The sequence below is a fragment of the Panicum virgatum genome, chromosome 9K (genome assembly GCF_016808335.1).
Source record: "Panicum virgatum strain AP13 chromosome 9K, P.virgatum_v5, whole genome shotgun sequence".
NCBI lineage: Eukaryota > Viridiplantae > Streptophyta > Magnoliopsida > Poales > Poaceae > Panicum > Panicum virgatum.
Window position 1 is genome coordinate 24,534,325 of NC_053144.1, and position 70,149 is coordinate 24,604,473.

General features: G+C 46.1%; 4 protein-coding genes and 2 pseudogenes across 7 annotated transcripts; 2 read left to right on the top strand and 4 right to left on the bottom strand.

Moving 5' to 3' along the window:
• Positions 1-22,152: 22,152 nt before the first annotated feature.
• LOC120650912 lies at positions 22,153-26,815 on the bottom strand (annotated as a pseudogene). Its single transcript, XR_005665855.1, has 12 exons — positions 26,340-26,815; positions 26,157-26,234; positions 25,980-26,035; positions 25,378-25,497; positions 25,182-25,252; positions 24,845-24,938; positions 24,282-24,767; positions 23,138-23,205; positions 22,975-23,044; positions 22,817-22,891; positions 22,625-22,716; positions 22,153-22,537 (listed from the first exon to the last, which is right to left on the bottom strand). The product of XR_005665855.1 is annotated as a ganglioside-induced differentiation-associated protein 2-like (transcript).
• Positions 26,816-30,113: 3,298 nt separating this feature from the next.
• On the top strand, positions 30,114-31,454 carry LOC120650914. The gene is made up of 3 exons (XM_039928219.1): positions 30,114-30,567; positions 30,649-30,767; positions 30,852-31,454. Exons 1-3 carry the CDS (start codon positions 30,165-30,167, stop codon positions 31,281-31,283), a joined length of 954 nt encoding a protein of 317 aa, XP_039784153.1. The 5' UTR covers positions 30,114-30,164; the 3' UTR covers positions 31,284-31,454.
• Positions 31,455-31,658: 204 nt separating this feature from the next.
• Positions 31,659-33,119, bottom strand: LOC120650915. Its single transcript, XM_039928220.1, has 2 exons — positions 32,792-33,119; positions 31,659-32,439 (listed from the first exon to the last, which is right to left on the bottom strand). Exon 2 carries the CDS (start codon positions 32,430-32,432, stop codon positions 31,782-31,784), a length of 651 nt encoding a protein of 216 aa, XP_039784154.1. The 5' UTR covers positions 32,433-32,439; positions 32,792-33,119; the 3' UTR covers positions 31,659-31,781.
• Positions 33,120-36,995: 3,876 nt separating this feature from the next.
• On the bottom strand, positions 36,996-40,059 carry LOC120648608. 2 transcript variants are annotated; one of them, XM_039925335.1, is made up of 8 exons: positions 39,885-40,059; positions 39,618-39,757; positions 38,367-38,451; positions 38,213-38,259; positions 38,025-38,081; positions 37,522-37,713; positions 37,390-37,422; positions 36,996-37,304 (listed from the first exon to the last, which is right to left on the bottom strand). In XM_039925335.1, exons 2-8 carry the CDS (start codon positions 39,729-39,731, stop codon positions 37,212-37,214), a joined length of 621 nt encoding a protein of 206 aa, XP_039781269.1. In that variant the 5' UTR covers positions 39,732-39,757; positions 39,885-40,059; the 3' UTR covers positions 36,996-37,211. The 2 variants fall into 2 exon arrangements, with proteins under 2 accessions (XP_039781269.1, XP_039781270.1); XM_039925336.1 differs by having other exon boundaries at positions 39,907-40,053.
• A 10,766-nt stretch (positions 40,060-50,825) lies between these two features.
• LOC120647861 lies at positions 50,826-53,348 on the bottom strand (annotated as a pseudogene).
• Positions 53,349-58,479: 5,131 nt separating this feature from the next.
• LOC120650916 (dolichyl-diphosphooligosaccharide--protein glycosyltransferase subunit DAD1-like) lies at positions 58,480-61,620 on the top strand. Of its 2 annotated transcripts, none has more exons than XM_039928221.1 (6): positions 58,480-58,594; positions 59,928-60,037; positions 60,117-60,164; positions 60,912-60,999; positions 61,088-61,131; positions 61,225-61,620. In XM_039928221.1, the coding sequence occupies exons 2-6, from the start codon at positions 59,957-59,959 to the stop codon at positions 61,306-61,308; spliced, it is 345 nt and encodes a 114-aa protein (XP_039784155.1). In that variant the 5' UTR covers positions 58,480-58,594; positions 59,928-59,956; the 3' UTR covers positions 61,309-61,620. The 2 variants fall into 2 exon arrangements, with proteins under 2 accessions (XP_039784155.1, XP_039784156.1); XM_039928222.1 differs by having other exon boundaries at positions 58,519-58,594; positions 59,938-60,037.
• The last annotated feature ends 8,529 nt before the right edge of the window (positions 61,621-70,149 follow it).

Here is a 70,149-nt window from a genome sequence, read left to right on the forward strand (position 1 = left end):
TTTTCCCGTGGTATCGATGTGTTGGCACACACCCCTAATCCACGTTGTGACACTCACAAAGAGTCTTGTCACCTCCCAAGTCACCGAGACGAGGGCGCTCACTAAGAGTCTCCGTTCACCATCCCGGCGTGGTGGAGATCAAGCCACGTACAATCTTCTTCTCCGGGCTCCCACAATCCTTGGCAAGCTCCGCGAGAAACACCTCGATCACCAAGATCGCCTAAGTGATGCCAATCACCAAGAGTAACAAGCTAAGGCCTTCACTTGAGCAAGAACCGATCACCAAGAACGGATGCACACAAGCTTCTCTCTACTCAAGTCCTTAATCTTGCTTCTTGATTGATTGAATGAACAAGTATGTGAAAGATGAAGCTCAAAGGTGGCTCTTGACTATAGTATGAGTGTTTGGATGTTGCCTGGTGTCAAGAGTAGCAAAATGACCCATTGGAGGGGTATATATAGGCAGCTCACACGAATAGAGCCGTTGGAGAAAAGCTGCCAGAAAACTGCGTAGCGCCGGTTAATCCGACGTACCTCCAATAGTCATCGTCGGTTTAACCGATGAATGTAAACTGCCCCTTCTGAAAACTAGCCGTTACAACTTGGGCAGATTAACCGACGTATCATCGGTTTAACCGGTGAGTGTAGTTGTCCACTGATCAACTGAAAAACCAAGTCTCTGGACAACTGCACTGACGTTAACCCAAACCTATCGTCGGTTTAACCGGTGAGTACAACTTCTGAAATCCTTGGAAAAACCATCTCACTGGTCAATTGCACCGACGTCCCATTTCAAACATCGTCGGTTTAACCGGTGTATAGAACTTGAAATACCCTGGAAAAACCAACTCTGGACTAATGCACCGACGTTAAATTCAAACACGTCGGTTTAACCGGTGTATTGACTTGTCCAGACTCTGCTGACTTCGTTTAACCGACGTATAGAAAATTGAGAGCGTCGGTTAAACCGGTGTTAAAGACTTTTTCTGATTTTGCCTTTTCTGATTTGAGTCTTGAATGAAATCCAAATATTCTTGAGATATAAGTTGAGAACCACTTATTTGAACTAGAAACCTGAGTGACCATAGTGTGCATCCATTTTCAAATGACCATGTCCATTCTCAAGTTACTTAGCCTTAACCCCTCTTAATAGTGCGATCACTACAAAACTATAAAACCTATACTAACCTAAGTGTCCTTCTCAACCTTATGACACTTAGGACTAGAAAGATCCTTAGTCTTGACATATATAATTGAGTTGAATACCGAGATCGCCTTTTTGAATAATGAAATTTAGGGGTCTCTTTTGACATATGACCAAATGAGCGATAATGATCTATTAAGCTGCACAAACTCATTAGTCACAATAATGGTTGTCATTAATCACCGAAACATACCTTGAGGGCCTAGATGCTTACAATCTCCCCCTTTTTGGTGATTGATGACAACTCAAACATAAATAATGAGAGAGCGAGAAAGATAAAACAAGAATAAACACAAGCAAACTCGAAAAAGGACCAAAGAGCTCAAAGGCTCAAACGAAATCCATAGATATGTCTCAAACCACAGCATACTCAAGCGACAAATGTACATATCCATGAACTAACACCAAATGTGATACAAAAGCATCAAAGTCCTGATAACTACGAGCTCTCTCTAACTCTACCCTCCCCATGACTCCAACACTCCCTCTCCCCCTTTGGCATCAAAGCACCAAAAAGGCGAGCTACTGGTCCGGCTGTCGCGGCACGGCGAGGAAGCGGTCCGGGTCATCGCCATCGTCGTCATCGTCGGACGGTGAACCCTCGGTGACGGACGGGAGCTGCTGGTCAGAACTGCCTGCTGGATCTGAAGTGACTGGGGGTGTAGCTGTGGTAGAGGCTCTCGTGCTAGCACTGCCTGGGAGAGGATCCGTAGACGTGGTAACCGGCTCAGCAGAAGAAGTGTCAACATCTGACGTAGTAAGTGCTGAAGCTGCCGGCTGTGTCGACTGCTGAAGCAAGGAACCCTCTCCTCCTCCCCCTGAAGGTAGTGTCTGTGGTACGACAGGGAGGGCGACTGACTGCACTGCTGAAGGAGACTCCTGGAAGAGTGAAGTCGCTGGCAGTGGTGAGAAGAGTGGACGACCGGCAGACCCAAGTAGTGCGGACATCGAGAATGTGGTCTCCGGTGTCGCTGAGGTAGCTGGAGCTGCAGTAGGGGCTGGAGCTGGTGTAACAACAAGCTGAGGTGCTCCAACACCCTGAAGGCCTGGCTGTCCTGGCTGCTGCGGGGCGAGTCCGGTGTGAGAGTAAAGCTGTGAGATCATCCCGAACATCGCCATCATGCCCTGCTGCATTTGCTGGAACTGAGCGTCTGTCCTCTGAGAGACTCTATCAATAAGCCCGACAAAACGCTCCTCGGTTGCAGCCCGCTCTCGGGCGGCCTCCCTCTGTATAGCAGCAAGCTGAGCCTCATGGGCTCTCCTGGCCTCCTCCTGTGCAAGCCGGTCCTCTCTCTGCTGAGTCACGAGCTGCTGTAGAAGTGCTGTGAGCTCGGACGGCTGAGACACCTGGGACTCAGAGACTGTAGCAGCAGCGGCTGACTCTGGGGCTGGCTCTCTGGACCCCCCTGCCTCATGGTCATGACTAGCTGGGGCTGCTGCAGGGAAGTACTCCACGTCCTCGGAGGAGTCTGACTCAAGCTCAGACCAGTGTATCTCATCCTCTCCTCCGGGAAGCTGTGCCTCGGCGGCTAGAAGTGCCTCGTCCTCCTGTGCCACTCGGGCCTGTGCCTCTGGTGAAAACTATGTCATGGCAGCTCTCTCTGCCTGTCTGCCCCTCCGCCGGTCCTGTGGTGCTGTCGGTCGGTAAACTGGGAACCGGGGAGCCTCGTCCTGACGGTAGACTGCACTGACGGGTGACTCAGCTGGCACGATCATAGAACAGATATAGCTGATCCAGTGAGCATACGGAAACTGATGCACAACACCCATCCCGTCAGTGATAACATCCTCGATCTCAGCCAAGATGAAGTCAACTATATCAAACGGCTCGTGAGTGAGGATGTGTAGAAGCAGGAGCTGCTGCAGTCCTGTAAACCCCTCTGGGTAGCCACTCCTCGGTAGCAAAGTCCTCCGGAGTGCCATGTGTACTGCGTATGCCTCTGGGGTCAGCAGGCTGGGAACTCTGGCGTAGGAGGCAGGGAACGGCTGGCGGAAACACTGAGAGATCGCCTCGTGAGAAGGTGCAATCCCGCCAATCATGGCTCTGCGCGGTGGATCTGCATCTCCGTAAACCATCTCGTGCAGGGATACGTCAACCAAGTCAACTCCAAGTATCCCTGCTATCGTCGCTCTCGACAACTCCAAGCAACACTCGTCCTCGACTCCAGCTGCCCCAGCAGTACCAACAGCCTCAGTACCGGCCTCCTCAGCAGTACCAGCAGAGGCCACCGCAGCAGTACCCGCCTCGACAGCAGCAGGCAGGTCAGGGCCCGAGGTTACCAGCACCTCCGGCTCGTGCTCCACCAGCTCCGCCAGCACCGCAGGCTCCACGTCCGGCAGCTCCTACCGGACAGCAGGCTTCGACACTTGCACGCGTCTGCTATCACTGCGGCCAGCCGGGGCACTACGCCAACACTTGCCCCCGGAAGGCGCAGGCGGGACAGCAGGGGCGCCCTGCTCAGCCCAGGGCGCCAGCACAGGGTCGGGTGAACCACGTGACGGCCGAGTCAGCGGCCGAGGCTCCTAACGTGGTTATTGGTACGTTCATGGTCAACTCTCACCCCGCTACAGTGCTTTTCGATACCGGTGCTACTCATTCTTTCATTTCCAAGTCATTTGCCGAGCAGCATGGTATACCGGTTTCTTGTATGAGGACAGCTATGGTAGTTACCTCACCTGGGGGTCAGATACGTACATGTTCTATATGCTCCAGAGTTAGTATTGTCATAAAGACGGTAGAATTCCGCACTGGCCTAATAGTTATTGACTCCTCGGGGATAGATGTGATTTTGGGCATGGAGACCCTTACCAGATGGGGAGTCCGTATTGATTGTGCTCAGCGGACAGTTCACTTGTCAGCATCTGATGGCCAAGAGGTGACAGTCAGTGCTTCAGAGCCTTCTGGATTTCTTCATCAGATGGAGGCTAGACCCACGGACGGTATTCGCGTGGTGTCTGAATTCCCGGATGTCTTTCCGGATGATCTGCCAGGTATGCCACCTGAACGCGCCATTGAGTTTTGTATTGATCTCTTGCCTGGCACAGCTCCTATTGCAAAGCGGCCCTACCGTATGGCACCTATAGAGCATGAAGAAGTCAAGAAAACTATTGATGAGTTGCTAGCCAAGGGCTATATCCGTCGCAGCTTCTCTCCTTGGGCTTTTCCATTGTTGCTGATAGATAAGAAGGATGGCTCGAAGAGAATGTGTGTCGATTATCGGGAGCTGAATGCAGTTACTATCAAGAACAAGCATCCACTGCCCCGTATTGAGGATCTCTTTGATTTGCTTCGAGTTGCTCGTATATTCTCGAAGATTGATCTTCGTTCGGGTTATTTTCAGCTGAGGATCCGTCCTGGGGATATTCCGAAGACGGCATTCACCTGCAAGTACGGACTATATGAGTATACGGTCATGTCCTTCGGCTTGACTAATGCCCCGGCTTTCTTCATGCACTTGATGAACATGGTTTTCATGGACTATCTGGATGTCTTTGTGGTGATTTTCATTGATGATATTCTAATTTTCTCCAAGACAGAAGAAGAGCATGAGGAGCATCTGAGACTCGTACTGCAGAGATTGAGAGAGCATCAGCTGTATGCCAAGTTCAGCAAGTGCGAGTTCTGGATTGACGAGGTTCCATTCCTCGGTCATGTTATCTCTCAGGGAGGCATTGCTGTTGATCCGAGCAAGGTGAAGGATGTGCTCGAGTGGGAGACACCGCAGACAGTAAAGGAAGTCAGGTCTTTCTTGGGCTTAGCTGGATATTATCGGAGGTTCATTGAGAATTTCTCCAAGATCGCGAAGCCTTTGACTTCTTTGCTGGAGAAAAATGTGGCTTTTGTGTGGACTGATGAGCGTCAGAGGGCCTTTGATGAGCTGAAGAAAAGGTTGACTACAGCGCCAGTCCTGACTCTGCCAGACCAGACGAAGAGGTTCACGGTGTATTGTGATGCTTCTAAGGATGGTCTTGGGTGTGTTCTGATGCAGGAGGGCAGAGTGATAGCTTATGCTTCACGGCAGTTACGTCGGCATGAGCTGAACTATCCTACTCATGATCTTGAGTTAGCCGCAGTTGTGCATGCTCTGAAGATTTGGAGGCATTACTTGTATGGGCAGCATTGTGATATCTACACTGATCACAAGAGTCTCAAGTACATTTTCACGCAGAATGAGCTGAACATATGGCAGATTAGATGGCTAGAGTTGGTCAAGGATTATGATCTGGAGATTCACTATCATCCGGGCAAGGCCAATGTTGTAGCAGATGCTCTGAGTAGAAGAAGTTATGTCAATATGGCCGTAGCTTTCCAGATGCCTCCAGAGTTATGCGAGGAGTTCGAGCAGTTGAGTCTGGGCTTCTTGCATCATACCTCCAGTGCAGCATTTGAGGCAGTACCGACTCTAGAGTCAGAGATCAGGCAGCATCAGAAAGATGATGAGAAGCTGCAGGAGATTCGTGAGTTGCTCAAGAAGGGCAAGGCTCCTCATTTCAGAGAGGATGATCAGGGTACCCTGTGGTACAAGAACCGGATCTGTGTGCCAGATGTGAAGGATCTCCGGAAGTTGATTCTGAGTGAGGCCCATGATACAGCTTACTCTATTCATCCGGGCAGCACGAAGATGTATTATGATCTGAAGGAACGTTTCTGGTGGTATGGGATGAAGCGTTCAGTGGCAGAGTACGTGGCTATTTGTCACCCTTGTCAGCGTGTCAAGACTGAGCATCAGAGGCCAGCAGGTCTGTTACAGCCTTTGAAGATTCCAGAGTGGAAATGGGAGGAAATCACTATGGACTTCATTGTTGGATTGCCTCGTACTCAGAAAGGGTACAACTCCATTTGGGTAGTAGTGGATCGTCTGACGAAAGTTGCTCACTTCATTCCAGTGAACACTACTTACTCCGGTGCTAGACTTGCAGAGTTGTACATCTCTCGGATTGTCTGCTTGCATGGTGTGCCCAAGAAGATTATATCTGACAGAGGGTCTCAGTTCACTTCTCGATTCTGGGAGCAGCTCCATGATTTGTTGGATACGAAGCTGCGTTTCAGTACGGCTTATCACCCTTAGACAGATGGGCAGACAGAGAGAACCAACCAAGTGTTGGAGGATATGCTGAGAGCTTGTGCTATTCAGTATGGTACTAGTTGGGATAAGTGCCTGTCTTATGCGGAGTTCTCATATAACAACAGCTATCAGGCCAGTCTGAAGAAGTCCCCCTTTGAGGCATTGTATGGCAGAAGGTGCAGAACTCCTCTCTATTGGGATCAGATTGGTGAGAAGCAGCTCTTTGGCCCTGAGATCATAGATGATGCAGAGCAGATGGTTCAGGCCGTGCGAGAAAATCTGAGGATTGCACAGAGCAGACAGAAGAGCTATGCAGATGGCAAACGGAGAGACCTGACTTTCAGTGTCGGTGATTATGTGTATCTGAAGGTGTCTCCGATGAGAGGAATCCGCAGGTTTAATGTCAAGGGGAAGTTAGCACCTCGTTATGCGGGGCCATTCAAGGTGCTAGAGTGGAAAGGCGAAGTTGCTTATCGCCTGGAGTTACCTCTCAGCCTCTCAGGAGTTCATGATGTCTTCCATATATCTCAGCTGAAGAGGTGTCTGCGAGTACCCGAGGAGCAGGCACCCCTGGATGGAGTCGATGTGCAGGAAGATCTGACTTATACTGAGCATCCGGTGAAGATTCTGGAGACATCAGAGAGGGTTACTCGGAACAAGCGCATCAAGATGTGCAGAGTTCAGTGGAGTCATCACAGTGAAGCTGAGGCTACATGGGAGCGAGAAGATGAGCTGATGAAGACATATCCAGATCTCTTTGCTAGCCAACCCAGCTAAATCTCGGGGACGAGATTTCTTTAAGGGGGTAGGGTCTGTAACACCCTAATTTAAATTTCAGCATTTTATAATAAATTTAATTGGCTTTATTTAATTTTCTAAGGTTTATTGTGTTAGACTTGCATTTAATCTGAAATTTTGTTCCTTAAGTAATTAAAATTTATCATAGGTTTAAATTTTTGTGTTGCATTCATGATGGTGCATAGCTTTAATTGTTTGAGTGTGATTTGAATTCAAATTTTTATTTGAATTCAAACTTTGTTTGAGTTAGAAATAGAAAAGAAGAAAGAAATAGAATAGAAAAGGCAAACTAGATCCAACCCAAACCCCATCCCGGAAGCCCACCAACCCAACCCTCGACCTGGGCCCAGCCCGGTCCGCTGTTTTCCTCTCTCCACCCCGGCCCACCACCTTCTCTGGCCCAGCCCGCAGAGGTCTGTTTCCTCCACTGCGCTAGGCCCAGCGCCAGGCCACCTTCTCTTCACCGCGACCAGCCCAGAAAGCCAGCGCCCCCCCGCGCTCCACTCTCGCACGGCCCACGCCGCGGCCTGCCCCGCTCGCGCAGCAGCCCGCTCACCCGCCTGCCAACAAGGCCCGCGCGTCAGTCGCCTCTCCCACGCCCGCGCGCGCGTCGCTCTCGCTGAGCACCCGGGCCCGCTGTCAGCTCTTTCCTCTTCCCCCGCCCTTTCCTCACCGGACTCTGCTCCGCCCGCGCCGCGCCTCGCTGCCCCGTGGGCCATCTCGGGCTTCGCAGGGCCACTCGCCAGCCGCGCACCCCTTCTGGAAGTTTCTCCCGAGCTCGGTTCGTCCCAAATCGTGGGACGAGATCCGTTTCCCCCGCGTGGTAACAACCGCCGCGATCCTCGCCGGAATCACGCACGGGCACGCACGCCCAAATCCCCGCACGCCCTTCTTAAACGCACCCTGGCTCCCTCCCGTACCCCATCCATCACCCCAAGAGCCAAACCACGTCGCGCCTCGCCCTGCTCCACCACGCCAGGGGATCTCTGCGCCGCTGCAGGTAATCTCCGCCGCCCTAATTCTTCGCCGCCGGCGACCCAGAGCCCCCCCCTTACCCCTGTGTCCTTTGCTCAGGACCGCCAGGAATCGAACCCAGGGAAGCATCAGGCCGGAGCTCCAATCCCGCGACCTCGTCTGCGAGCTCCGCCCAGCTCCGCCGCCAATCCTCGCCGTCGGCACGCCTGCACCCCGACATCGACCGCCCCGAGCCCTCTGTAAGCACCAGCTCGCCCCCTTTGTCGCTTGGGCGCTAGTTTAGGTAGGCCGTAGCCCCTGTAGGCCCCAAACGGGTTGCGTCGGCGAGACCTCGCCGCGCCGAGCCGCCCCCACCGTCGCGCAGCCACGTCCGGTCCCCGTCACACCTCGCAGAGCCCACCAGTGGATCACGCGCCCCGCGTAGACCCTCCCCGGCCAAACCGCATGCCAAACCAAGCACCGGAGCGTCGGATTCGACGATCTCCGGCGAGCCTAGCGCCGCGCCGCCGCGAACAGAGTCGCCGGCGGTAGCGCGCCGTCGCCCGGCGCGCCCAAAGCCCCAGGACCGTCCGATTTGATTCGGACGCACGCGATTAGATCTGGAAGCCATTGAATCTGAGCCTTTAGATCGAGATCTGGCTGTCCACGTGCGTGGATACCGGTTCGCCTGTCATTTTTGCATAAGAGCCCCTGACTTTTGTTAGTATCAACCCGCGGTCCAGCTGTATAGAAAAGTAATTACGGTTTGGCCCTGTTTTTTTTTTTACTTAAGCCCCTGAGCTCTTTAGAAATAGCGCCCGCAGTCCAACCCTTGAGTTTTTATGCGCTAGCCCCTGAGTTTAATCTTTATTTACGTTTTAGTCCTCGGTTTTTGCAGAAAACCCCCCTGGAACTTAGTTTTTATCGCAGATAAGCCCCTAGAACTTGTTTTTGGCCTAGAATATGCGTTTTAGCTCCGTTTTAGGCGTTCTTTATGTCCACGCGATCGTTGTAACGCGTAGAATAGTTTTAGACTAGTTTAGTGTGATGTTTTTATGTATTGATGTACTGTTTCTTAGTTTTTGTTAGTATTTGCTTGTATGCTTATTGTTGTGCCTCATTTTGGCCATGTGTTCGTGAGTAGACGTTGAGCTACCGGAGGAGCCCCAGTACCAGTACCAGGAGCAGCCGTCTTCCGAGCACTTTGAGCAGCAGCAGGAGCAGTACGAGGAAGGCAAGTATAACATGAACAACCTATCATCTTTAAATACAATTTCATACTGCATTTTAATATTGTATGCCTTTAAGGACTCTCCTAGCCACTTTATATCCTTTATATATACCTTTGGGTTGCATTTTGGTTAGTTGTGCTAGGTTGCTGCGCTATAACACATTCTGGTCCTTTTTAATTAATTTGATTAATGGTTTACTTGAACTTAATTCTGAGAGTGGCCCTCTGTGCTTCGTGCTTGAGTGGCTCACGTCTCGTTAAAATATGGTTTTCGTAGAAACATGGTTTAGGGGGCCAGCATGGTGCTTAGTGCTTGGTTGGCCACTCTCCATAAGGACCGGTTCATAGAGCGACAACCTGGGACAACAGCGCTACCACAAGGCTAGAATGGGATAGACTTGGCGTAATAATTAGATCTTTTTGGTTTGGAGTAACTTACCTGCGGGGGCAGGGGCGGTAAGCTTCTATGGCCCTCGTGCTGAGTGGCCTCGTCTGTGCTTCGTGTCTTGACGCCCACTAGACCTGCTCCATAGTCGCCGATCCACCCTCGCGGTTACTCCCTACCAACGAGATTCTTTGTAAAGGCCTCGTAGTGAGTCGCTAGTCATCTCACCTAAGGAAGTGTGATGAACCTCTAGCGTAGCTCACGACTTGTGGGTAAAGATGTGCAACCTCTGCAGAGTGTAAAACTGGTATACTAGCCGTGCTCACGGTTATGAGCGGCCCAGATCCTCCTTTTGATTAGTGGGGTTGTCTCCTTCCGACGAGGGAGGTGCCTCTCGGGGTTACCTTGGTGGCTTTGGTTTGGTTTTTCAGTAGTAACATGTTTAATCTTGATAAATTACTATGTAACTGGGTATATGGTAATTCATCAACTCGTAGTAAATAGCTTTAATAAAATTTTGCCAGGACTTAAAGCTAATGCAGTCAGTCAGCCAGCCTAGAGCCTCATAGTTTGTGTTATACTTGTTGAGTACAAGTTGTGTACTCACTCTTGCCTCTTCTCTACTTTTTCCTCTTGGCTACGCTACTGCTGCTCAGTTCCTGCTGACACGAGGGAGTTCGTCCAGCGCTACCAGGACTACGAGGACTTCTAGGCGTTCGTCTCCCAGTCGACGTCCCTGTGGCGCCCTGCTTCAGCTTCAGAGAGCTTTTATCGTATTTGTACTTCGCTTCCGCTGTATTAGACATTTATGTCATTAATGTAATAAATAACATTCGTATTCGCTTTATTATGCCTTTTTACGTGATATGTGCTGTGATATACTGTTCATTCTGTTGTATATACGTGTGACTTGATCCTGGCACGTATATGATTGCTCGGTTTATGTCCTTTTATAAACCGGGTGTTACACATTGGCCTTGGTCAAGTTCTGGAGCAGCACACCTGGCTCCAGACGCACAACAGTGTCCATACGGAATACTGCGCGCTCGGCCTCTAGGGCCTCGGCTCTACGAGCTGCTACTGCTGCTGCTGCGGACCTGCGAGGCTCCTGTGGCTGGTGACCTCCTCGCGTCCTCGGTCCAGTGCGACGCTCGGTCGTTGGCGAAGTGTCTCCTGCTGGGGACGTCTGCCGAGTGCGGCCAGAACGTCGTAGAGTCGGTGACTCCTGTGTGCCCTGCCCCTGCGACTGCTCAGACTGCTCTGCCTCTGTATCTGCATCTGACTCTGCAGCTGAAAGTGAACGATCTGACTCTGCTGCTGCTGCCTCAGTCGTGGCTCTGGTGGCCCTGGCGCCTCTGACTCGGCCCAAACCTCGGCCTCTGGCCCTGCCCCTGGCTGGCGGATCCCTGAACGCGAACGGGCGAGCACGGCCTGACGCCTGCTCCTCGGCGGCCTTGGCCACCATCTCGGCCCTCTTGGCCTCTCTCTCTGCGCGAGTCCGCTTGCGGACTGGCTTCTCGACAACGACTTCCTTCCCCTTCCTCTTCTCGCGACCCATCTCTACTGGCGAAGGCAAGAACGTGGCGCGCGAGCGGTGCGAAAAGCGGCGCGGGCAAACCCTCGAACAGTTTGCGTGCGTGAAGCGGCGGTGGCTGCGGCGTGAGAAAGCGAAGGCGGCACGGCTGCGTGGGCTGCTCGACGTGTGGGAGCTGCGGCTCTGAGCGCGTGGGGGCGGCATGGAGACACACGGCGGCGCGTGGCGGTGGAGGCGTGCGCGGGCGGTGCAGGTGGGCGGCGCACGCGGGCGGCGCAAGATGCGCTGCGGTGAGGGCGCGCGGTGGCAAGGAAGATGTGCTGCGGCGGCTCGGGCCGGCGGCAAGTGGAGTGGGCGACGGCGGCGGCGTGGAACGGGCGGCTGCGGTGGCGTGGATGAGCGTTGGCGTGAGCTAGGGCAAACGGGTGCGCGGCGGCATGAAGGGAAAACAGAGAAGGAGACTGAGTACGCGGGCGAGAGAGATATATGACAGGTGGGCCCGCGTTTTTTTCTTAACGCCGGTTAAACCGATGACTAGGTTTAGAACGCCGGTCAATTGCATCGGTTTAGTTCACCCGAGACTCCTGCAGAAATCCATCTGAACGCCGGTTGATCCGATGATATGCAATTTGAACTCGCTGGTTGATTGCTGCTAACACCGGTTGATTGACAGGTCAAAACTGTGTTACGTTCACCGGTTGATCCGATGCTGTCACTTTTGTATACGCCGGTTGAACGCCTGAAACTAACTGAGCTGAGACACAACTTAGTAACGCCGGTTAAACCGATGGGTATAGATCCGATGAGCGTCGGTTTAACCGGTGCAGCCAAAAACCCCTCACTCAGCTCACTCTTCTATGCTAAGTCCAATAAACTTATAAAATTCAACTAAACTCAAGTTAATGGACTTGCATAGACGACTTTACCCCTCAAAGCAAATAGGATAGCTCACTAGCTTAAATAATTTTTTTTTCAAAAACACAAGGAAAAGCCGCAAGAGAGACAAAGCGCCAAATAAAATGTATGAGCCTTGTCATAGGAATATTGAAGATAGAGAGCTTCAAACTCATTATGACATGACTCACTAGGCAATAACGTACCTAACACTTTACTCTTTTCACTTTTCATGAATTAAGATCTTGTATATGAAACAAGTCTCATTTTCATCAAGTGATCTCCTTTGTGACCCTTACGCATGCAATGATAATGCAAACTACAACCACATGCGAAAGTAAAGTAAACATGAGGTGCACATCTATATGACAAGAAATGCATAACAAGAAATTAAGATCTACTTGTCAAGTTTGAACCCACGGGAAGCTTCTTCATGATGAGCCTTTCTACAAGCCTAGAGGAAAACAAGTGGACCACCACCTCTAGCTAAACCCTTGCTCATCACTATCTTACCATGGTTAGACAAGTGTCCTATATGTGTGCATTTTTCTATATGACATGGCAACTTACATGACATTTGCCGCATCTAACACATTAAGCCCATTCCTTAGCCTTACAAAAGTACTCTCGTCTAAAGGTTTTGTGAAAATATCCGCCAATTGCTCCTCGGATCTCACACCTTGAAGAGATATGTCTCCTTTGGCTTCGTGATCACGCAAGAAGTGATGGCGAATATCAATGTGCTTTGTGCGAGAGTGTTGAACTGTATTCTTGGCAATTTTTACGGCACTTTCATTGTCACAAAGGAGTGGGATCCTATCTAGTTTCACACCAAAGTCCAAAAGGGTTTGCTTCATATATAGGATTTGGGCACAACATGCACCGGCCGCTATATATTCCGCTTCCGCGGTGGACAAAGCCACGGAATTTTGCTTCTTACTCGACCAAGAAACTAGAGAATGCCCAAGCAAGTGGCAACCCCCGGAGGTACTCTTGCGATCCACACGGCTTCCGGCAAAATCCGAATCCGAGTATCCCAAGAGATCTAAGCTAGCGCCTTTGGGGTACCACAAGCCTATGCTAGGGGTGTGCTTGAGATACCGAAGGATCCTATTCATAGCCGAAAGGTGTGATTCCTTTGGGTTAGCTTGAAAGCGGGCACACAAGCATACACTAAACATTATATCGGGCCTAGATGCGGTAAGGTAAAGCAAAGACCCTATCATAGAACGATAGGGATTGATCAACCGATTTACCGTCCACATCCAAGTCGAGATGCCCATTGGTTGCCATGGGTGTCTTGATTGGCTTGCACTCATCCATCTTGAACTTCTTCAAGATATCTTTAGTATACTTTTCTTGATGGATGAATGTCCCTTCCTTCATTTGTTTGACTTGAAAACCAAGGAAGAAGGTCAATTCGCCAATCATGGACATCTCGAATTCCCTAGACATCATGGTAGCAAACTCATGGCTTAGTAAATCATTAGTTGAGCCAAAGATAATATCGTCAACATAAATTTGACAAATAAAAATATCCCCGTTGACGTCTTTTGTGAACAAAGTGGTGTCCACCCTCCCGATCTTGAAGCCTTGCATGATTAGGAAGTCATGAAGCCTCTCATACCAAGCCCTTGGAGCTTGTTTGAGCCCATAGAGTACCTTGTGCAACCTATAAATATGGTTAGGATTCCTCGGATCTTCAAACCCGGGAGGTTGCTCAACATAAACAAGTTCGTTAATAATGCCATTTAAGAATGCACTTTTCACATCCATTTGATACAACTTAATGTTATGATGTGAAGAGTAAGCAAGAAGGATACTGATAGCTTCAAGTCTTGCGACCGGAGCAAAAGTTTCACCAAAATCCAAACCTTCGACTTGAGAAAACCCTTTTGCCACAAGTCTTGCTTTGTTGCGTATCACCACCCCATGTTCATCTTGCTTGTTTCGAAGGACCCACTTGGTGCCGATGATGTTCTTGTCTTTCGGAGGAACTTCAAGGACCCAAACTTCATTGCAGGTGAAGTTGTTCAATTCTTCTTGCATGGCCATCACCCAATCCGAGTCCTCAAGCGCTTCCTCTATGCTAATGGGTTCAATACAAGAAACAAACGAGTGATATTCGCAAAATGAAGCATGCTTGAAGCGAGTTCTTACTCCCTTGGAAGGACTACCAATGATTTGATCCATTGGATGATCCTTGGAGATGCGACCGTGCTTCACTAGCGGTTCATGCGTGGATGTTTGTTGAGGTGGATCATGGGTGACTTGTGCTTGTGGTGGAACATTTTGCTCTTCTTGTTCTTGGACTTGGGGTGTTGGCGTTGGCACATCTTCTTGAGGTAGTGTATCATCTTTTTCTTGATCTTCATCCACTTGGGGCGCCGTGGAGGTGCTTGGTGTAGATGAGGAAGGTCCTCCCCCTTGATCATTGCCTTCATGCACCTCTTCCGGCTTGATATCCCCAATGGACATATTCTTCAAAGCTTCATCAATCTCGTCATCACCTACATTATCATAGCCAACAACCTCCTCTTGGGAGCCATTAGATTCATCAAACTCCACATCACATGTTTCTTCAACTAACCCGGAGGTTTGATTGAATACTCTATATGCTTTGGAGTTTGATGCATAACCAAGAAAGAAACCTTCATCACATCTACTCTCAAACTTACCGAGCCTTTTCTTCTTATAGATGAAGCATTTGCAACCAAAGACTCGAAAGTAGGATATATTTGGTTTCCTCCCGGTGATGAGCTCATATGGAGTTTTCTTGAGGAGTCGGTGGGGATACACTCGGTTGGATGCATGACACGCCATGTTGATTGCTTCCGCCCAAAACTTCTCGGACGTGCCATAATCATCCAACATTGCTCTTGCTAGGGTGATGAGTGTCTTGTTATTTCTTTCCACCACTCCATTTTGTTGTGGCGTGTAGGTGGCGGAAAACTCATGCTTGATGCCCTCTTCATCGCACCATTCTTCAATCTTCATATTCTTGAACTCGGTGCCGTTGTCACTCCGAATCTTCACAATTGGGGAGTTGTACTCCCTTTGAGCTCTTCTTGCAAATGTCTTGAAGATTTCCGGAGTTTCACCCTTATCGCCTAGAAACATGACCCAAGTGTAACGTGAAAAATCATCAATGATTACTAGGCAATAGAGGTTACCCCCAATGCTCTTGTATGTAGTTGGACCAAAGAGATCCATGTGTAGAAGCTCGAGCGGCTTGGAGGTAGACAACATCGTCTTGATGGGATGATGTGTTGCAACTTGCTTCCCGGCTTGACATGCTTTGCATAACTTGTTCTTGTCAAAAGTGACGTCCTTCAAGCCGGTGATCATCCCTCTCTTGTGGGCTTTCTTGAGGTTGCTCATGCCAATATGAGCAATTCTTCTATGCCAAAGCCACCCAAGAGACGACTTGGTGAAGAGGCATGTCATGGTGCTTGTTTGCTTTGAATAGAAATCCACTAAATAGATGTTGCCATGCCTAAACCCCGTGAATACCATTGACTTGTCTTCTTCAAGAGTTACTACAACACCATTCTTGTCAAAGGTACACGTTAGTCCAAGATCACATAATTGAGCAATAGAAATAAGATTGAAACTAAGTGCTTCTACAAACAAGACATTAGAAATAGATAAATCTTTTGAAATTGCTATTCTACCCAAACCTAAAACTTTTCCCCTTGAGTTATCACCATAGGTGACATGTTCATGATCGCCGGGGTCTTCAAGAGTGGTGAACATGCTATCATTGCCGGTCATGTGTTGAGAGCAACCGCTATCAAGTACCCAATGTTTTCCACCGGCTTTGTAGTTCACCTACACACATGAGAATTCACTTTTGAGTTTTAGGAACCCAAACAAGCTTTGGGCCTTGCACATGTGTGACAAGAGCTTTTGGGACCCAAAGTTGCTTGGGGAGCTTCTTCTTTGACTCCTTAGTGAGTTTGCCAATGAATTTGGCCTTCACCTTGCCCTTCACTTTACTCAAAAGAAAATGGTTATTTTGAAACATTGATGAGTAATTCTTGGGTAAATTAGGAAGAGGACGTGATGGTAAAGTGCCCTCCCTAGTGTGGTGCCCGGTGACTTGGCAATGTTGGCAATATGAACCAACTTCCTTGATGAAGCTAATCTTGATCTCCGGAGAAGGAGTAGTCGCTATGTTTGGCTCCGGAAATGAACCAAGACCTCTCTTGCCATAGTCACGGGCATTATTGAAGAGAATCTCCTTGTGGATGTATTCTCCTCTTGAGAGCTTTTCCACACTACTCTTGAGGCTTGCTACTTGATCCATCAATTCCTTTTCCCTAGAAGGTACAAGCTCGGGCAAAGCATTAGTAGCATTTACATTAATGAGTAGGTCATCACATGAAGTAGAAGCATTGACCTTCTCAATAGTTTCATGAGCAAAGTGCTCAAGACTTGGGTCAATTGCTTCATAGGCAAATTCAAGTTCTTGATACTTGTGAGCCAACTCCCTATGCACATGTTTAAGCTTTTTGTGGCTCTCTTCAACTTGCTTAGCAAGTACAAGTGACTCATTGTGCTTTTTGAGCAAGTCATTGTACTTGCCAAGCAAATCGGAGTGGGCAAGCTCTAACTTGGCACGAGTGCTCTCAAGAACCTTGACTTTGCCCTTTTCCCTCTTGATAACGGATGTATACTCATTAATGAGGTTAGCAAATTCATTAGGGTCAAGCTCTTCATCACTATCATCTTCACTATCTACCTCACATACCTTGGTGTTACCTTTTGCCATAAGTCACATAGGAGGCGGAGGTAGTGGTGGTTCTTCATTGGTGAGGGCGATGGTGACGATGTCTTCTTCATCACTTGAATCTTCGCTTGATGAGACATCGGTCACCCACTCTTGTTTTTCCACCAAGAAGCTTCTCTTGGTGTGCCCTTTCTTCTTTGGGAAGAGCTTGGTCTTTTTGTCATGGCTCTTCTTCTTCCCAAGTCTCTTGTTTTTGTTCTTCCTTTCTTCTTCTTCATCATCGCTTGAATCATGGCGATGCTTGCTCTTGTTATCCTTGTTTCTTTTGTCCGGCTTGGGGCAATTTGGACGGATGTGACCTTTTTCTCCACAATTGTAGCAAATTTTGTTCTTGACATCCATTGGCCGGAACATTCCCTTTTTAGAGTCAAAGTTGAAACCCTTCTTATTGATCTTGTCATTCAAGCGTGTGAACTTTCTCATCATGAGAGCAAGTTCTCCATCATCTTCAACATCGGATGAGCTTTCATTATGATCATCTTCTTCATTGCTTGAGCTTGAATCTTGCTTGATCATCTTGAGCTTGCGGGATTTGTTTGCCTTGGTTTTTAGAGCAATTGATTTGCTTGAGGTTGGCTCTTCGGACATACCAAGGATACTCATTTCATGAGCGCGAATTTCGCCCACAAGTTCTCCCACTTCCATTGTGTCAAGATTCTCCTTTTGAAGCATAGCATTGATGATGTTATACTTGGGCTTCGGGAGGAGCATGAGAATCTTGCGATTGATGGAGGCACTGTCAATTTTGGATATTTCAAGTGCATTAATGTCCTTGACAATGACATTCAAGCGAGAATACATATCATTGCAATTTTCATGAGCTAGCATTTTAAAGGAATCATACTTAGCTCTAAACAAGTGATATTTTTGTTCGCGGACTTTTGTGGAACCTTCATGGATTTCAATTAGCTCTTTCCATATATCACTTGCTAAGTCCATGCCATTAACTCTAGCAAAGACTTCCTCACTAATGGCTTCAAAAATTGCATTTCTAGCCTTGGCATTCCATTTTAATTGTTCGGTGTTGGGAGTTCCGGTGAACCCGGTCTTAGTTGCCAACCACACTTCGGGGGCAATCGCATCAAGGTATGCGGCCATGCGAACTTTCCAATAAGCAAAGTTCTTGCCCTCGAAGTGAGGCGGCGAACCACCCATCTTGGCCATAGCTCTAGGCGGTGAAGCCTAATGATCCAAATGAGCAACGAGGCTCTGATACCAATTGAAAGGATCGATGGACCAAGAGGGGGGTGAATTGGGCCTTTTTCAATTTCTAAAACACGATTAAGCAACCTTAACCTATGCAATGCTAGTAAGGCACCAATTCACCAACCGGATAACTAAGCTACCTACACAAGCTATGAGAGATAAAACAAGAAGTAAAGCCTAGTAAGGTAGAGCTAAGTTATGATCTCTAAGTCAAGCACATGAATAAATTGCATGAAAGAAAATACTTGAATAAAGAGAGTGGACAAGAGATGACCGGATTTTTTCCCGTGGTATCGATGTGTTGGCACACACCCCTAATCCACGTTGTGACACTCACAAAGAGTCTTGTCACCTCCCAAGTCACCGAGACGAGGGCGCTCACTAAGAGTCTCCGTTCACCATCCCGGCGTGGTGGAGATCAAGTCACGTACAATCTTCTTCTCCGGGCTCCCACAATCCTTGGCAAGCTCCGCGAGAAACATCTCGATCACCAAGATCGCCTAGGTGATGCCAATCACCAAGAGTAACAAGCTAAGGCCTTCACTTGAGCAAGAACCGATCACCAAGAACGGATGCACACAAGCTTCTCTCTACTCAAGTCCTTAATCTTGCTTCTTGATTGATTGAATGAACAAGTATGTGAAAGATGAAGCTCAAAGGTGGCTCTTGACTATAGTATGAGTGTTTGGATGTTGCCTGGTGTCAAGAGTAGCAAAATGACCCATTGGAGGGGTATATATAGGCAGCTCACACGAATAGAGCCGTCGGAGAAAAGCTGCCAGAAAACTGCGTAGCGCCGGTTAATCCGACGTACCTCCAATAGTCATCGTCGGTTTAACCGATGAATGTAAACTGCCCCTTCTGAAAACTAGCCGTTACAACTTGGGCAGATTAACCGACGTATCATCGGTTTAACCAGTGAGTGTAGTTGTCCACTGATCAACTGAAAAACCAAGTCTCTGGACAACTGCACCGACGTTAACTCAAACCTATCGTCGGTTTAACCGGTGAGTACAACTTCTGAAATCCTTGGAAAAACCATCTCACTGGTCAATTGCACCGACGTCCCATTTCAAACATCGTCGGTTTAACCGGTGTATAGAACTTGAAATACCCTGGAAAAACCAACTCTGGACTAATGCACCGACGTTAAATTCAAACACGTCGGTTTAACCGGTGTATTGACTTGTCCAGACTCTGCTGACTTCGTTTAACCGACGTATAGAAAATTGAGAGCGTCGGTTAAACCGGTGTTAAAGACTTTTTCTGATTTTGCCTTTTCTGATTTGAGTCTTAAATGAAATCCAAATATTCTTGAGATATAAGTTGAGAACCACTTATTTGAACTTCTAGAAACCTGAGTGACCATAGTGTGCATCCATTTTCAAATGACCATGTCCATGCTCAAGTTACTTAGCCTTAACCCATCTTAATAGTGCGGTCACTACAAAACTATAAAACATATACTAACCTAAGTGTCCTTCTCAACCTTATGACACTTAGGACTAGAAAGATCCTTAGTCTTGACATATATAATTGAGTTGAATACCGAGATCGCCTTTTTGAATAATGAAATTTAGGGGTCTCTTTTGACATATGACCAAATGAGCGATAATGATCTATTAAGCTGCACAAACTCATTAGTCACAATAATGGTTGTCATTAATCACCGAAACATACCTTGAGGGCCTAGATGCTTACATCCTCCTAGGACTCTTACTTGTAAACCGACTAGTATCCGACCCCCTGGACTATATAAAGGAGGGCAAGGTACCTAGATTGGCATAGGCTCAAGGGAACCAACAAGAAGCTCAACAGAGCAAAACCCATCAGCGCAGGGTGCAATATACCAAACCACCACACAGGACGTAGGGTATTACGCTATTCTGGCGGCCCGAACCTATCTAAATTTGTGTCTTATGTTCTTGCGTTTACCTTCAAGTTCCAGATCCGGCGATCTGTCCCCAAACAATCTCCTACCTGGGGCATCCCTAGGTAGGCCAACAGTTAAAAATCTTGAAATTTGGATTCAAGACTCGAGGGCTGCGGGATACGTGTCATCGACGACTTATTTTTCAAATTCTTGGAAGATAAAGACCAGAAGATTGAAGACTGATTTGACCCTCAGCCTGATTCTGCGATTCAACCTAAGACTCGGGGGCTACTTCATATGGAGCGCGAGTTCATCGCGCACCATATAAAAGATGATTCGGGGCTTGAGCACCTCATAGCCTCGATGCAGCCAAGGAAGTACTCGAAAGACTATCCAAAGCACTCGATGGAACATTTAAGGATTCCAGAAGCACTCGAAGTACTCGAAGACTCCTTTAGAAGTACTTGATGCCTGTAGTACTCGAATACGAAGAGCTCGGGGGCTTGTCGGACCCGGGCCCACGGGACTGTGCACATCGCATATTTCTGAGTAAAGAAGGAAGGAAATTAGACTCCTGCTAGGACTCGTCTGTACTCCTACTAGGACTCTACTTGATAATCCTCCTAGGACTCCTACTTGTAAACCAACTAGTATCCCACCCCCTGGACTATATAAAGGAGGGCGAGATACCTAGATCGGCATAGGCTTAAGGGAACCAACAAGAAACTCAACAGAGCCAAACCCACCAGCGCAGGGCGCAATATACCAAACCACCACACAAGATGTAGGATATTATGCTATTCTGGCAGCCCGAACCTATCTAAATTTGTGTCTTGTGTCCTTGCGTTTACCTTCAAGTTCTAGATCCGGCGATCTGTCCTCAAACAATCTCCTACCTTGGGCATCCCTAGGTAGGCCGACGGTTAAAACACTGACAGGGAGGGGTAAGGATGGTAGGTGAGCCCAGGCGAAGAAGAAAGGTGAAGCACGCCATAATGCATGTTAGAAAAAATACATCATAATTTTTATCGTTGTTTGATAAGTTAGGATATTTAATAATAAATTAATCATTAGAATTCCAAATTATTTGAAAACTAGTATGGAAAAATTATAACTTTTTTCTAAATATGCATTGTGATGTCCAATACTACCCTGTAAAATTTAAAATTAAAATTCAACTTGTGTATGGAGAAACAAGAAAGATAAAAAAAATATAGTATGTGATAAAATAAACTAAATGGCATAGTTTAGGAAGTAAAATGAACTAAGTTATAGTTTAGAGGTTATTTAGACTTTGGCTATAGTCGAGGAGAGTAAATTGAATTTTTCCCTTTATTTTTTGTGGGTGTGTGTGTTGGGGGGGATTTTTCCCTTTATTTTTTGTGGGTGGGGGGGGGGGGGGGGAGGGATTGTTTGGGGAGGGGGCATCTTTGAACTTGATGTGAACCCATTAGTCTCCAATAATGGTGTAAGCAACCCTAGTTCAATGACATGGAGTCCATGACTAGGACGTACTTTCCTAGTTTTCAATGGATTTGTAAGCTGAAGTGTAAGCACTCAAACAAAGCCATTAATTAATGAATGCCTGCTAGGGACAGGAAGTCTATCTTCATACTAGCCACAACACGAGTGCCTTCCAGTTGGATCACCTTTTTTAGGTCCTTTTTGGGACCGCGATGCGTTGCGTATGAGCGAGAAAAGCGAAAAATCCCGCCGAACGCCCCGTGGTGAACGCGCATCCGCCCACAACGCGAAACACGAAAAAAATGAACTGCGCGGGCTAGAATCGCAAACGCGACCTCCGAGCCGCTTACGCGTATAAGCATAGCGCGATTCTCTACCACCGTCCCAAGCAGGGCCTAAGAAAAAAATGATGATCCAGTACATATACTGTTTGGTTTGAGTGTAGAAGTTCCAGAAAAAACTGACCGCTAATTAAGGGCATCAAACAAAGTCAGTTTACAAAACCAACTTCAGGACCCCTGCACTAAAAACTCTGATAAATCTAATGAGGCTTTTGATTGTGTGATTAGAGGATGGTTAGCAAATCATCGATTAATTACCATCATTAGATTCGTCACGAAAAATTACACCTATGCGTAAAGAGATTTTGCAAATAGACTTAATTTACTACTTCATGCATGCAAAATTCTCTTCCCGGCTTGCGTGTTCTAGAGATTCTAGAACGAACCCAAACAAGGCCATACTATATAAATGGTGACACCTTGAAATAAACTCCAATTTCAAGTCTGCAGTTGTGACACCATGAGAGGAAGACGGCCAAAGTTTGTACAGGATGAATGAAGATTAAACATCTAGACTGAGACTACTTTTATTCAGTTATACAAATCAACAAATACAGGCGAGAAGGCAGAGAAACGAACGAATGGAATAGACCAACTTAACTAGATACAGAAAGAAACATCAACATGGAATAAAGTTACAAGAAGCGAACATCAGAATGGTACAGTGCAAAAACTAATTAAACTTCAGAACTCAGAACTGTCACGTCAAGTCATCAACTGGACGCCCTCTGATAAATGTGCTTTGTTCTTGGGTCAACGATTAGGCCCTTCCCACCATTCACCTCCAGATCATGCCTGCAGGAATTTAGTAAGTACTGCATTGTTTTCCAGTTTGTATGCAAATGTGCCTGGACTCGGAAGGTATTGAACAAGGCTACTTACTGAAAGACAAAATCGGGCATTGTAAGTTGCTCGCGTGGTATGTATTTGAACAACTGCACAAGCCTATCCACATATACAACTTTTTTCCAGACCTGGGGGGGGGGGGGGGGGGGGGGGAATGATGCTAAGATCTCATGCCGCGCAATGAAAAGAAGGGCTACAAAAGTCACTATTGTCTGGACTAGGAGGTACCTCTCCATCTACAAACATCTGCATTGCTAAAACAGCGGTTCTCAATCCCAATGATGGGTGGAGAATATAAATTGCCTGTTTACAGTTGAACATTGTTAGAAGAATGCACATGTGATAGGATGAATTTGATACAAATTAAACATGAACAAGATACGAACATGAAGATTGCGCTGATGTTTCCGTCCTAGTATTTGTTGTAATCGCTTCATGAATCCTAAATCTGGTTGCCTGGAAATTCAACAAGATGTTGCCTTTTTTTCATTTTGAGTTAAAAGTAAATAATAAGGAATTTCTTCATTAACATATTTATCAGACACTTACGGTTGTAATGATGCTGCAGAGTGCAAATATACAATTGTATAAGGCTTCTGAATCAGAGGTTCAAACTCCTAGAAGAGAAAGATAACACAACTTTTCAGAATTAACTTAGTGAAAAAAACAAAACAAAACAAGATGTACAAGAGAGTAAGCAATATATGCATGCTCTACAGAGATAGTGGAAGCCAGTCAAATTATCAAAAACAAAGAGGAAGAAACTTTCAGATTCACATTTGCAAGAGTACTCCCTATTTATACAGAAATATTCAGAGGCCATCTCCACTTCTTTAGTTTTGCTGTAAGATCATTCCTCAATTTCATATAATTTCGATACAAGTATGTCTCATATAGATGCTTGAATTACTTGGATTGAGGCCATTTCAGAAATTCTTGAGTTTAAACAAAGGTCACTTGTCCTAGCACAAAAGGAGTAATTATTTTGTGTGTCAGTCCCAACCAATGTTCACAATATTTGAGACATGCCTAGACCCTAGAGTGAAGATAACTATACTTGTGTGAACCTAGTTTCTGTGACCTATGTTTCTCTAAACTACGCAATGTTATGTCAGAGCTGATTTAGCTTTTTAACTCAGAAACATGTGCATGGTATAGTAGACATGCCAAGAACCTGGAGACTAAGAAGTGCCATAATTCTCAGTGATGACAGAAAACCATAAATTATATGCCAAGCTGATTTTTGTTCCTAACTCACACATCGCACATATTGCAATTTGCACAATCATTTATGCAATGGCAGACCCAGAAAATTTTAGAAGCCTAGGCCATTTAGTAGAGTAAAAGCTATAAATTATACCTAATCTTTATTATATATATAGCCTGCTAATTACAGAAGTCTAATGGAAACAAAGTAGAGGAGTCCGGGCCGTGGCCCAAGGTCGCCGGGCCCTGGGCCCGCCACTGCCTTTATTTGCCACTGTCAGTGAGACAGGTGGACCACACATGTCACTGATACACCAATGGTGAATAAGTGATCACAATTTTCATCAATGGAAATAAGGAATTGTCAAACAGACAGTTCCAATGCAAGACTTCAGGACATTTGCAGTAAGATACATTACGTTGGTTCATGGCACAAAACACGCACTATACTAGCATAACTTTGCCAGAGATGTATTATATCAATTACCTTCACTACGTGTAGAACAAACCGTTCAAGATCAAGGCAACGAAGAAGAAAGTGTGCACCAACAACCACCATAACTGGGCGTCCTTCAATATCAACTCCACCACGATAACTGCAGTTGGTGGAGAACATCAGATTAAGGGCAGTGAAGACAATGGAATGTATGCCGATAAATATGCAGATATACAATCATTATTAAGCACAAAAACGGTAAACCACTACCACCAAAACAAAACATATTTGAATTGTATAAATTGAAGTCGAACTTTTAAATTTCACCTCTTCAATGCCGACCCAGGATCAGAAAGAGGAAGATCTAGAGGAGTTGAAGTCACTGTTCTGTCTATTGCACCAGCAGGCAAAGGTCTTATTCTTATTTTCCTTTCATCAATTACTGTCTCACCATTCTCATCCCCGACATGAGCTGGGAGTTTTGATATTGCAATCTCTTCCTCCTGCTTGTCCCGAGGGAAATATAGAGGGAGCAATCTGCAGTGCTTAACTGCTTATAATCAGCATATGAATGATCACAATATAATGCAACTTCTGGGTTTCAGTTTAAGCACCGTTTGTATATCTCTGTGTCAGATGAAGATGTAGTACAAAACACAACACCAGCTACATAGCCTTTTTGTTTCTCAAGGAAACGTCTAACAGTTCCTGCAGAGTAAAAATGAATTCATCAAGAATGAAACAGTTTTTAGACTTTCCACTTTCTACTACTCACTGCTCCATCTCTACATAGGAGTAAGAAGTGTGAGAGATGCCGAAAGGTTCCCATTTAACTGGAAGTTGTTGGTACCACATGTAACCTCCAAATTTACAGATCAAATATTTTCATTCATGCATAAGAAATATTTCATAGCACAAATAAAGAGATTAAACAAATATTAAAGAACTCACTTATTGCCACATGAGCAGCAGGTTCACGAGGGTAGTTTTTAGCTTCGGTGTATATGCAACCCATTGCGATGCTAGATAATCCATGAAAAGAAATTTTTAGTAAAAAAACGGAAATTTTGCAATGTGAAAAGCAAGAATTTAACATCACTTAAACTAAAGTAACAATAATCTCTAAGAATCCTGATTTGACATGTACCTTTCAAGACCATTCTCAATTAGCAGTTCCATACAGGACCTGTAACAGTGACTAAGTGCGTTCTCGGCAGCTGTGTGATACTTGACAGCATATTTGGGGCCCACAGTATGGATAACCTTCCTGCATAATCAATTGAAACATGCATCTTAGCATACTGAACATACAAAAATTACACATAACAGTATAATGAATGTGAGTACTCAACAACTAACTTCAGCACTACTAACTTTTTACTAAAGCTTCAAGTAGTAGCAAATTTTAAGAGAAACTACTGTGCCAGTTTGAAGTATGGTTTAACAAGATCCAATTTTTTAAACTTGTACCAAATTCAGTCAAAAGGGTCCTTATTGTGATCCCATAAGAAAAAAAATGCCTGTGCAGTCCCTTACGGTCTGAGATTTGCAGAAAACCATCAAGTTGGGAACTTCTGATCAAACTAGGCACCCAAAGGGCCACAGTTCTAATTGTGAACCACAGAATAATTTGATTTTGTAGCTTGAGTGTCCAACATTATTTTTGACATCTTCACACAAATGTATACATGTACATATTCCACACGATCTAACAAGTCCAAATATAAGTAACATAGAATCAAGTGTTACCTTGCAGGCAGATCATAGGCATTGGTCATCTTCGCCATACCGGTTCGGCATCCACCCTGCGAGTAAGGTAGACCAATGAACAAATGATACTGAAGTACATAACAGTCTCTACCAGCAGCACAATTAAGCAAACATGTCAACTAAATTTGTACAGTGAAGGAGAATTCCAGGCAGTACCAAGGTGGCGCATTCCTCCGCAAGCCCTGTCCCTGCTGCAGCGTGCAACCCAGGACTACTGTGCGCCTCGTCCAAGCTCTGCACGAAAATCCAGAGCAAAAAAAGAAAAAAAAAGGAGATTGAGCACCATAATTCAGCTCAATTCCAAGCACTTGTAAGAGGACAGGGGGCATGAATCGCTACCTCGTTGGTGGAATTGACGACGGCGTCGACCTCGAGGTTCCAGGGGTGGCCGCGCCAGAGGTAGATCCTGGAGTTGATCTCCTGGTCGACGGGGAACCGCGAGGCGCCCCCGCGGCCCCCGCCGCCGGCGTCGTCGCCGGTGAGCGGGTCGGAGAAGGAGAGGAAGCCGAGCGCCGCGGGCTCCTCGGACGCGCCGCTCTCCGCCTCGGAGGGCTCGCCGGAGGCGGAGGCGGCGGGGAAGATGCGCTGGTCCGGGTCGCTCCAGCGCGGCACCTGGTCCAGCGTCACGGCCGGCTCGACGCCGCCCACGCCGGGCACCATGGCGCCCGCCGCCGCGGGCGGCGGCGAGCGCGGCAGCATGGAGGCGGAAGCGGGGTGGAGGAGACCGCGATCAGTGGCCGGACGGGCCGCGGGCGGCGGCAGGGGGGTGAGCCCAGCTGCCCAGGAGAGGTCAGGCCGTTAAGCCAGCGGGGGACGCGACGAGATAGACATGGACACGCACGGTACACGGAGGGGCGGAGGCGCGGAGCACGGATTAAATTCTGCCTGCGGTTATGACATGCGGGCCCGAGAGGTCCATCTGGACCCAAGTCGTCGGCGGTTCAAGCTCGCGAGGTGGGTCCCGTCGCGGGCTCGTCGTGACGTGGGGGCCAGCTCGGCTCTTTTTTTTTTTTCGAGTCGAGCTCTGTGGGCTCTCCCAAAGGGAAGCCTCGGTCCGGGCTGGGTGGAGCCCACGGGGAGTCACGGAACAAGCACGCGAGTCCGAGTCTCCGAGATAGGAAGGGCCAAGGCGGCCGCGAGATCCGTGTCCCGTAATCCTTTGGATCGAATCTGGGCAACAGTTGGTGATGGGATCTCTGACTGAGCTGGTCGACGTGTTGAGCGAAGCAGAGGCAGGAGCAGCGGCGCATGCGCTGCTTGACCGTGACCATGCCTGGGCAGTCGCAGTCAGGGTTTACGTTTTCGTTTTTGAAAAAAATTTCGGTGACCACCGGAAACGGTATACCGGCCGAAATTTCGCGGTTTTCCGGTAATTTCGATCGGAAAGAGTTTTCAAATTCAAAATTCCGAAATTTCGGTATACCGGCCGGTTTTTTCGGTGCATCTCGCCGGTTTTTTCGGTGCTTTTCACCGAAAAATGATGGAAACAGTTGGAAAATGATGGGGGAATTATGTATTTGTGAAAAGAAATTGAAAATTTTTGGGAGTTTGCCCTAATTATATCTATATTTATAGATTATAATACACAACATATAAGAAACTCCAGCACACAATGAGAAATACGAAAACGAAGCACATAATTCATGTCCAAAATGCACACGTACTTAGTCCAAAGTACAAAGTCTATTAAAATTATTACAATTAAGTCCGTAGTCCAATTAATACAACACATTGCTTCCACGGTAATCGAAAGTATTGTCCATCCATAATCCATGTAGCAAATGCATAGTCTCTGCATACGAAGATTTTGTATGAAATGAATGGAATAACTAGAAAAAACGAAATATAGATATAAAAACTTTTCGGTTGCTTAAGTACCTGCGTTCTTCACTCCTCATAGATGGTGAGACTTAAGCAAATTTTGACCTACCAAATCAACTTAGATTTTGACTCCTCATAGCAAATTCATCATTTTGACCTACCAAATTTTCACTCCTCATAGAAAATTCATCATTTTGACCTACCAAATCAACTTAGATTTGAATGATTTCAAGTGCTATAAGCTAATAAAAATCCCTAGTTTTTTATCATAATTTTTGCCGATTTTTTTGACAGTTATTTATAAATTTTTTTGAAATTTTAAAATTCGAAACGAAAAATACCGAAAAACACCGGTATACCACTTTCCGGTACCTACCGAAAACGGAAAATTCACCGGTTTTTCGCCGGTTTACCGCCGAAAAGTTAAACCCTGGTCGCAGTCCAGGGCCTGTAGGCGTGCAGTTCGTCTGTTGGAGAGGGATAAGATGGCTCAACAACTGAAGAACTTTTAGCAGCATGTCTGTCATTTGTTTTTCGAGAGGATGTGCATGCCCATCTATCTAAGCATAAGGCTGGTTCCAACAGTGGGTCTGCAGCCCCAGCCCGCAGCTACAGCCACATCAGCGCCACGTCAGCTCTCGCCAGCCCACTCGACCCCAGCGCTCCATCAGTGAGCCTGCAGCCTCAGCCCACAGCCACGTCAGCGCCACGTCAGCTTTTCCATTCCAGACTTAACCATTTCAGAACGCGTTCTTTTATAATTTAAATGGACACAATAACCTCATTTTATTAAATTTAAAAATTCGGAAATTACATAAAAATTCGAAATAAAAATTGGGGACGAAATTTGTGATTTTTTGGAATTTTTTTCGAATTTTTTGGAGTTCAAACGGTCAAAAATGGCTAATTGCAACGGCTAGCTGACGTGGTAGCCGTTGAACAATCACAGAGCGCCATGTGGCAGCCGACTGGACGCCGGGTCGGTACTGACCGGCCGGGTCGGTATCGACCGGCCGGTACCGACCGCGCGCGGCTCCAACGCCGGTCGGTACCGACCGCCCGGCCGGTCGGTAGCGCTACCGCCCCGCGCTCTCGGTTTCCGCGCTTACCGACCGGCGCGGGTCGGTAGCCGGGTCGGTACCGACCGGCGGGGGTCGGTACCGACCCCGTTGGAACCAGCCTAATACTTACAGACACCCAACGACATTTCTTGTGGATTTGAAACCAAAAAAAACTCGTTCGGGCGTAACCCTGCGATGCGCTACATCGGAACTCGAGTGTGGTGATAAATGGGCAAGGGCCGGATCGCCATCCCCCAAGGACGCGTCGTATCGTGACCTGGGTACGATGATAAGTGAGTAAGGGTCGGGTCGTCACTTGAATGGCGCGCTATATCTACGCCCCGGGTGTAGTGAAAAATGAGCAATGGTCTTCGCACTTCCCTCGACGGGTGCGAAGGGTAAGAAAGGTAGCCGAGCCAACTAGGATTCGTATAGGTAGCTGGAACGTAGGGTCCCTAACGGGTAAGTTGCGAGAGCTAGTTGATGCAGCAATTAGGAGGCGTGAAAATATTCTATGCGTTCAGGAGACTCAATGGAAGGGCCAGAAGGTGAAGTAGGTTGAGGATACTGGCTTCAAGCTTTGGTACACGGGAGCAACTCCGGGTAGGAATGGTGTAGGCATCTTGATTGATAGGAGCCTTAAGAATGGAGTCGTAGAGGTTAGAAGGCAAGGCGACCGGATTACTCTAATCCGGTTGGTAGTTGGAGATTCGGTTTTGAATGTGATCAGTGCTTATGCCCCTCAGGTAGGCCTTAGTGAGAGCACTAAGATGCAGTTCTGGGAAGATCTAGACAGCATGGTTAGTACCGTGCCTACCAGCGAGAGACTCTTCATAGAAGGAGATCTCAACGGCCATGTGGGTGCGACTAATGTAGGGTTCGAGCGAGTGCACTGGGGTTTTGGGTATGGTAGCAGGAGTCAAGAGGGGGAGGATGTGTTGAACTTCGCGTTAGCCTACGACTTATTGATAGCGAATACCGTGTTTAAGAAAAAGGAATCCCATCTTGTGACGTTTCGTAGTGGACAACACTCGAGTCAGATCGACTTTATCCTTGCTAGAAGGAAGGATAGACGTGATTGCTTAGATTGTAAGGTGATACCTGGGGAGTGTGTTGTCCCTCAACACAAACTTGTGGTGGCGGACTTTCGTCTTCGGGTACGTGTCCACCGGGACAAACGTGCCAAGATTGCGAGAACAAAGTGGTGGAAGTTTAGAGGGGAAGCTGGAATGGTGTTAGTCTTTGCTTGAGAGTATTTGAGCCACTAGTGAAAGTACTTCGCATGGTTGATGGGGATGTTAAACCATCAATGCCTTTCGTTTATGGTGAAATTGTCAAAGCCAAGAAAGATATTAGGATTGCTGTTGGAAACATAGACAAGACAGGGACTTTGTACAAGAGTATCATAGGAATCATTGATGAAAAGATGAAGAAGCGGTTGGACAGCCCCATTCACTTGGCTGCCTATTGCTTGAATCCTTACTATACCTTCTATGATTCATCCATATTTGACAGTGAAGAGGTCATGGATGGGTGTATTGAAGCTGTTGAAATATTCTATCATGGTTCTTATGACAAGCAGAATCAAGTGCTCAATGATGACTTGCATAAGTTTAAGGACAAAGTTGGGCATTTTGGAAAAAATGTAGCTAAGGTTGGCTGCAAGGACTATGATTTCAGCCCAGGTATTTATGTTATTTGAAATCTGATTGTTGGCTGTTGTAAAAAAATATATAAATCTTAACATTGCATTTATTCTTGTGCAGCTAAGTGGTGGGCAAATTATGGAACTCAAGTTCCAACACTGCAGAAGATGGCTATTAGGATTCTCTCTTTGACATCAAGTGCTTCGGGCTGTGAAAGGAATTGGAGTTGCTTTGAAGGGGTAAGTTAAAATTGAGTTACTAATTGCAGCATGTGCCATGTTTTTATCACTCTATTTCCAGCTCAAAAAAATGATATTTTGTAGATCCATACAAAGAAAAGGAATAGGCTCACATGTGAGAGAGTTGAAGAACTTGTTTTTGTTCGATTCAATCATCTTCATGCAAAGAAGAAAAGTAAAGCTCAGCAGAATAAAAAAACAGACCCTCTTGTCTCTAGTGATGCAACCTTTGCTCAAGGATGGATGGTTCAAGGTGCAGATGAAGAAGATCCTGAGGTTGAGCCTGTTACAGGGCTGACATGGAAATTAATTGCTGAAACATGTGGTGCTGAGGAGGTCACAAAACTTCGTCGGAGTTCAAGATTAGCTAATACAAGAGAGGTTGAAGAAGTGCCCTTCTCAGAAAGTGAAAAAGAAGAGACAAATGAAGAAGAAATTGAGTTTGAGTCCGACCATGATGAAGTGATGCCTACAACCAATTATCAGCAAGAGGGGGAGGGGGACAATGATGACTGAGCTTCATGCTTTAGCTGCCATCATTCTCCTATTATCACTATCAATCCATCATTTTATTTCTATCACTATCAATTTGTAAAACTCAAGTGTCACTATCGTGTTTGTTTTTGTGACTTGTGAGAACTACTTGTGAATTGTAATTGTGGTGTTTGTTTGGGACAACAATTGATATTTGTGCTGAAATGAGCTTGTTTGATTACAACTATGAACTGTTGTCTTGTGTATTCCAATTGTTTTAGCCTTTTTCACACCATTTCAGCATTTCTACTAACAAAAGTCATTTATTTTGCAGGTACATGGTTCAGATTATGGGGACACAAAAGCCATCAATATTACTTCAGAAAAGGTAAGAAAAACATCTCTATCCACTTTAAATTTATGCCACAAATGGTTATTTATTTTGCTGGAAATCATGCTACAGTACCATACCGTTTAGCCCGTTTAAACGGCGTTTAAACAGCCTAAACGCTAAACAGAGCGTCGCCGTTCGTTTAGCGTTTACCGTTTAGGAAAACATTGACATTCATAAAACAATAAAGCCCACTGCAGATCCACATATTCCTTTTCCTCCTTTGTCTTTGTGCTGGCCTCTATTGTGGGTTGATAGCTCTTTGAATATCTTTCTTCAACCAACTCTTCGGGTGTCTTTCGAAGCATCTCAGCAACTGTCTTGTTCGTCTTTGCTGCTGCCTTTGGTGCTGCCTTGGTCTTTGCTGCAGTAAATTGATAAGTTGCACGCCTTTGTTTGGCTGCTGTCCTTGAACTTGGATGATGAATAACTGAGGCGTCAGCCTCGACATCTACCACCTCCACCACATTCGGTGCTTGTTCTCCTTCATCTTGGAACAATGGCCTCTTTCTCTTGTTTTGTTCCAAGTAATCTCTCATTTCCTTTCTGATTGCAGTAGTGAGTCTTTTACTCTCGCACAATTTGGCATCAGCATAGCCACCTGCGAGATGCTGCTTCAGCCTTTTGATCCCTCCCTTCTGTGGGTTGACACAAAGAATGCATGTCACCTCATTTCGGTCTTGAAGGTTTGCCCAATAACCATACTTCCAGCCTGGGTCATTTGACTTTGCCTTCCGAGCTTTATCAGTAGTGGGATCATATTCACCATTGACAGAAGCTGGACTCTCAGTAGCAGCCATTCCTTGTCTGCAGTTCATCAAAAAACAAAGCTATGCGTTATTAAAAGGGAGCAGCACAAAGCACATGCACATGGAATAGAAAGCAGTAATAGGACCACTGTACTAGCAGATTTGCATATAAAACAGAACAAGTCCATAAACAACACACTTTGGCACATGAAACAGAGCAATTAACATACAAAATAGAGCACCTAATGTCCTAAATTCCCAATTACAGACACCATGGTACTACATCAACATGCAAATAAACAAAGCACTAGTGGACAAGCTAAACAGGGTACCCATGTGATGTGCTCTGTTTTATATATGCACGGGCAAGGGAAAATAGAGGAAGGGGAGAGCGAGAGGGGAAGGCATACCTTGGTCGTGACCCAACGGAAGGCAGGTCGGAGCCGCAGGCCAGCAGATTCGACAGCTCGAGGCAGGCAAGGTGGAGCAGGCGGCCGGAACAGAGGCAGGCAAGCCTCCTGGTGGTTGGTTGGAGCAGAGGGAGGGCACGCTCCGCTTCAATCGAACGGAGATGCACCGCCGGAAGGAAAGCAGAGCAGCACGCAGGGATGTGCGGCTCCGCCGGCAGGGTCGCGCGTGCGAGATTGCGCCGCGCCGCCGCCGGGAGTCGCCGCGCGCGGGAAGGGAAAGGTCGGGCTGCGAGGGAAGGGAAAGGTCTATTTCTTCTCTCAATCCCTCTTCTCTATCTCTTCCCTATCTCTTGTTATCTTGATTTCTTCCCGCGCGGCAGGCGGACGGCGGGAAGCAACGCGCAGGAGCCATTCTTTCGCGTGGGAAGTCGATTCTTTCCGCGCGGGAAAGATTGGCGCCAGGCAGCATCCGTTCCTCGATTCCCGCATGTGAAGCGTCCGCCCCAGCCTCCTGGGCGACGCTCGGATGCCTACCTCGTCAAGGCGGACGCCATACGCATGCTTCGTTAAGCGACCCCGACGCCCCAAATCTTTTACCGCCTGGACGCCTAGGCGACGCCTTAAAAACAGAGGATGCATCACAAGAAACATTCATCCAAAGAAGACAGCAATTTGCAGGATACATCTCATACAAGGGCTAATAAAATTCAGAACTACCTATTGGCAGACTACTGATGCAACGAAATTCAGAATAAACCTATATAAGAACTCAAGTCGTCATGAAAGATTCTAATTACTTGAGCTTTTTCGTGGCAAATCGTACCATCTGCTGATGAACAGCAACATCATGGAAGCACACCCAGCAACATTATGGCAGCACACAGAACATATACTAGGGAGTCAAGAGCTGTCCGCGCAGCACTGCACAGCCGAGAGTGCAAGCACACCGCCGCCGCAGCAGCTCCATGCGCTTCCTGCAGCTGCGCGCCCGGCTGATCTATCCATCAATCTACTCCACCCCGTCAAACCCCAACACCTACTCGATCTGGAGTCGGCAGCAGCACCGGCGCCCACTGCTGCTACTGGTTCCGGCCGCTGGAGGTCAACACCAAGAAATGCGGAGAGAGGAAGGAGGAGAGAGAGGCGGCGGCTTACTAGTGAGAAGGCGGCGGAGGACAAGCTCTCCGTGCCAGTGCGCCGTCGCCCGTGAACCTTCGTGTGCCGCCAGCCGCGCCCTCCCCTCTTCGCACGCCGCCAGCCGCGCCCCGTCGCCCTCCCCCTCTCCGCGTCGATCCGGATTGAATCCGGAGGTTTTTTTTTTTTCGAGAAAACCGGGATTTCATTCTTTAATATTCGGTGATTACAGCCCAAAGTGCAAAGACATCCTTAAAAGAAAAAGTAAGTACATTCCAGTCCTTGAGCACTCCCGGTCGTTCTTTAGCGGCGCAAAATCTGTTTTCTACATAGGCCTGCTGCTCGGTGGAGTTTCGGTGCTTTTGCTGGTGATGTGTTCATCGGAATATTTTGCTGCTACTCCTTGGTTCATCGGAGGAGCTTTATGTCCCAGCTCGAATCGGATTCGGGTTGGTTGCTTGTTCCCACCTTCGGTGGTTCAGTTACCCTTTTGGGTTCTTCGTCGCCCGGCGATGTGGGATTCCTGGAGGTCCTTGATGCGTCGGATCCCTCGTTGCCTGTCGATTGTTTGCCGGCTCGTTCAGCGTTTCAACAGCATGTTGTTCCTGACATGCCACTCAAGACGACGCCAAAAAAAACTTGTTCTTCGCCAGGGAGGTGGTCGGCATCAAGCTGGGAGCTCAGGCCGCCGGCTGCGATTGAATTCGGAGGGTGGGAGGTGGGGATTGAAACCGGGCCGAAAGGGGGCGGAAGGAGGCTGAACCGGGCCCGTTTCCAATCCAGACAACCCAAAACGAACGACCATTCCAGCCCAAACCTGGTTGCAAACCGGGCCACTTCGTTCCGGCTGGATTGTAGGCCGTTTCGTGCCGGATTGGAGCAACCGAACGAGGCCTTGGACAGATTCTATTTATTAAACAAAAACGACACTCCCGGACAAAAAGAGAGGAAAAGACTTGTGGGTCGTTATGGGCCACTGGGATGCGTATACTGGGCTATTACTGGACACGAACCCTTTTCTTTAACAGTTGAAGAGTCCAAAAATCTGGGCGGCGGTGGGCGCTGGGCAGTGGCCACCGCAGTCCGCCGTCTTTGTGGGGCCGGATGGCGGCGCCGGCGGCGGCAACCAAGCCGCCCCAGTTCTCGTCTTCAACTAGCGAGGAGGGACGAAGATGGCTGCGACGGAGGGCAGGCCAAGTGCACCCACCCTACTCGCCGGCTCGCCGCCGCGCCGGTTTCTGGTATGGAGCGAGCCCGCACTCCTGGCGTCTCGCCGTTCCCTACTCATCCTCGCTTGCCGTGAACGAAATTTCAGAGCAGGTCAGGTTGCAGTGTGGGCAATGAGTGAGGCCAAGGGGCCCTGATGAACTCCTTACCTGCTGCTGAGGCTCTTGGGTCTTGCCGTAGCACCGAATCGCATCACTTGCCTGTCGAATTGGCCTTTCGCGTCTGCGAGATTGGACGCACTCGTGTATGTATGCGCGCGCGCGTGCGCCCCTCTATCAGATTGATCAGGATTGTATCCGTCTTGACCCCAGAGCTGTGCCTGCCAAAGAGTATACTGTTCAAGATTGCTTCGTCCGAGTCTGAGCCTGCTGCTGAAATCAGTGCTGCTGCTTGATCAATCAACGGTGCAGGCGTGCAGCGGACAGCGGCAGCTCGTGTGGCCATGTGAGGTGGTGCAGCAGTGCCAGCAGGATTGTTTCAGGCCCAGGCGGTTCCTGAGTTTTCAGGCATGTTGTTGTCAGGATAGCTCCCAGGTTTCAGATAGCCTGAATTCATATGTTCTGAGCATCTCCCGTTATCAAATGCACGCGGGATTTATAAATGGCAGATGGACCACTCTTGTGTGATGTGTTCATACTTTATATTCTAGTGTCTCAGGACAGACCAGGGGAATGCTGCATTTGTCTGTCACAAAGTTCAAACATTCAGAGTTTCTGTTTCATGTGCTGCTTCATGAAGAATCTTGAGATTGCTGTGGCTGAGACGCTGGGAGTTCGTTGCTGGTTAAGTAATGAAACTTGAGTGAGGCCCTTCTATCCGTGGGGGCAAAAAAAAATGGAGAAAATTGGGATTACAATCATTTGTCTGTCACACAGTTCAACATTCAAAATTTCTGTTTCATATATGATGCTTCATGGAGAAACTTGAGATTACAATCCATTGAGAGTACTGAACAACATCTACGCAAAATGAGCGTGAAACAGTGGCATAAACATTAGCATTTGAGCCACGGAGGCCAGAGGCCTGATATGCAATGAGCAGGACAAACTCTATCGGAGTATAACTATGGTGCACATGACATACGTGAACCTAAACTGCAAAAATCATAGAGCAGGAAGATCACTTCAGAATTCAAACTTCTTTTGTTGAAGGATTACTGTTGAAAAGGGCTGAGGGCAGCGTTGGACTAACATATAAATACAAAATGATTGCAACCCTTCCAAGTTCCAAAAGGCATCAAACAAAATAAAAATCTGAAAAGGAAGGAAAAAGATCAATCTTTCAATATTCATGTCTTGGGATCCTGCTGAAGGATTGCTCTCCAAATTGTCAAATTGACGGCCGATTCTAGATGCTTTTGAAAAGATGGATTTTGCTGTACTTTGATTTCTGAATGTGCCAATGTGCAACTGTGAAAATTAAAATGAAGCACTTGATGTTCAAATTGCTTAATTCTTCCAAAATATTGTGAATAGAACCTTGCACATACCAATTGATTCCTATACTTCTATATTCAAACGGAAACACAGAAAAAAAATATGTTCAGCAAACTCCTATATATTAGTGACATGGATAGTGCTACTTCAGCAACAAGTAGTTCATTGAAAGCAGTAAGTTTCTTGTTTTCTGTCAATCCTAGAGGATTAACCAAACAAGATTTTGAGCTGGGAACTCAACTGGATTTTCCAGCACCATGTATTGTACTATGTGAAGTCACAGAAACCAGATAAAGAGCACGTAAGCTTTTCAAATAAGTATAAATTCAGAGGTTAGCAGGATCACAAATCAGTGTCGTACCGTGATTAAGCACTAAAAGAGCAAGGAAGAGCTGAAATCGATGTTAGGCCTCAGAACAAAACTAATATTAAGCAATTCGTCTAGGACTGCTGGACAGTTTTACAGAGACATGGCAAAAGTAAAAGATTCAGCCTATTTACTTACAAAACCCTGCTTCCATTTAATAAATAATCTACTTTCTAATGTTCCCTTCCCTTTTAGATGCCGCTAACTCCATGCTAGAATCTATACGATGACTGAGCTGTTGTTCTTAACCGTGCCTTCATTTCAGATATGGATGTTTGGCTGCCAGCTTCCTGATCTGTTGGACCAATGGTGGCTCTAGATCCAGCAGCGTATATTTTTGTACATTTTCCTGAATCGAGTTAAAGAAATGTATTTAGCAGTTAGCATTAAAGTTTAAGACGAAATATCGCATGTTTCTTTGACGAAACCCTGACCTGGTAAGCTCTCAACAAATTTCGCCACTTGTCCTGAACAATGAAAGATGAAACAAAACAAGAGTATGATATTAGCCAATAGCATCTGAATGAATTTACTTCATGGTGCAATGTATCACTAATCTACTGCACCTTAAGGTGTACTGATGTCCTAATTGATGTTTTGAAATATTTCTTCTTCAGCTCAGTCCATCGTCCAACACCAAATTTGGATACACCCTGTACCAGTAACTCCACTTCTTTAGCTGTCCAACGACTATTGTTTTTTCTAGTTATGTATTCCCTGTTCCCTTCTAAAGTTGTTTCTTCGAAGACAAATGTGCCCTGTCAAACAACCAAAGATAGCCATGGAAATTTGTCAGCCCTGATGGATGATAGACTAAAACACGAATCTGACCTCAAAGAGGGTGGAACGCATAGCCTTAAAATCAATTTGTTAAACACTCTGTTTAAACAAAATAAATGTTTGGTTAGGTACCTGAAATAACTATACTAGCCTATTTTCTCTCTGATCGTGAAGAGCAATAAATTTTCTCAACAAACTGTACACTGAATCAAAGTTTTCTCATTTTTTATGTTTCTTCTTCATTTAGTTGAATTAAAGGTATTCTGCTGTCAAATTAACTTGTGCGTACCCATGGAGATATCCTTCTCTTGCGCATTCCTCTTCGACCACTTTTCCTACCTAACATCTGCCATGACAAAACTGGTTGTTAATACCTTGTCCCATCCACTTTTTTATCAGGTTCAAATTTTACTTATGCTAAAATCTAGTGACTGCTTAAACATCTCAGCATCTACTTGATAAATTCCATAGTGATACCTGATGATGGCTCAGTGTGTCCCCTAAAGGAGATTGATGTAAACCACCTGCAATAGAGGCTCTATAAATGTTCTTCCAAGTTCCAAGCCATAGATAATTGTATGTTTCAAGTGTAGGAACTATAAGAATCTACAGAAATAACTAAACAGCATACCAGATAACCATTCATCCAGGTCTGCATCTTCCAGAAGTTGTAGGACGAACAGGGCATCATCATCTCGCGCTGGATAAGTCGCCATCTGTTAAAAAAGCAGCATATGCCGCCATAATGATGCGAGATCATGAATCTATTTCTTTTACTAATGATGAGGATGACAACATCCAGGAGGTTCACTCATTGAAACTGTAGAATTTCCAGCCTTTATATCTACCAGGATGTTTTGCTACAACAGATGGATCTTATTACTGTATGGGTGGTGATCAAGGTGAGCAAATGTTTCTTTTGGGTCTCTAACCACTGATTTGGAGCAGGAGAAATTTTGGGGGATGAAATGCGCATTGAAGATTCGGAGCAAACTGAGGACTACACCAAGTGTTAAACATGTTAGGTGCTTCGGGTAGTCAATGTATGTTGCCGTGGTCGTTGTAATGGTTTAGACTGTTGAATTTCTGCCCAAGTAGTTCAATAAATGGTGAAACCCAGTGCCAAAAAATGTTTTCTTGAACAAAATGGAATCCGGGAGATTCCTATATGGTTCTGAAAAGAAAAATCAGGGATATATCATTTATGACTCGGCAAGGAAAATAACTGCAATCTTTTCCCAATGTTTATTTTCTAAAACTAATTTTCCACTCATTCCAGTTCGAGAAATAAAATTATCTCTTTCCCATCGCAATAAAGCACATCTCCACCGTAGAAGAATTGGATGGGGAAACAAGCTGAAAAATAAACGAAAAAAAGACCAAGAAGAAACAGAATTCAGCAGGACAACTACGAGTTTGTCCCCGCGCTAGACTGTAGACAGGGTCGCCGTGTCGCGCGCTGGCCGCACCCGCGCAAGCGACGCTCCCACCCGTGCGTGCGGCCACCAGACCGCGCCGCGGCGCACGTCGCCCTGAAACCCGGCCGCATCCTGCCGGCCTCGCCGCGTCCCTGAACCCACCCTTGCCGCACATGTGCCGGCTTGACTGCGTGTTCACCATAAGGTGCGCGCGCGCCGTCCGCCCGCAGAAGCGCTGCGGGATACCATGGTGGCGATGACCGCCCGTCCACCACTTCAGTGAATAACCATGACGGACCCAAGAAGCATGAATGCGGAAAGGGAGTTCTTTAATCGAGGAAGGGTAGATGTATGGTTGCATTCATCCAGCAACAACATAAAAAATCTGACTTTTTTCATCCAGATTCAGCTGGTGGCCAAGCCGAGCACCGGAAAACTGAAATCGCGGTCGCGATCCTCGTTACCTGGTGTTCGCAGGCAGTGCCGCTCGCGAGGCTGAACTGCAGATCGCCGAGGAAGCCATCCAGTCCCTGATCCTCTTCCTGCACCGGCCCCCAAAACAGCCCCGTCTGCTCCATCTCCGGCTTCGGCGCTCAGGGGAATGCTATGTGAAGAAACAGGGGGATAAATCAAAAATTGCTAAAGTAGCAACGCGGAGAGGAAGAAGGGAGCAACGCGGAGAGTAATAAGGGAGCACAAGAAAGCATCGACCGATCGATCGATCGATCCACCTTGCAGCAGTGCGTCGATTACCGGCGGCTCGACGAGGGCGGTGGTGACGAAACGATCGAGAGGAGCAAAGAGCTCCTCGGAGGCCAAAGGGAGAGGGAGGCGCAGAGCAAGAGGAAGGAGGCAGACGAGAGCAAAGGCTACTCTGGCCTATCGGACCCCAGAAAACCATGCTAATATTGGAGGGTCTGGAGCACGGACTTGAGCTCCCACTATGAGCTATAGGTAACAAAGTGGGTGGTATTCGAAAGTAGTTTTTACTATACGTTATGATTAAAAAAGTAAGTGACATCCGAAACTAAATATCTACCGTGTGTCACTATATACTGTAGGATTGATCTTAACATAAATAAATTTAAAATATAATAATTTTAACTATTAAAAATAGTTGTTTAATGTATATAAAAAAGTAATAAAAGGATCAAACTTTTATATAAGAAGATGTAATATGGGAAATTGGTGTTTCTACCCCTACTCTGCAAGCTAATTGTGTTTTTACCTCCCCTCACAACTTTGTGAGTTCACCCCTGTTTTACCAAAACGAAGCATCCGTTTGCCCCTTCTTTCAACTCCGTTAGTGGGATCTCAAATAAACGAGTTAAAAAAAAGAAAACACCTTGGAAATATGGTGGAAAGACATTGGTATCCTTAGGTTTCTTATGTGCTCCACCAGTGCCTGAGTCACAATCCCGAGCCCCCTTCCTCCTCTCTCCCAGTCTCGTGGCAGCGGCAGCAGCAGCTCTAGGCGGCGGCGACTCGAGCTCGGATAGATCCAGGCGGAGGCTTAGGCTCCAGGCGGAAGTGGAGGCGGCTCAAGCTCGGACAAATCCAGGAGGTGGCCGCAGTAGCTCTATGGATCCGGGGCGCGGGGGCCTGGCGAGCGCCGACGCGCTGCCCGACTAGCGCCCCCGCCCAGGTCGCAACCAAGCGGCTCGCGGTGGCCTGGGGTTCGCAGTGACTGAGCCCAGGTAAGCGCGAGCACGCCCAGCTAGCGCGGCCGCTGAGCTCGCGACCAGGCTTTGGGCTCGTAGTGGCCGGAGTGATGGATTTGTCCAATCTTGAAGAGAACCCTAAGTAATTTCTCTTGTTCCTATGTACTGATGTTAGATTTTGGGGCAAATCGATTTGTAGAATGAATTAAGCTCTATCTAGGACGATTTAGCTAACTGTGTATTCACTGCTGTGAGTTGTAGGTCAAATCTTAGAGAGATAAATCTTGTTGTTAGAGTACGGTCGTTTTTCAGTTTGCCTGAAAGTGGACCAAAGTCATGGATGCAGGGCAAAACATTGCTAACTCAAATTGTTGACATACATGCCTATGGTCTGCAGCATTTAGTTGATTTCATTGTCGGGCATTACATGTGGGGATCAAAGTAGTACTTAACTTTTTGACGTGAGTTGGAGACCGATTCTATTGAGATAAAATCAGATGAGGATATGCTTGAGTGGTTTGAGTGCAATCTTAACAAGGGAGTAGCCCAAATCAATGCCTAGGTAACTGAGTTTGTAGGACCACTGCAATTTTTACCATCCAAACGTAGGTGTCACCCTTCTCTTAGAAATGAAGTACATGCAAATGAGAGAGGCACTAGTGAGTCACATACCAATGAAAGATCCCCAAATGAAAGAGTGATATCCACCACAAAGAAAAAAAGAGCCACCAAAGTCAAAAGCAAAGGTGCACATGATGATGAATGTGTCGGAGTTGATGAGGAGGGTACGCATTCTGACACTTATCTCTTGTGGTACCGAGTGATAGCAGCTATGACAGTGATTTGACTGCATCATCTGACTCTGCTGATGGTTGCTCTGACCCAGAATTTGACCCTGATGGTGAAGTATTTGATGATGATGATGAATATGATCATCCCCCTTTTGATATGATGTCGATGATCCATGTGCTGATGTATAGGTTTTGTGTGTTCTAGATGTGTATCAGTGCAAATCTGCAGTTACCCATCATGCTATCTTGAATGATCATGCTTATCAGATTGTAAAAAAGGATAGACGAAGGTTTAGAGCCATATGCAAGAGGGCTAAAGAAGGTTGCAATTGTAAGTTTTTTGCATCTACGAGTAAGAAGTACCTTGGCTGCAAGGTAAATTCAACATTTTGTTTCAATTTGCAATAAGTATGAGGTAGATTTTTGTATCATTTTCAGAAATTTATTGTGATGGTTTTGTTGCAGGTTAAGATGAGTGAACCAAAGCATACATGTAGTTTATTCAATAATTGCGGTGAAACAATGGCCTCCAATAAATGGGTAGCCGAAAGAGTAGTTGACTTATTGCGGGACAACCTTGAAATGGGACCAAGAAAGTTGCAAGATAGGCTAAAAAAAGAAGTACTCCATTGAAATTCCATATCACAGAGTTGTGAGAGGCAAGATGAGATCAATGGACACTATATATGGGAAGTGGGTTGATAGTTATGACTTGCTACCTACCTATCAAGCTGAGCTTTTGAGAGTGGTACCTGGCAGTATTGTTGAGATAGACACTGAAGAAGATGACAATGGCTATGTGTGTTTCAGCAGGTCCTTTGTTGCTTTTAAACCATGCATTGATGGGTTTTTGCAAGGATGTGGGCCTTATATCGCCATGGATGCCACACATTTGACAGGGAGATCTAGGGGTCAGTTAGCAACAGCTATTTGCAGTGGATGGTGAGAATAGGCTATTTTCAGTTGCTTATGGAGTGATTGGGGGGACGGAGTCCAAGAAAAGTTGGACTTGGTTTGTCAATAACTTGAAGAAGGCTATTGGTACTCCTACAGGCTTGGTCATTAGTACAGATGTGGTGAAAGAAATAGAGGGGACTGTAGATGATGTGTACCCTGAAGTTGAACATAGAGAGTGCATGAGGCACTTGTGGAAGAACATGAAGAAAAATGGTTATACTGGTGAGCTTTATGACAAAAATGTGTGGGCTGCGGCTAAGAGCTTCACAATTGACAAGTTCAATTACTTTATGGGGAAGATAGAGGAGAAGGATCCTAGTGCACTTACTTGGTTGGATGACAATCATCCATATGTGTGGAGTAGAAGTAAATTCTTTGAAAATTGTAAGGTAGATTACATCAATAACAACCTCTCTGAGTCCTTTAATAGTTGGGTGTCAAAAACAAAGAATTTCCAAATTGTGGATATGCATGATAAGATAAGACAGATGATCATTGGAAAATTTGTTTTGAGAGCCAAGATTGCTAGTAACATGACAGGAACAATCATCCCATCTATCATAGCAGCCCTAAATGTTAAAGCTAAGAGTATAAAGGACCATGAGGTACTAATATGTGGGGCTGGATGTGCTGAAGTGACTATGAATAGATTTAGGCATGCAGTTAACTTGGAGCATCATACATGTACTTGTAGGGTTGGCAAGTGACTGGAAAGTCTTGCATCCATACTTTAGCTTTCATTGCTAATCAGCATGCTGGTACAAATGGATGATTTTGTCTATGAGTATCTCTCTGTGGATAGGCTAAACAAGACATATGAATGCACTTGCAACCCAATGACATCTATGGATAGATGGACACGTGTCAACTTAGACTACAAAATCCATAAGCCTAAACTGAGAAGGAAACCAGGAAGGCCAAGAAACTCTGGAATCAAGTCCTATGATGAAGCAAGTATGTTGGTACTTTGCAACGTCACGAATAAAATCCACAAGCATACGGATACCGCTGTAGTTTTCACCCAGGAGTATTCCAGGATATCATATCCACTGAGAAATGTGAGTACACTATCCACGGGTTCAGGCTCATCCAAGGACACACACTGGTGTTGAAGGGATAGGACAGAGAGGATTTCCTAAGATTTAGAATCTATGTTTAGAGGAAGAGATACTTCGCCGTTATATTTCGAGCTACCGGTTTTGACTGGCTTATACAAGCCAATAGCTCCAGTAGTAATGCTCTATCCAATATCCGAACGTGGAGGATTACTAGGGCTCGGACAAGGATGTCACCACCTGCCGGCTACCTCAACAAACCGTGAGACTATTAGACAACTGAGTGGTATATTCTAGCCTAGACACCACATCTACGTTATTCCGTACTAATCCTAACCCTGGCCAAGATTATCCTTCTCTATCCAGAGTCCTAAGCTATGATCAAATGCTACTCTAAGCATACACTCAACTTATATAAGGCCGAAGAAATAACTTTCAACGAAACTCTAATTTTAAATAAGAAAGCCTCGAACACTTACAACCGAATAAGCATCCGTCGTGGTACAAGCGGAGAAGAGTGTCGACAAACCCATCACTTCCCTGACTCCTCCTCACTCTCCTCCTAATCTTCTACACCTCCTAGGCTGCCTAAAGCATCTAGGATGAGGATCTCCAAGCTCCAAAGGAAGAGAGGTGAGTTGTGTTGTGTGTGGTGTGCCATTCTCTACCCCCTCCCCTTGTATTTATAGGAGGGGCCATTCTCTACCCCCTTCCCTTGTATTTATAGGAGGGAGCCACGGCCGGGATGCAACACTTCCTTGCAGAACCGACCTTGGAAGCTAGTGAGGAAGCACCATGTGGCAAAGTTGAGGCGGTGGGGCCTATGGACCTGGTCGGCCGACCAGAGTGGTCGGTCGGCCTGCCCAAGGCTCCAACCGCCCCCAACTACTGGGGTTGGGCTTGTCTGGGCTTCCACTTGTCCAAAAGTTGTGGCACGTGCTGTCTTAACTGGATTTTCTTTGGTTCTTGGACTACACTTGGTCCATTTGAGCCTGATTCTGTGCTCTGATATTTTCTGTAATTTTCTGCCGGGTCAAAGTGTGCTTGCAACATGCAAAATTAGCTTAAAATCACCTGCACACATTCTCAAACACCATCTATGGAATTCGTTAATCACATTATGGTTGAATTTGGTGCAGGAGTACAAAAGCTTACAATCATATACTATTAATTCAATAAAAGTACAAAAGCTAATAATTGAATTTTTTTCTCATCTAGACTAAATCACCATTCTTCTTGCAGAGGATTGATCTGTTAGAATTACTGCAGTACTATAGTATGACAGAGGGCTCCAGAGTACTCTTAAGAAAATAGGTTTGCCAAAACAACTAAACCTTTTACACTTACTCACCATCAACCCAACAACTCTCTGTAAATTTTCGGTATCTTCACGTTATTACTCAATAAATTTTGGAATCTTGGCATTATGCTACATAATGTGTATGTTATTTTTTCAGATAGCTTTGCTAGCTCCAGGCTTAGGGGATGGGTGCCAATAACGTGGATCATATGGCTCTCCTAACTTGTAAGCTCAGGGCTAGATGCCGCAAAGCTATTCGAAAGACTCTCAGAAGAACCACGTACAAGAAAAATCAATAAAAGAATCAAACTTTTATATAAGAAGATGTAATATTTACTAATTTTATTTGACAGAATGAGGTGCTTTAAATAACACACTTGAGTATTTGTTTTGTACACCTCCTATAATACAAAAGCTTACAATCATGTACTATTAATTCAATAAAAGTATAGAAGCTAGTAATTGGATTTTTTCTCATCTAGACTAAATCACCATTCTTCTTCGAGAGGATTGATCTGTTGGAATTACTGTAGTACTATAGTATAACTGAGGGCTCCAGAATGCTTTTAAAAAATGGGTTTACCAAAATAACTAAACCTTTTACACTTTTTCCCACCACCAACCCAACAACCCTCTATAAATTTTCGATATCTTCACATTATTACTGAATAAATTTTGGTACCTTTGCATTTTGCTACATAATATGTATGTCAAATTTTTTTTCAAATTGAGCTTCGGCAACAACTCTCCATGCCACACGACGTGCCATTGATGCCTTTGCTAGCTCCCAGGCTTTGGGGTTGTGTTGACACCAGATTTTGGTAAATCTGATGTAATCTGAAGATTGTCAGGTATTGGCATACGTGCGCAGAAGTCACGAGCAACAGGAGGATCAAGCGGACGAAGATCGGCAAGTGTCTAATGTCATCTGTCCTTTCCGGGAGATTACGAATATAGATGGGCACATGTGCGTATTTGCATTAAGGGGATGCTTCTAATTTGCATGCAAGATGATTAAGGACAGGTGGCCGGATTGATTAATTACGGAAGGTCTATGCGTGCATGCTGAGCTGAATAGAATAAAGAAAAGAGCCAGCATGTTTATGCGAAGATGATCGGAGTAATAAAGGCCGTTTATAGTAATGTGCAGAAAAGGTGCATGTATCCGTAAAGGACAAGATGCAGCGATATAATGATGTTCGGCCTGATAAGAATAAAATATTTTCTAATCTAATTTCCTTGGCCGAAACAAACGCATGACGGAAGCTTCATCGACGATGATTCTAGGGAAAGGGAAGATAGAGTCCATGTATCTTAATTTGTTTAGATTTTTCTTTTCTAGCAAGTTTGATATTAAAAAACCGACTAGGTTGTCTAGGCTATAAATCTGTACCTCCGTACATTATGAAAGATTTAATCACATGATCAATCAACAAACCCTACTTTTTACTTGCAATTTACTTTTCGGCGACTTTGCCTTTCTTCTTTTCTTTTCGACGAGTTCTTTCGAGTTGATCAAGGACGCCTCACATTCGAGCGACTTGATTTGCTGGTAAGTTTTCGTTTACCGAGTAAATCTGAGCTTTAGCTTTCGGGCGCATCGCTGTTGCTTCATTCAGATATATTCAAAAGTTATCGAATTATATTTAGGCTTTGACTTCCGGGCGTATCGCTGTCGTCTCGTCTAAATTAATTCACAATTTATCAATATCTGCTAGCTCTATAGGTTTTACCTGTTGTTTTAGCTTTTATTGATATCTATTCAGCTTGGAATAAGTTTGATCGGATGCTTATCGTGTTATTTTATTTAAAACATCATTAGCCGATTAGATCTATTCTAGGTGATTGTTTGATAGCGTTGTTTAGGTTACACATTCGTAGCCTTTACACTGCTCCTTGCGCACATCGGCTGACCTAGCCGATCGTTTATTTCAAATCGGCTGACCGAGCCGATTTTGTCGTCTTCTGTATCGGTAATCGCCTGCCAATACGACCTGTGAGAGACAGCCGATACACCCTCGAATTTAATGTTTACTCTGTCTCCTTGTCAATCAACAGGTCAGATTGACTGGCACGCTTGGTCTACTTTTCGAAGCTTGGTGAACACTTGCCCTCGGATTTCAGTGTGTTGATTTTTGTGTCAACAGGTTGGGTGCGAATAATGTGGATCCAATGGCTCACCTGGCTTGTAAGGTCGGGGTTTTTAAGCTCGGAGCTAGATGCCACAAAACAACTTGGAAGACTCCCAGAAGAACCACAAACAAGTAAAAGTAATAAAAGAATCAAACTTTTATATAAGAAGATGTAATATTTACTAATTTTATTTGATGTGATGAGGTGTTTAAATAACGGACTTGGGTATTTGTTTCGGACGTCTCCTATGATACAAAAGCTTACAATCATGTACTATTAATCCAATAAATGTACCGAAGCTAATAATTGAAATCTTTTCTCATCTAGACTAAATCATCATTCTTCTTGGAGAGGATTGATCTGTTAGAATTACTGCAGTACTGTAGTATAACTGAGGGCTCTAGAATACTCTTATAAGAACATGGGTTTGCCAAAACAACTTAACCTTTTAAACTTTTTCCCACCACCAACCCAACAACCCTCTCTAAATTTTCGGTATCTTCACATTATTATTGAATAAATTTTGGTATCTTCGTATTATGCTACATAATGTGTATGTTATTTTTTTTCAGATCTAACTTCGGCAACAACTCTCCATGCCACATGACGTGCCATCGATGGCTCTGCTAGCTCTCAAGCTTGGGGTTGTTTGCTAGTAACATGGATCCTATGGCTCACGTGACTTGTAAGCTCGAGGCTAGATGCCGCAAAACTACTCGAAAGACTCCCCAGAAGAACCACATACAAGATAAAGCAATAAAAGAATCAAACTTTTATATAAGAAGATGTAATATTTACTAATTTCATTTTATAGAATGAGGTGCTTTAAATAATACACTTGGATATTTGTTTTGTACACCTCCTATAATACAAAAGCTTACAATCACGTACTATTAATTCAATAAAAGTATAGAAGCTAACAATTGAATTTTTTTCTCATGTAGACTAAATCACCATTCTTCTTCGAGAGGATTGATATGTTAGAATTACCACAGTACTATAGTATAACTGAGGGCTCCAGAATGCTCTTAAGAAAATGGGTTTGCCAAAACAACCAAACCTTTTACACTTTCTCCCACCACCAACCCAACAACCCTCTCTAAATTTTTGGTATCTTCACGTTACTACTAAATAAATTTTGGTATCTTCGCATTATGCTACATAATTTGTGTGTTATTTTTCTCAGATCGAACTTCGGCAACAACTCTCCATGCCACATGACGTGCCATCGATGGCTCTGCTAGCTCTCAAGCTTGGGGCCGGGTTGTTTGCCAGTAACGTGGATCCTATGGCTCACGTGACTTGTAAGCTCGAGGCTTCTAAGCTCGGGGCTAGATGCCGCAAAACTACTCGGAAGACTCCCAGAAGAACCACATACAAGTAAAAGTAATAAAAGAATCAAACTTTTATATAAGAATGTGTAATATTTACTAATTTTATTTGATGTGATGAGGTGTTTAAATAACACACTTTGGTATTTGTTTTGGACGTCTCCTATGATACAAAAGCTTACAATCATGTACTATTAATCCAATAAATGTACCGAAGCTAATACTTCAAATCTTTTCTCATCTAGACTAAATCACCATTCTTCTTGCAGAGGATTGATATGTTGGAATTACTGCAGTACTGTGCCAAAACAACTAAACCTTTTACACTTACTCCGACCACCAACCCAACAACCCTCTCTAAATTTTTGGTATCTTCACGTTATTACTGAATAAATTTTGGTGTCTTTGCATTATGCTACATAATGTGTATGTTATTTTTTTCAGATTGAGCTTTGGCAGCAACTCTCCATGCCATCGATGGCTCTGCCAGCTCTCAGGCTTGGGGTTGTGTGCCAATAACGTGGATCCTATGGCTCACCTGACTTGTAAGCTCGGGGCTTCTAAGCTCGGAGCTAGATGCCGCAAAACTACTCGGAGGACTCCCAGAAGAACCACATACAAGTAAAACTAATTAAAGAATCAAACTTTTATATAAGAAGATGTAATATTCACTAGTTTTATTTGATGTGATGAGGTGTTTAAATAATGCACTTGGGTTTTTGTTTTGGACGTCCCCTATGATACAAAAGCTTACAATCATGTACTATTAATCCAATAATGTACCGAAGCTAATAATAGAAATCTTTTCTCATCTAGACTAAATCACGATTCTTCTCGCAGAGGGTTGATCTGTAAGAATTACTACAGTACTGTAGTATAGCTGAGGGCTCCAGAATGCCGAAACAACTAATCTTTTTACACTTACTCTCACCACCAACCCAACAACTCTCTGTAAATTTTTGGTATCTTCACGTTATTACTGAATAAATTTTGGTATCTTCGCATTATGCTACATAATGTGTATGTTATTTTTTCATATCAAGTTTCGGCAACAACTCTCCATGCCACACGATGTGCCATCGATGGCTCTACTAGCTCCCAGGCTTGGGGATTGGGTGCCAATAATATGGATCCTATAGCTCACCTCACTTGTAAGCTAGGGGCTAGACGCCGCAAAACTACTCGGAAGACTCCCAAAAGAACCACGTACAAGAAAAAGTAATAGAAGAATCAAACTTTTGTATAAGAAGATGTAATATTCACTAATTTTATTTGATGCGAAGAGATGCTTTAAATAACACACTTGGGTATTTATTTTGGACGTCTCCTATGATACAAAAGCTTACAATCATGTACTATTAATCCAATAAAAGTACAGAAGCTAATAATTGATTTTTTTTTCATCTAGACTAAATCACCATTCTTCTTGCAGAGGATTGATCTGTTGGAATTACTATAGTATAATTGAGGGCTCTAGAATACTGCTAGAAGAACCACGTGCAAGAAAAATTAATAAAAGAATCAAATTTTTATTTAAGATGTAATATTTACTAATTTAAATTTTATTTGATATGACGAGGTGCTTTAAATAACACACTTGGGTATTTATTTTGGACATCTCATACTAGGATGATTGGCGCGCTTGGCTGCGCCAGCAGTTGGGGGGAACGCAGCAGACCACAATATGCTGCCGAAGTGGCTGCTTTTGTGCTTCTAACGTTGGCACGTTGGCTTGCAGCCTCGGACAACAAAGCAAATTGGTAATAGCGTAGTGCAAATCGCAGTCAGTGAAAGCATGAACCGGATCTGACTGTCATAGCAATCAAGACATACTGACAACATATTTTATGTGATATACAATTTAGATATTAGAAGTGTCCTCGGGCAATTGCTGGCATATTGGTGTGGTAGAAAAAGGACCGGGTAGCACAGTAGATCAGTATGAGTCTTCATCACAGAAAGTTAACCACATCAGGCAGTTTGAGACCAAGCCATGCAAACGCAAACACCTCCCACCTGTTCATTGGTCTTCAGGTATAGAGATGTCAGTTACCTATGTGGGTTGTCAAGTTTAGATAGGTCTGCAACTTGGAAATCACATCATTTTGTGGTGGCATTGGACCTTACCATGCTGGATTAGCTACTCTCGCAACACAACTGATAATGTAGAAAAGAAGTCTCAAAGAGGTCAGACCAATGATTTATAAGGGAGCGTAAGTAGGCGTTGGCCATGGAAAGCAACCAAATGGAACATGCCCATCCTACAGGGCAGCAGCCTCAAGAAGTTCAGGGTTGGCATACCATAAAAACAGTAGTGTAAATGCTTATAGAGTCAACTTTCCTATACATGTAAATTGAAGGAACTGGCATGAGTGATCAATTATATTTGTGTTCGATTATATATAGTCTAAGATTAATATATTAGCATATTTTACCAAACATGCCCGCATGTAAGCTTGAATTCATAGAACGTAGCATAGATCTTGAGCCAAATTAATATATAAATCTATGCAGTAACATTAGTACATTTCGAACCTGAACATGTATTTTTGATACGTTGAAACATATTCTGAATGATCCTATATCTCTCATCTGTACATCGTGCGCCTTCATGTGAAAGAACAGATTTTGCCTTGTAGTAGCTAGCAGCTCATTCCTCTTACCAATCTCCCAATTTCCAAGCAATGACAAAAGAGAATGCTCACAGAAATATAATGAAATTCATCTTTAAGAGACCTGCAAGAGTGCAAGGGTTTGAAACAGCTCTTCCAATCTTTTTTGCAGTGCCGTTGAACACAAGTAAACAGAATGGTAAATTCTTATCAACTGATGAATACCTGAAGTGAATTAAGTTATGAATACAAACTGCAGAGGTATCCATGTTCTGGGCATGAGAATACAAACTATGAGATAATGAGAGTTGTATTTTTTTTTATCTAAGCTACCTGATCCAACGATAGCAGTATGGGTGACTGGGTGAACGCTGATAAAAGCAAAGCAAATTCTACAATTCCCTATTGGTATGTGTTCACCTGAAATAAAATACAATTTGATCCTTGGAAAGGATTATTCAGTAAAGCAATCTACAATATACTTTTAGTTCAGCGATATGGTACATACTGGAAGAAGGTGCAATGAATTTATTAGCTTGAACTTGAACTTGAACTGGCATTTCATCAAATACCTTGAGTGCCAGCACTGGCGGAAGGCAAAGTGCTACCTCTGGCGTGGCAAGCCGCAAGCATGGCCAGATTGACGTGCGGCAAGCACAGAGCAGGAAGCAGGGCAGCGGCAACCTCCTCCTGCCTGCCAGCAGCTGGCAGGATGCCTCAGCGACCTTGATGATGGGCCTCGCAGATGTCATTTTGGCGTCGTCAGCATCGCCACGTCGAGGCAGGAAGCGCTAGATGTCCTCGGGCGTGGTAAGTATGGCGGGATCAAAACGGAGGAGGCGCCGCCGTGCCAGCTAGCTCGCGCATAGGAAGGCCTCCCCACGGCTGCACGAATGCGCCGCCTTGGAGGCCATCGCAGCCGCCGCTGGCCATGCGCGAGGCGGCGCCGTCAGCCGTCACCTTTAGGCGACGGTCAGGCGCCGGAGACGGTCGCCGACGATTCCTCCGTCTCCTGCGCGCTGGCCTCGGCGGTCGGCGCGGCGGCGGCGGCGGACTGGGACTTGGCGAGCTCGAGGAGGCGGCGGCTGACCTCCTTGGAGTACTACGCCTCGAGGACCTCTATCCCCTCGTCGACGGAGGCTGGGGACGCGCCGGCGGCGGACTCGGAGGCGACGGCGAAGGCCTCGTCCTGGACGGCGGCGGCGGCAGGCTCGGCCTCGGCCTCCGGGACGGCGCCGTAGCGCTGGGAGAGGACGCTGGGCGCCGCGAGCGTTTGCACGAGGCGGCGCACGATGGCGTCGCGCGTGCGCTGCGACGGCGGCCAGATGGCGAGCGATGGGAGCAACGCCTCCGCGGCCTTCGCGCCTGAGGCCGGCAGGGCGGCGTCGGCGGATCCCTCGGGGGGCGCGGGCTGGGTGCCCTCGGCTGCGGCGTTGGGGGCGTCCTCCGGCTTGCTGTGCCAATAGGGGAGGAGGGACACGGAATCGAGCCGAAGGGCCGGCTCGGAGGAGGCCGGCGATGGCGCTGCGACTGCGAGATGGAGGAGGCAATGGCGTGCGAGGTGACGGCAGCGAGGCGAGGCTAAGATGCGACGAATGAGGTGGACACGATTTGGTCCGCGCACAAGGACGACGTGCAGGTCTGACGCGTGGGCCTCCCAGTACGACCGCCGTGCCTATAGAACGGCCGGATACGCGGCCACGACGGCGCGGAAGCCACACGGCGAGCTTGCAGCGCTGGATGCTCTCGTTTTCTTCCAGCGATATGGATTTATATATATATATATATATATATATATATATATATATATATGATACAAAAGCTTACAATCATATACTAATTCAATAAAAATAAAGAATGTCATAATTGAAATTTTTCTCACCTAAACTAAATTACCATTCTTCTTATAGAAGATTGATCTATTAGAACTATTATGGTACTATATGCAACCGAGGGCTCCAGAATACTCGTTAGAAAATGAGTATGCCAAAACAACTAACTATTTTTACACTTACTCCCACCGCCAACCCAACAACCCTATGTAAAATTTCGGTATCTTTACATTATTATTGAATAAATTTCAGTATTTTCGCATATGCTACATAATGTATGTATTGTTTTTTTTCCAGATGGAACATCGGCAACAACTCTCCGCCGCATGTCGTGCAATCAATGGCTCCGCTAGCTCTCAGGTTTGAGGGTGGGTACCAATAACTAACTCAACATGAATTCCTACGCCTCACTTGGCTTGTAAGCTGGGGGGGGGGGGGGGGGGGGATCAAGCACCATGTATAAGAAGCTGGAGGTGGCGAGGAGGTGCGACAAATTTGGGGAAGACAAGGAACTAGGCAGCATGGCGAAAGGGTGAACAGAACGTGCAACGTGTTGGATACTGGTTGGATCTACGAACGTTAGATTGGCTCTGTTTGGATACTCTAACTAAGTTAGAGGTTAGAGTTAGTGGCCCTGTTTGGATCCATGGGTTAGAGTTAGATTGGATTAGATTGGAGCCATCTAACCCAAAAGTAGCCAAACAGGGTGGGTTAGAGTAGGTTAGATGTATCTAACCCACCCCAAAAAACAATCCCCCCAAGGGGTGCTTATTTGGGTTAGAGTTGTGGGGCCCACGTTTTTTTTCCAATCCGGATCTGGCTGTGGCGACCCGTTCCCCTCCCGAGCCAGCGCACCCCCTTCCGTTCGACCCCCTGGCGACCAGGGCGCCTGGCGGCGGATCCGGCGCCGCCGCTCGCCCTCCGCCCTGCGCTCGCCCTCCCCGGCGCTGCTCCCCTCCGAGCTCGAGCTGGTCCCTGCTCCGCTGCGCGGCCCCCCTCCAAGCTTCTCCCTGGCGTGGCATCCTTGCGCTCCCCGGCGCGGCCCCCCTCCAAGCAGCTCCCCGGCGCGGCCTCCCTCCGAGCGACTCCTCGGCGCGGCCCCTCTCCGACCGGTTCCCGGCGCGTCTTCCCCGGCCAAGCGTCCCCCGACCAGCGCCAACGCCTGTCCAGGACCCCCTGTCTCCAAGCTCCACAATGGACGGGGATGGCTTCGACGGCAACGGCAATGACTGGGCCTCGCAGGACTCCTTCGCCGGCGCCAACGCCTGGAGCCATCAGCCGTCGGCGAGCGGCCCTGGTCACGGTCCCCCTGCCCGCAGCAGCTTCGACCTCAACTCGCAAGCGGCCGCAGCGGAGTTCCCGAGTCTTCGACAGTACGGAGCCTTCCTCCAGGGTGACGACGTCGAGCTCCCCCCTGGCCGCGGCAGGAGCTCCGGACTCCCTCCTTATCGTGCACCCCGTGCCGGAGCAGGAGATGGATGGACGACTCCGACGGCACCCTCCGCACGGCAGAACCTCTTTGGCGGTAGCTCCTCTGCGGGAGCCGGTCGCGAAGGAGGAAACGGCGGTGGCCTGAGGCAGTGCGCGAACTCGGCTACCGCGGCACCCAACCGCCGTCATCGAGGCACCCGCGCACCGGCGTCAGGGTCAAGCAGCAGCGGCCTGCGTGGACGGCGTCCCCCTGCACCGAGTGCTGGCCGTGGGCAAGAATTCGGCTCCGGCGTTCCCTTCGACACTGCTGACGATGATGATGTGGAGGAGTTAGCGAGCTCCGGCGGTCTCCCGGTGAGCCAAGGCACTCGAGCCCAATGGAATGATTCAAATAATGCTTCCATGTTAGAATTGTGCATTGAGCAACGTAGAGCAGGAAGGTATAATGGTGCACAAATGAATGGTGATGGGTACCGAGCCGTTGTCGATGGATTACTTTCTAGGAGGGGGTTGGTGTATAGCCGCCAACAGGTGAAGAACCAACTAGTGATACTCAAAAACATCCATTCTTTCTGGCGGTACTTGCAAGTGCACACAGGGTTGGGAAGAAATCCAGATGGGACGGTTGATGCGGAGTCTGACTTTTGGAAAACACACACAGAGGTACAATGTTCCCTACATACTTGTGTATTGTTCTATCATATCTTAACTTGTTTCTGGTTGATTTCATTGTTCTGTCCTGCAGAAGAAACCATACCTCAAGAAATTGCAGTGGGGTCCTCCAGGAAACTTGGAGTTGATGGAAGAACTGTGGAGAGGGTACACCGTTGATGGAAGCACAGCCTTTGCGCCTGGAGATGATTATGGTGAAGATGAGGGGCAAGATGCATGGCCACAAGAGGAAGAGGAGGAGTTTCAGGCAACACCTAGTCCAATGGGGAGGAGTTCAAGCACCCAGGGGAGCAAGAGGTCATTTGCGAGCACTTCAAGCACTTTGACCAGTCCAGTGAAGAAGAGCAAGAGCCCAATGGTGAAGATTGTGAAGGACATAGCCAATACCTTCAAAGAGTCCGTGACAGTCAACACTAAGCAAATACAGAAACGTGCAAGTGAGAAGGATGCATTCTCTGTCAAGAGGTGTCAGGAGCTAGCATTTGAGTGTGGTGTTGAGGCAACCGCTGAGTCTGTGTTTGCTATGTCCAAGATGTTCGAATCAGAGTACCAAAGGGAGTTCTTCCAGAGGACAAGCAAGCTAGAATTATTGTTGCTTGTATGGCTCTTCATAATTTTATTCGAGAGAGCAGAATTGCAGATAGAGAATTTGGTGCCTGTGATGCGGATGAAAATTATATGCCAATGCCTAGCTCTTCTGATTCCGATTGGCCAGAAGATGAACCTCTTGTTGAAGATACAAACATGAACGAGTTCCGTGATGAGTTAGCTCATGCTTTGTTTTATGGAGTGTAATTTTTTTTGGCATAACTGAGGACTTGTATGTTTGAGTGAGACATCTCATTTGTATGGATAATATAATTTTTATCATGTTTTTTTACTTTGTTTGTGGAGATGATTTGTTTGTAACATTTATGAGTGGCAGGAGGCCACACAAGAGATGGCCACAAGAGATCCAGCTAGAAAGAGCATTTAAAAGACCAAATGATTGGAAAAGTGCCTTTAAGCCAACTCTAACCCTTGCATCCAAACACCACTTTAGTTAGAGTTAGTTCAGAGTTAGTCTAGAGTTAGAAACTAACTCTAACTTCTAACCAAGTTAGAGTATCCAAACAGGGCCAGTATCTAGCTCATGGGTATTCCTAAACTAATTAAAGAGGTGTTTGGATGGAAGAGTTAGATTGACAATAAATACACATTTTCAATCATTTGGCCTCTTTCTAGCAGGAGAGAGAGAGGGGAAAAGGTGGGCTCCACCTCATCTAACCCTAATAAGCACCCCTTGAAGGAGATAGTTTTTTAGGGTGGGTTAGATGCATCTAACCCAATCTAACCCTCCTGTTTTGATGTTTTAGGGTTAGATGAGCTAAAAAAACCAAATCTAACTCTAACCCTCGCGTCCAAATAGGGCCATTGATTGAACTATTGGAAGGTAAAACAAAGGTGCTTATGGGTCATTAGCTCCATCGGCCAAGCCACTTGAACATCCCAATAGCTCATTAGCAACTTAATTTAGCCGAGGATTAAATATACTAATAAAGGGAGTTTAATTTTTTTTTTGTGCACTGGGAGGGGCCATGGCTCTTGGTGGCCCCTTTCTAGCTCCGCCACTGGTGATATTCTTCCCTTCAAACCAACGAGCTTAAGACCCGCGAGCTATTTAAATTTGAATTAAAAACTCAATTCAAGCTGAACTATAAGAGGAATCAAGCAATCAAGCCGAGCTTAGTTCTAACATGAAGCTCTCGAGCTCCGAACAATTCGAGATCGAGCTAAGTTCGAGCATTTCTATTTGCATGGTGCTCCCTCCGTTCCAAAATGTAGGTCGTTTTGGCTTTTTTAGATTTATATTGTTTGCTATGCACCTAGATATAACATATGTCTAGATACATAGTAAAATATATGAATCTAGAAAAGTCAAAACGACCTACATTTTGGAACGGAAGGAGTATATGCTAAAATTTCTAACCATTCAAACTTAAAATAATATGGTCGGGGGCTAGAGTCTTCCGTTAGCTACCGAGCTACTGTGTCATATAAGCTAAAATAGGTACAAAATGAAGTCCATTTACTTACCAAATTAAATCTATTTCTTATATATTTTCTCCATCCTCAAATGTAAGGCACTAGAGAGTTTAAAATTTGTACCCATAATGTAATGCATCCTAAGGTTCTTTAGGCCCAATCTCTCTCCTCCCATTAATTCTAGTGGACCAAGAATTAATAAAAGGAATAAAGATCTCCTAAATTTTGGTGCGGCAACCAATAGCTAGCTATTAATCTTGAAACTAGGGGCTATTGCGTTCTTGCTCCTGTTTTGAACTTTAATTGTTTAATTGTGATTTTACCCTTACTTTGCATTTTTACTCTCATTGTTTGGAAACTAAGCCTCATCTTATCTCTACTCCGTGAACAGCACATAACGTTGTCAAAGAAGACAATTTTATCCTTGCGAATATATCCCTACTCTTTTTAGAATGAACTTTGTATAAATCCTTGTTTGACATTACATTTCAGCAGCATAGAATTCCGGTAAAAGCTAAAAAAAAGAGCAAATTCAGGGGACGGGATTTATTTTGGAGCGGATGGAGCAAATTTAGCAGCATTTGGAGACATCAGTGAACGACCTGCCGAGCACTTCGGCGAGCAGGCAGTTGTTGTACTCTCGAGCACGCACGCACGAGCAGCGCACGCCCGCGGCCGCCCGATCGGACTCGGCTGTGCACAGCGCCCGCCGGCCCGTGCGCGCCCTTCGACGCTCGCCCGCGCCTGGCTTTTCACATAGCTTTTGTTATTTTTTCAATTGTTTTATTTGGAATGTAACTAACGGTGTTAGAAATAGGGGTAAACGGAGGCTTCGTTTATAAGAAGTAAGGATAAAAAATACAAAGTAAAAAAAAGTGTGATTGAGGTTCAAATTAGAGGCAAAAACACAATAAACCCTTAGCTAATTATCCAAATAAAAAACTAACGAGAGGTATATGCATATTTTTCCTATTTCTTTATTATTAATATCTTACGTTTCATGACGGGAGTAAATGTGTTATTATCTATTATTAATAATAATGCTACCGTGAGATCGCTTTGTCGTGGTCTCCGAAAATTAAGAACATCTCCTGCTCGGGATGCTCCAGCAGCTACAGGTGGCTGGCTTGCTCGACCTCGGCTCAGCCCTACCGCTTACCAGTTACCACTCAGGGCCTCAGGCTCATCTCCTTCCTCTGTTTCTCAAACCTTTCCCTTCGCTCAGAGTCCGTTTAGTTATCAAAAATTTTCACCCAAAATTTTTTGCCTCACCTTTAGACACATGTATAAAGCATTAAATGTAGTTAAAAAATAAAATAAATTGCACAGTTTAGATGTACACGACGAGACGAATCTTTTGAGCCTAATTAGTGCATGATTAGCCATAAGTGCTACAGTAACCCACCTGTGCTAATGATGCAGTCAAAAACCTCAAAAGATTCGTCTCGCAGTTTCCAAGCGAGTTCTAAAATTAGTTTTTTAATTAGTGCCCAAAAATCTCTTCCGACATCTGGTCAAACATTTAATGTGACTTTGTACCAAAAATTTTGATCAAAACACCCGGCGGCGACGACTGGGCGAGCGGCGGCGCCATTTGTCACATCTTTGCCCAGCCCTTCGCCGGCGACGAGCATCCACCAGGTATCCCCGCCCCTTCTCTTTCCATCTGCTGTGCGAGACGGAGCTCCCCGAACCCTAACAAAACTAAGTTCGATTTCCTTTGCAAAAATTATGGGGTGTGGCCTGAGCCTCCTGCCCCCGCGTCGCTCCCGAGGGCGACTAGGGGACGATAGGCTGAGCGCCGCCGGCCCTCCCCCCAAACCCCTGTTCCGGCCGCCGTCGCCGCGGCCCGGCCTGCCGGCCGGCGGTGGCGGCGGCCCGCGGCGGAGCCGAAGCCGGCTCTGCGCGCGCACTCCCCTCCTCCTCCTCCTCCTCGACCCTTCCCTTCGCCCTTGGATCCAAGGTCGCCGGTCGTCTTCCCCGTCACCGGAGATGGTCGCTTGTCGCCGGATCCGTCCTCCTCTCGGCTGGATCTGACTCGCCTTTGGCCGGATGCGTGGCGGAGGCAGGGCCTGTCGACATGGCTCGGGGCTGCCGTGAGCTGCCGCTCCTCTGATGTCCCCCCAGCTGTCGTGTGCCTTGTTGTGCTTGTTGCGGCACTTGCGGCGCCTCTGCTTTCGCTCCGCACTGTTTCGTCCCGCTGGATCGTCGATGTGTGCTCGTCGTTCGGTCGCCGGTTATGCTCAACACGGAGATGGGCGACTGGGTCATAGGCGACGGCCTTGTGCCTGGCTTCGGCTGGTGCCAACAGTGGCAACACTCTCGGTGCTGTTTACCTTTTGGCGGCGTTGGCGACACTCGGTGCCGTTTGCCTCGTTGGAGGCGTTGTTGCGATCCGGACCCTTCCTTCCGGAAGGCGTCATCTTGAGGAACTTTCCATGCTGTTGTTGTTGTCGACGCGCACTTGGTGCATTTCGACAGTCTGCTATGCTTTGATTGCAGGGCTGTTGCTGCTGATTATCTCTGGTGCTTCTGGATTAGTGTGGTCGTTTGGTGCTTCTTTTCTTTGTTTTCTAGTCTTGTGTTGTTGGCTGGATCTCCCATGCTTTATGTGTCACAATGCCACTATCTCTGTGGTCGACTGTAACTCCGCACTTCGGGGTCGGGGGCTCTCGAGTTGCGTCGCTGTAACTCCCTTTCTCTTAATGAAGTACGTGTGCTCAGACATGTTCGCAAAAAAAAAAAAATCAGGTGTACATGTGTACACCCAAGTCCTATGCTAGGTCCGCCCCTGCTTCAAAGTCTAGGTGCAGCTGTACATCTCTCTGGTTACTGCTTTGCTAAAAAAAAATCTCTCTGGTTACTGCTTCTGATGCCTATCTCTTAGCGTTTATGGTTTTTTTTACATATTTGATCTGCTTTGCTAAGGTCCAGGCAATCTGATTATGCCTTGCTTCTTGTCCTTTCCACTTAGCTTCAAGCAGAAGACACCACTTCTTCAAGATGCCAAGGGCCACGGGTGATGCAAAGCTTCTGATCCAGTCCCTGAACAAGGCATATGCTGCCACACCAACAAATCTTAAGGTCGCCCCATTTGACCTCCACTGTCACCTGCGGTTCTTGTTCCTGACCTTTTTAACTCATTGTGCTGATATATCTGCAGATTATCGACCTGTATGTGATTTGTGCACTCGCTACTGCCATGATTCAGGTAAATTTTAACATTTCTGTCTTTGCTGTTAATATCTAGTTCAGACAGATCTGGAACCTCAAAATGGAAGCTCAAAAATTTACCTCAAACAATTACTAGTGCATACCCTAGTATCTAGAGATGTTTCCTGATACAGATTTTCACATCTAGATAGCACAATAATAAATTCTAAGTGTTCCGGATTTTCACTATCTAAGTGCAGCTTCTGGAGATGTTTGAAAAATTTAACTGATCAACTTATTGTGTATGCTATCTTATATCTAGAGATGTTTCCTGCTATGGATTTTCACTAAACTTAATATAGAAATTGTTGAAAATCTGGCACAAAATTTGTTAATATGCTGCTTTACTAAAGGATGATGCTGTGTAATTTCTTAGATTACAACAATCTATCAAGTTGTAAATTTTTGCTCTACCTATCTGCTGGCCAGCAGATTGTGTTGGTGTAGTGTAGCACTGTACTTGTCCCTGGAACTTTTGCATACTGTGTGTTTCTCATCTTTTTTATTCTTTAGATGAAATTGTTAGCTGTTATTTTTCTTAATCTAGAATTTATTGTCCTCAACCAAAGTTCTTAGGTTGAGTACAAGTTTTTTTATGCGCTTGTTTTACCAGCTGTAACATTGTTATTCAGTTTGCAACTCTTCTCTTCATTCGTTTTGCAACATAGCTGGCCATTGCCCCTGGCATGCTAATACAAATGCCTTCATAGACTTACCATCATGCTGTTTTGTGTGGCTAAAACAGGTTGCGTACATGGGATTGGTTGGGTCATTCCCCTTCAACTCCTTCCTCTCAGGTGTTCTTTCATGCATAGGAAGTGCAGTACTTGCTGGTAGCAACTTATCCCTTGTCAGTTAGTTCTGGTTATCCTTTACCTTTTGTTGCATAGTAGATGACCTCCACCTTTTGTTATTTTTCAGTTTGCCTCCGCATTCAAGTGAACAAAGACAACAAGGAATTTAAGGTAATACTTGTTTCATCTCCATTTGCTAGGATAATTTTACTTTAATAAATATAAATATGGCATAATTCTGTTTGCCAAAAAAATTTCCCGCAGGATCTTCCCCCAGAAAGGGCCTTTGCTGACTTTGTTCTGTGCAACCTGGTGCTCCACCTGGTGATCATGAACTTCCTTGGATAAGCAACTGCTGTACACCGAGTGGTTAAGATTTTGTAGCCCCAGATTGTGGTCACTGATCAGCGCATTTTAATGTTTGGAACTGTCATAATGTCGAGTATGCATATGATTTCTCACAGATTACCTATGTAAGCCCAGAATTCTTCGAGGAACTATTAGTGGAATTGTCAGTGTTGATCCAGTGTTGACAATGTAATACTGCGAGCATTTGTGTTCAAGGAAGGGAAATGGCTATATGTTACATCATTTTAGTTGAAGCATTACATGGATGAGGAATCGTTCGCTATGATGGAAATATTATTTTTATTGATAGGAGAAGCAGAAGTGTACGTCTATTTTTATTCCTCCATTCCTAATTATTGGTTGATTTGATATTTCTAGGTGCATAGTTTTTATTACTCCCTCCATTCCAAATTATAAGTTATTTCAAGAATTTTGGAGAGTCAAACAATCTCAAAGTTTGACCAAAATTATATAGAGAAATATAAAAATTTATGACATTAAATAGGTGCAATATGAAAATATAGCTAACAAAGAATCTAATGATACTTAATTAGTATCATAAATGTTATTATCTTGTCATATAAATTTGATCAAATTTGAAAAATTTTGACTCTCCAAGATTTTTGGAATGACTTATAATTTGGAGCGGAGGGAGTATATAACTAAATATATATTATGTCTAGATATATAGTAAAAGCTATGTACCTATAAATAACAAGATGACTTATCATTTTAGTCCTAAAGGAATGCAATCCAATCAAGTTAATGTCTCAAATTTAAATGGAGAATCTTTTTAAGCACTGCCCATTGGGAGGTTTTGATCTCTTGTAAACCACTTAACAAAGATTTCAAATTGCATTACCAATGATCTGCTCTATTATCCATGACCAACAAGGCAACAACAGTTCAGGGGGTTGCCGTGTTCGGCGGTCCAGAACTCACCATCTTGTTCCAGCACCGCAATGTGCTCCGGCGCCAGCGCCACCTCCACGTTGACGCTGCCGCCACCCTCGCACACTGGGAACAACACCACCCTCCCGTTGTACTTGGCCGCCCTGCCGCTCCGTGCCGCCAGCGGCTTTCCGCCACCCGAATTAAGTCGCAACTCTACACGTCCACCAGCTGCTATCTTTAAAGAAAAGTTCATATCTTGTCATTCTTTTTTTTCAAGTTTCGCACGATTATTATTTCTCGTTTTGCACATTGCAGTAGAATATTTTGCACGATCATAATCACATCCTTGGCCGTCAACACACACTTGAACTTGTCGACTACATTGTGCTTGTTGATCGGTTCTTTAATCTTTCATCATTGAGAGTTGACTCGTTGACCCGTCACGACGTTAGCCATCTCGCGATGGACACACTAACACCCGGATATACTAGGGGTGCAAATGGATGAATCCGGTGAAACAAAATTTTGAATTAAAAGAGTTAAAGATGTGCTTAAATCCCTAAATCCCTAAAGTATATCATAATAATTGGTTTACACACGCGAGGACACTCCTGCTACTGCCAATTCTATTCATTTTTCTAGGCTCTCAATCTCTCATCATGAACCCTGCAAACCTAGAACGCGTCAACTGGATACTACTGGGTGCGGTGAGAGAAAGTATTTAGGCTATCCGCCCTCGTCATGCTTTAAATTCACTCTCTAAAACAAATATTTCATCATAGTCATCGATATTCTCTTCTCTATACTCAGTTTTCTCGCACCCGTTATACTCCATATTTCATACTCTATACCAACTACCTCATATTTTATTCAATCATCACTAACTTCCATCTCCTCTCTTCTCACTTTTTCTTTTTTTTCCTCCCTGACTCTAGCGGACCCAACTGGTCAGTGGGAGGGGGCTGCCTGTTCCCAAGCCCCCCATGCCATGGCCAGGGCCAGCGCTCGGCCGGCCGGTAGCTCGGCGGGGCGGACCCGTGGCCAATGGCCCCGGAGAAGGGGCGTTGCCCGGCGCACCCGCGGCAGCACATGCAAGTTGTAGCAATGGCATGGCGGCGCTCTGGCGAGTAAACCGGCGAACGCGCGGATGTAAAGCGAGCATGAGCATCGGGGAGCCATGGGGCTTCAGTTTTCGTACCTAGCTCGAGCGGAGGGAGGCCGAGGTGAGCCGGCGATGTGGAGGCGGGGCTCGGGCGGACTGTGGCAATGGTGGCCGCAAGATTCGCGATTCCCACCACGGGGAGGCTAGGCTGTGACAATTGCTTGGTCATGGATGTACGGGGGGAGGCTGGGGTTCCGTAAGTGTCGGTGTTTTGCCATCGGGTTCTCCGAGGGTATCCCGAGGAGTGGTTATGAGTAGGGACTCGCCGAGATCAGAATGCGGTGGTGCAAGGAACACAAGGATTTAGACAGGTTTGGGCCGCCGGAGCGTAATACCCTACGTCCTGTGTGGTGATTTGTATTCCCTCAAGTATTGTTTGATGTTTTGGAGGGGTATCTGTTCGCCCTTATATAGTCTGGGAACAGAGTTACATGGAAAATTTTAGTCGAGTCCTGTTAGGATTCTAGCCCGAGAGGTTCGGCTAGTTCCCGAGACCGTCGACTAGTTCTACTCCTATTCGGGTAGATATAAAAGAGGTAGAGCATAACCATGTACTACTCCCTACTCCAGAATATTTCGTCCTGATGAGCAGTCCTGTTGCCCCAGGTCTGACAAGCCCCCGAGGTCTTCGTAGTCGAGTCATGCAGGCGTCGAGTACTTCTGAAGACGTCCGTCGGGTACTTCGAGAGTTCTTGGACTTTTGTTTGTGTAATCGAGTGCTTCGAGTGCTCCTGGAGCAAGTCGTCCATCTTCGGAGTCCGTCGAGTGCTTCGAGTAGTCTTCCGAGTGCTTCTTTGGCTGTATCGAGGCTATGAGGTGCTTAAGCCCCGAATCTGTCATGATATATGGTGCGTGATGTACTCGCGCTCCATATGGAGTAGCCCCCGAGCCTTAGTTTGATTTGATGAATCGGGCTGGGGATCAGTTCAGTCTTCTGAGTTCTTCTAGTGCTTGCAATATTTTTTAAAAAGTTGCCTTTTTATGATACGTGTCCCGCAGCCCCCGAGCCTTGAATTCAAATCTGTGATTTGGGGTTAAGGGTCTAGGAGATCGTATCATGTCCTCCGCGATCTTTCTGATATCATCTGGGCTGCAGCGAATCTTCTGAAAAGGTGGCAGTGCCGTATACTATTTGCCCATGGGTTCACGTGGCAAGTACTGCTTGTAGAATCTTTTTTGTTTCGCCCGTGAGCCTCCCTGCCCTTGGTTGTCACAGGCTGAGCTGCGGTTTTGCTGCTTCTTCTATTTAAGCTGGGTCTGTTGCGCTTGGATATTCATTCTCGCGGTTGTACCCATGGGTTCCAAGTGGATTTCTTCGATGGAGAGTACTCGACCTCCTGATTGAGAGTAGTCGATTCATCCTTGAAGGTGCTAGAAGAGTGTTTGCGAGCAGCACAAACACTTGTTTTCTCTCAGGCCGCCACCTTTGCTTCTCACATCGCAGCCATCCTGGTTGTCTTGATAGAGAGCTAGTGGAAGTCGTGTAAGAAGTTTTTTTCCGGTGGAAACTGTGGTTGTCTCCCCCCCCCCCCGATGGCCTCTGGAGAGATGGCATTGTTTTTGTTGCAAAACATATCAGGGAGAAGAGCAGATGCAAGAAGAGGGTTTGCGATATTCCTGACTATGCATATCTTCGTACAGCAAGCCTTTTCCTCCCTGAATGTATCTAGGTTGCTCCCTTTTGGGAGTAACGAACTTTGTATCTTTGTATCAGCCCTTGGGTTGTCCCCTTTGTAGTTGAGATCGAGTGGTTTCAAGTGGTGAAACCGTTGAGATCTTTGTATTTTCTAGTTTTGGGATGTAATCCTTGAAAGGAAATTTCCATTTTTTGCGTAGATTCCGCTTCTTCTGTGGGGAGGTCAGGAATTTGCTTGCTGAAATAATTCTGGAACTGGCGCGTGACCTTTGGACTTCTTGTTATTTACCGTACTGCCACGGGGTGTGCTTATTTAACTATTCGAGTAGATCTAGGTTTAGGACGCTTTCTTAACTTCTTCTGCCACCGCCAAAAAACTCATCTGCTCTTCGCCTCCAAGTGCCACGGGAAACTAGCCACCGCTAGCCCCCGAGCGTGAAGCAAGAGAGAATCTGTTTTCTCTGTTCCCATGGCGCCGAAGAAATCCGCTGCGAAAGGGAAGGCTAGCGGTGCTGCCGGGGACGGGGCGGAGGTCTAGGAGTGGAAGTCGAGTAAGTGTACCGACTCCCACCTTTTGAATCTGGTAGAGAGTCACCTTCAGCCCCAGAATGTGATCCATTGGTGGCGTTCTGATGGGGAGTCTTTTCCTCATGAGGAGGAAGACGAATCTGTCGTTTTTCTTCCTCATGTTTTTCGAGGCCTCGGTTTTTCCGTTTCTGACTTTTTTCGAGGTCTTCTTCATCACTGGGGGTTCAGGTGCATCACCTGACCCCTAACTCTATTCTTCATATCTCGATCTTTGTTCATCTGTGTGAAGCTTTTCTGGGGGTTGAGCCCCACTTTGATCTTTTCCAGTATTTCTTTCATTTGAAACCCCAGCTAGCGAATCGAAGATAGATGTGGTTGGGGGTGCTGGGTTACAATTCCGTCAGGGGAGGAAACCCAAGTATATTCCTTATGAGTTGAGGGATAAGGTGACTGGAAGTCGATGTGGTTTTATATTAGGAATCTTTCTTCTTCCCTTTCTCTTCGCACTCCTGCCCCCCCTATGAAGAATTCGAGTTGGAATTCTAAGGGGAGCGGGGGGGGGGGATCAGGTTAACTTTCTCCTTGGGGAGATCGAGAGGCTGAAGGCGGATCACCAGATTTGCGGTGCTTCTGTGGTTGCGCATTGGTCGATGCGGAGGATCCAGCCGTTGCAGCGGCGGGTCCATTTGGGCTTTCAATATACGGGAGGGTCGGATCCTTCCCGTTATAGCCGATCCAAGATTACTGAGGAAGATCTGAAGGATCGAGTGTTGGGATTGTTGAAGAACGTGGCTGGTACGGCCAATATTTCAGGGACTTTCAGTGCTGGCCGGCGTCCTCGGGAGGTACAGCTTCGAGTAGTCTGCCATAGTTCAAATCGAGTACTTTTGTCGAGTAGTCGAGTTGATTTTGTATCTTTCGTGCAGATTGATCCCGAAAACTATCAGAGTAGGCCTCCGCTTCCCGAAGATGTGCCATTGGCGCATACTAACTCAAGTGTGGATTTGACTTCTTTTGTCTTGCACTTTGGTTCAGGTTGACTATTGAATCTTTGATTGATCAGTTGTATCTTGTTTGCAGGTCCGTCGGGTTGGTACGGGTTGGTAATTTTCTGAGGTGTTGCGTTTGTTTTTGATGGCTTTTCCTCTTTTTAGGCCGCCTTCTCCTAAGAGGCAGGCGGTGGACTCAGTCGTGAGCCCCGCTGTCTCGACTGCTTCTGCTCCGGCTGAGTCCGGTGGAAGTATGGTCCCGAAGTTCACCAGGCAGAGAAAATTTGTGCTAAAACACTCCTCTCAGTAAGTGCGATTGTTGATCGACTGCTTTTTTCTTTTCTTTGATTTCGTGGTTGAATTGTCGAGTACTTCTTTTTGTAGCAATCCGGATGCTCTGGGTTTTGACGAGTCGGAGAAGGGGATTTTTGATTCCCTTAAGAATATTGCTCGGCTGCCTCTGGGTTCGCCGAAAGAGGGGGCTCGGTTGGCCGATTCTGCTGCTGGCGCGGCGGGAGAACTGCCCATCGGGGAGACGAGGAAGGAGTCTCCTGCTGCTGGCACTGGTGACTGGTTTGATGCGATCAACTGGTTTTTTCGTCAAGCTTTTGTTAATGTCTTTTGTGCTTTTCAGACAAGCAGACCGGGGATCGGCCGAAGAGTCCTCCGCTTGCTGCAAGTGTTGATTTGATTCCGCTGGAGCCGTCGCAGCAGGAGGCGGAGAAGTCGGTGGGGGAGTCGACTGCTGTCGCCCGGGGGATTCTTGGCTATCATTCTGCTCTTGTCGTGAGTGACCTCTTGTACTTGAGTACTTTCATTGTGTTTGTCGAGTACTCTGACGATTTTGTTTTGTTGACAGGATCTGGCCAAACAAGTCACTGAGCAGGCTGAGTTCCTGCGGCAGACTGGGGAGGATCTCCGGTTGACGACTGGCCAGTCGCTGCAGCTTGAGAGGATGGCTGCTCTTGAGAAGTCTTCTCGGGAGCAGTCGGAAAAAGTCAAGCTTCTGGAAGCCCAGGTAGAAACTTTGGAGCAGGATAATTCTGCTCTGAAGGATAAGGCCTCCAAGCTGCAGGAAAAGGTCAAGGCTGCTGCTAAGGAGAAGAAAGGTATTCTTGTCCTTCTTTGATGCTTGTCCTTCGAGTAGTTTTCTTGTGTTCTCATGTTTTCCTTGCTTTTACAGAGCTTAAAAGCTTGTTGTTGCGAAAGAATAATGAGGTGACTGATCTGACCAATATTATGTATCGTCACGCAGATGCTGTGGAGAAGCTGACCAATATCAAGACTGACGCTGATAAGCAAATGGTCAGTGATATGAAGCATATCAGAGACTTGGCAGCTGATCGTGATCAGAAGGCTCAGCAGCTAGCTGATCTTGAGGCGGCGGCTCAAGTAGTCGTCGGGATGGTCGAGGATGAAGAAGCTGGCGAGAAGAGTCTGTTGGAACGTCTTCGTGAAGCCCCCCAATGACTCAGCAGCTTTTTTCCGACACTTCTAGGGATTACCTGGCACATGCCTTAGGATTAGTTAAGTCTTTTCTCCCTTCCATGAACTTGTCCTTTATTGGCGATGGGGTTGCCGTTGGCTGTTCGGAGGAGCGATTCTCTGAATATGTTGCGGAGATGAAACCCATCGCTGATAAGGTTATCAGCGGCTTGGAGCCAGCGCCTGAGGCTTAAATATTTGTTGTAATATTTTTTGGTTGGATGCTTGTCCACTGCAGTACTTTATCATTTGTATGTATAGTACTTTTTTCCCTTGAGTTGTCGACTGTTCGACTGATTGCCTTTTTACAAAGCTTGTCGTCGGCTGTATTGAGTTGCATCTTCGAGTGCCGTAGTAGTCGAGTGTTTCCTTTTAGGAAATGGAGATCTTGTCCCATAGTTGCTCGACTATCGTAGTAGTCGAGGTTTTTCTTGCCTCGAGGGCGGATGAATCTTGTTTGTCGAGTACCGTAGTAATGGGTAGGTCTTTTCTTGTGATGATTCCTTTGATTGAGAGCTCGTCTGTTTTGGGTCGAGTACTGTCTGTCGGTGTTTACCGCCAAGCCTGCTCAGAGATACCCTTAGCAGTAGGGTTTGTAGGTAGGGATCGACTGCTCTATAACTCGATGGTACAAGAAACACAAAAATTTAGACAGGTTCGGCCCGCGAGTTTGCGTAATACGCTACGTCATGTGTGGTTTGTATTGCCTTAGGTGTTGATGATCATTTGGAGGGGGTCCCTGCCCGCCCTTATATATCCGGGGGGACAGGGTTAAATGGAAAGTCCTAGCCGAGTACAGTTAGAGTCATACTACAACATAATCGGGTAGTTTCCTTTGTACTGCAGCTAGTTCTATGCCTATCCCGCTGTCCCGGGTCTGACAAGCCCCCCGAGCTCTTCGTAGCCGAGTCCTGCAGGCGTCGAGTACTTGGCTGGGCGTCTTCGAGTACTTCAAGTAGTCAGAACATCCCTCTGGTTGCTTCCGTCAGATACGTCGAGTAATCCTTCAAGTACTTCCATTGGCTTCGAGGCTGTGAGGTGCTCAAGCTCTAAAATCTTGATCATATATGGTGCGCGAAATACTCGTGCTCCATATGGAGTAATCCTCAAGCCTTAAGTTGAATCGCAGAATCAGGCTGAGGGTCACTTCAGACTATTTTCCAAGAAAATTTGAAAAATAAATCTCCGATGCCTATATCCAGCAGCCCTTGAGCCTTAAATCAAAATCCATTTTGCTGCGAGTAGCCCCCGAGCATAGATTTTGGAATTAAGGATTTAAGTCGTGGCATCAGATTTTATCCTTCAGATTATTTGCAGGATTCATCAGATCCAAAATCCGAAAAGACCTCTTTTTCGGGTAAAATCCCAGAAAAATGATACAATTGGATCCGCCACACTGATTGCACCCGAAATAATTTCAGGAATAAAACCCGGAATGTATGGCTCTTTATTCATTGCTCACATGAGACGTTGTTGTTTGGAGAATCTACATTATTGCAGCTTTGACTGCGTCTGTGAATGCTGCCATGAATGCATCCATGAAACGCGCACTGTTGATTCACGGGTTTTCCTTCAACAAGTCTCCTTGTGGCTATAATAGGCAGGAGGGAGGCCCTTGCCAGAAGCACCAAAGTGTAGCGGCGATGGCTTTTCTTTGGTGTTCTTGCTCTCGCCCTCCTAAATTTTGTGTAGTTCTTTCCAACAAAAGATGCTAGAAGAGAACTTGCGAGTGACAAGAGAAGTCTCTGCTGCCTCCTCCTGCATCCCTAATGCCCTCGTCGGATCCATGCTGGACATCATGTCCTTGCATCTTCCAATGAGGCAGTTTTGGGGTCGCTGGATTGAGTCTTGTTGTGTCACATCCTTGGGGTTGTCTATTTCTAGGTGCCCAAGAACTGACATCTCTGGCGGGAAAGCTTGATCTTGCCACAAATTGTTCAGGGAGAAAGAGAAATTTCTCTGCAAGATGCTACAAGAGGACTTGCGAGGTGATTACTGTAATCTGCCTCCATACTCTTGTACCTTATCTTCCTGAATACAAATATCTTTATTCCCGAAATGGGAATAATAAGTTTGTACTTTGTCACGGCCTCGGGCCGATCTAGCTGCAGCATGCTTCTCAGGAAGCCAAGAAGTGTGCGTGCAGA

Excerpts from the sequence above, each read along its gene's own strand:
- LOC120650914 (XM_039928219.1), top strand. The coding sequence starts at position 30,165 with ATGGTTGATGGGGATGTTAAACCATCAATGCCTTTCGTTTATGGTGAA. Across the intron at positions 30,568-30,648 it reads GGACTATGATTTCAGCCCAG|CTAAGTGGTGGGCAAATTAT; the intron begins GTATTTATGTTA and ends ATTCTTGTGCAG. Across the intron at positions 30,768-30,851 it reads ATTGGAGTTGCTTTGAAGGG|ATCCATACAAAGAAAAGGAA; the intron begins GTAAGTTAAAAT and ends GATATTTTGTAG.
- LOC120650915 (XM_039928220.1), bottom strand. The coding sequence starts at position 32,432 with ATGGCTGCTACTGAGAGTCCAGCTTCTGTCAATGGTGAATATGATCCC.
- LOC120648608 (XM_039925335.1), bottom strand. The coding sequence starts at position 39,731 with ATGGAGCAGACGGGGCTGTTTTGGGGGCCGGTGCAGGAAGAGGATCAG. Across the intron at positions 38,452-39,617 it reads GCACTGCCTGCGAACACCAG|ATGGCGACTTATCCAGCGCG; the intron begins GTAACGAGGATC and ends CTTTTTTAACAG. Across the intron at positions 37,714-38,024 it reads AGAGAAGGATATCTCCATGG|GGCACATTTGTCTTCGAAGA; the intron begins GTACGCACAAGT and ends GTTGTTTGACAG.
- LOC120650916 (XM_039928221.1), top strand. The coding sequence starts at position 59,957 with ATGCCAAGGGCCACGGGTGATGCAAAGCTTCTGATCCAGTCCCTGAAC. Across the intron at positions 60,165-60,911 it reads TCGCTACTGCCATGATTCAG|GTTGCGTACATGGGATTGGT; the intron begins GTAAATTTTAAC and ends TGGCTAAAACAG. Across the intron at positions 61,132-61,224 it reads AAGACAACAAGGAATTTAAG|GATCTTCCCCCAGAAAGGGC; the intron begins GTAATACTTGTT and ends AATTTCCCGCAG.